Consider the following 62564-nt stretch of genomic DNA (forward strand, 5'->3'; position numbering starts at 1 on the left):
GGATAATAAATGTTGGTTAGAATGTGAGAAATTGGAACACTTGTACAAGGCTGGTGGGAATATAGAATAGTACAGCTGCTGGGGAAATAGTCTGGAGATATCTCAAAAGTTAAACACAGAATTAACCACATAATCAGCATTCATTTGTCCCACTCCTAGGTATATACCCCAAATAATCAAAAACAGGTATTCAAATAAATACATGTACATGAATATTCATAGCTGCATTGTTCACAATAACTGAATGGCAAAAACAATCCAAATGTTTCTCAACAGATTAAAATCAGTGAAACAGAGTGGATGAACCTCAAAAAGATTATGCTAAGTGAAAGAGACAGTCACAAAGGGTCACATATTGTATCACGGTTTATATGAAATATCGAGATTAGGCAATTCCACAGAGAGCAAAGTGATAAGTAGTTGTCTAGGGCTGGCAAAGGCAAGGGAAATTGGAGGATGATGGCTCAGGGGAAGGTGGTTTCTTTTGGGATAATGAAAATGTCATAAAATTGATTGTAGTCACAGTTGCACAACTCTGAATATTCCAAAAGCCATTTAATGAAACACTTTAAATGTGTGAACTAAAAAAATAAAAAATAATAAAAAATAAAAAATAAAAAATAAATGTGTGAACTGAGCCCAGATAGCCAAACCAATCCTGAAAAAGAAAAGCAAAGCTAAAGGCATCGCAATTCTGGACTTCAAGTTACATCACAGAACTGTTGTCATCAAGTCAAGTTATATTACCAGCTGTATGGCATTGGCACAAAAACAGAGATCAAAGGAACAGAATAGAGAACCCAGAAATGGACTCACAGCTTTATGGTCAACTCATCTTCAACAAAGCAGGAAAAATACCCACTGGGAAAAAAAGACAGCCTCTTCAATAAATGGTGCTGGGGAAACTGGAGAGCAGCACGCAGAAGAATGAAACGGGACCACTGTCTTAAGGTACACACAAAACTAAACTCAAAATGGATGATGGACCTACACACGAGATAGAAAACCATCAAAATCCTAGAGGACAGGCAGTGACCTCTGTGACCTCAGCCATAGTAACTTCTTACCAGAAATATCGCTGGAGGCTAGGGAAGCATAAGCAAAAATGAACTATAGGGACTTCCTCAAGATAAAAAGTTCTTTCTGCACAGCAAAGGAAACAATCAACAAAACTTATATCCAAAATCTATAATCTATAGAGTACTTCTCAGACTCAACACCCCCCAAAAACGAGTAATCCAGTTAAGAAATGTGCAGAAGACACGAATAAACATTGTTCTGAAGAATACATCCACATGGTTCCTAGACACATAAAAAGATGCCCCACATCACTCGGCATCAGGGAAATACAAATCAAAACCACAATGAGACAACCACGTCACACCTGTGAGAATGGCTAAAATTAACAACACGGGAAACAACAGATGTTGGCGAGGATGCACTGTGGGTGGGGATGCAGGCTGGGGCAGCCACTCTGGAAAACAGTATGGAGGGTCCTCAAAAAGTTAAAAATAAAGCTACCCTACAGCCTAGCAATCGCACTACGGGGTATTTACCCCAAAGGACACAAAAATACGGATTCGAAGGGGTACATGCACCCCCATGACTGCAGCAGCATTATCAACAATAACCAAACTATGGAAAGAGCCCAAGTGTCCATCAACTGATGAATGGATAAAAAAAGATGTATTATCTATAATATTCCACTGCATGTATATGCAATGGAAACTCAGCCACCAAAAAGAATGAAATCTAGCCATTTGCAGCAACAGGGACGGAGCTTGAGTGTATAATGCTAAGCAAAATAAGTCAGTCAGAGAAAGACAAATACCATATCATTTCACTCCTATGTGGAATTTAGGAAACAAAACAGATGAACACGTGGGAGGGGGGAAAGATGGAAGGAGAGAGGGGGAGGCAAACCATAAGACTTGTTGGTTTGTTTTTTTTTTTAAGATTTTATTTATTTATTTATTTATTTATTTGAGAGAGAGAGACAGTGGGGAGAGCAGAGGGAGAAGGACAAGCAGACTCTGCGCTGAGCACGGAGACTGGCGTGGGGCTCTATCCCACAATCCTGAGATCATGAGCCAAGCTGAAATCAAAAGCTGGACGTTCAACTGACTGAGCCACCCAGGCACCCCCGTAAGAGACTCTTAATGAGAGAGAACAAAGTGAGGCTGGATGGAGAAAGGTGGGGGGATGGGCTAGCTGGGTGATAGGTACCAAGGCGGGCACTTGTTGGCATGGGCTGTCTGGAAGTGATGCATCGCTATATTCTACTCCCTAAACAAATATTACCCTCTATGTTAACCAACTAGAATTTAAACAAAAATCTGGAAGAAAAAAAATGTGTGAACCATATGGTATATGAGTTATATCTCAATAAAACTATTAAAAAAATTAAGAGTGACACAAAAAAAAAAAAAAAAAAAAAGCAAACTACTCCCATGGAGGAATGCTACAACTATTCCTGGTACTGAAACCAAAGATGCTTCTCCTACAGATGTTTCTAAAGAGGACCTGTTTTGTTTTGTTTTGTTTTGAATTTTTAAAATTTATTTATGATAGTCACACAGAGAAAGAGAGAGAGAGAGAGGCAGAGACACAGGCAGAGGGAGAAGCAGGCTCCATGCACCGGGAGCCCGACGTGGGATTCGATCCCGGGTCTCCAGGATCGCGCCCTGGGCCAAAGGCAGGCGCCAAACCGCTGCGCCACCCAGGGATCCCTAAAGAGGACCTGTTATTTTTTTTAATATTTTATTTATTTATTTATTCATGAGAGCCACAGAGAGAGAGAGGCAGAGAGACACAGGCAGAGGGAGAAGCAGGCTCCCTGCAGGGAGCCCAATGCGGGACTCGATCCCGGGACCCCAGGGTCACGATCTGAACTGAACGCAGATGCTCAACCGCTGAGTCCCCCAGGGGCCCTAAAGAGGATCCTTCGAAATGTAGTAAATGACAGTCCCCACAATATCCTTCAATAAATGCAGCAAAAACTTCCATGAGGATATTCTCAGAACACTCTTTTGATTGAATCAAAATGCCACCAAGTTCCATAATATGGAAATTAGGCCTGGCCTCTTACCCGATGGTTCCAGAAGCCTTTAGGCAAGGGCTGAAGGAGATTGTGGAGGAATGAGAGCAGCAGTTTCATGACCACGGGACGTTTAACTTCTCCTTCTCTCTCTCCTCCTCATCCTCTTCGTCCTTTTCCTCCTCCTTCTGTTCCTTCCTTGTTCCTAAGTTTGCGCGACAGTCATAATTCATTGTGTGGCTTAGCCGTCCTGCACATTGTGCAGCTGTGATTCCACCATCTACCTGGGTTACAGCCTCAGTCGGTGTCACGTGAAATCCCTGTTACTGCTTTCGGCTGGGCAGGTGCAGGTAAACGCCGGGGTCCCCGCCCCCCCGTTTGTTACTAACACGTGCCCTGCTTCCTACCCAGAACCACAGAAGACGTCATTTGACTGAAGCAAGATAACACGTCCTTCCTCTCCCAGCCTTCCAAGGAATACTTGACTGTGGTTTGTTTTTTTTTAAGATTATATTTATTTATTCATGAGACACAGAGAGAGAGAGAGGCAGAGACACAGGCAGAGGGAGAAGCAGGCTCCACGCGGGGAGCCCGACGCGGGACTCGATCCCGGGACCCCGGGGTCACGACCCCAGCCGAAGGCGGCGCTAAACGCTGAGCCACCAGGGCTGCCCTGTTTTCTGGGTCCCTGTGGTTAAACCCAGACTGAGGAGGAAAGAGAAATGTTGGTTGTTTTGTTTTCTACCAGTTGCCTTGCAAATTAGTGCAAAGCGCTGCGGTGGGTTCGGAAGCTGGATTCGTGTCTGCTCCAGGACTCCCTGTGAGGGACCAAAGGCACAGCCAAGCTTCGGTCCCATCTAGTAGGAAGTGTGTGCGCGTGTGTGTGTGTGTGCGTGTGTGTGTGTGTGTGTGTGTGTTTAAGGAAAAAGAAAGAAGAAAAAAAAAACCCTCAGCAACAACAAAAAAGAACTTGGACCTTGGTCATGTTCCACGTCCCACTATTAACAGGTTAAAGTGAACCAGAACCTTCTCCATCTAACTGGCGCTCAGCGGTCACATTTATGACGCTGACGTCTCGTGGAATGAGTGTAAATGCCCCTTCCTGCTGATTATTTTTCGGGTACCCGAGACCCCTCCCGCCTCGGCTCACCCACGTCCCGGCTCCCGGGCCTCCCCTCCCCGGCTGTGCGCCCCAGAGCCTCGTAGGCTGCTTTCTGCTCGGCACTCAGGGCTCCGGGCCACCGCGTCGTCACTGCCAGAGGGCTCGTTCCCGGTCCTTCTAGCGGGGCAGACCCTCGGCACTCCCCACACGTGCTGGGTCGTCGGCCTCTCACGGCCAGCACGGCCTAAACCCCGTCCTGTCGGGCTGGCGTGCTTCAGGGCCTGGCGCTCGCCCGCTGGCTGCCTGGTGGGCCGCGTGCCCGGGACAGCCCAGCCAGTCCACGCCTGGGAGTCTCCCCCCAGGAGAAGCGAGAACATCCGTCTGCAGGAACGTGTGACACAAAGGTCCGGGGCAGCTTTGTTCATAGTCGCCAAAAGCTGGGGGCAGCCCCCGTGTCCAGAGACGTGACTAGGAGGCCAGAAGGTGGGGCGTCCACGCGGGGGGCTCGCGCCCAGCACTGAGCTGCTCACGGATCCTGCAGGACCCATGAACCGCCAAGTCTTCGTGCTGAGCTAAGGAAGCCAGTCACAAGACTTGCCCTTTTCTATTCCACTGACCATGTAACATTCCAGAAAACTGAGGGTGGCTCAGTCAGGTCAGCATCTGCCTTTGGCCCAGGTCATGACCCCGGGGTCCCGGGCTGGAGGCCCGTGTCAGGCTCCCCGTCAGCAGGGAAATCTGCCTCTCCCATCTTCCTTCCTCCCGGCCCCTGCCCGTGTGCTCTGGCTCTCTCTCTCTCTCTCTCTCTCTCTCTCTCAAATAAATACAATCTTAAAAAAAATTCCAGAAAATCTTCCTTAGTCCGTAGTGACAAAGCAGATGAGCGGTTGCCTGGGCGTGGGGCTTAGAGATAGTGGACTCCAAAGCAGCACAAAGAACCTTTTTGGGGTAATGAAAATGTTCCCATCTTTAATGTGCCAGTGCTGTCATGGATATAATGTGCAAATGCCCAAACTCGCCAAATGATATACTTTAAGTGGATGTACTTTCTTTGTTAAAAAAAAAAAAAAAAAAAAAAAAAAGATTTATTTATTTTAAAGAGAGAAAGAGAGAGAAAGGTTGGGGACGGGCAGCGGGAGAGGGCGAGAGCCTCGAGCAGAGTCTGCACAGAGCCTGACACGGGCCTCAATCTCACGAGCCTGAGATCATGACCCGAGCAGAAAGCAAATCAGACGCTCAACCCCCGGCACCACCCTGGCGCCCCTAAATGGGTGTACTTTTATTATACAAAAATTATATTCCGGTTCAGCTGACAGAAAACCAATTTTGTTCAGTGAATGCCTTTTCCCTCCCCTCGAGAAATTATTTCTACCCCATCTGGCGAGGTTTGGAGATTTTCGTCACCCTCACCACCATCTTCTGAGCACGCTCCAGGAGCTCGGGCCCCTCTAAGGCAGGGCCCAGAACTGGGATCACCACCGTGCATGTGGTTTGGGGTATTTCGAGACCCGGGGCTCCGTTCCCTCTGCCTTTCTGCTACGTATTCCTGTCGGGCGGTGCCGTTTTCCGACTTCCCGGTCTCACGTATACTGTGTCAGCGAATCTGAGCTTATGTTTCTGTGGACCTTTCTGGAAGGCTCACACTGATGATGGACAATGGGTTTGTCCCCTGGGTCGCTTCCCAACTGTAGGACCGGATCTCCCTTTTCCTATGTTTGCTTTTCACATTTAAGTAATCCCTATGCCCAACATGGGGCTTGAACTCAGAACCCCAAGATTGAGAGTCGCAGGCTCTACCTGCCGAGCCAGCTGGGCGCCCCTACCCTGTTTATGTCCCCACCTCTGGATACTGAACTTCTTACTTATCTTACTAAATTTCTCCCTTGGCTTCAGTCCACCTTCCCAGCCTGCCAAGACATTTTCTATCCCAAGATACTTCACATTTGTCATCAAACATTCTCGCGGCTTTATGTCATCCACAGATTTAATACGTGTGTCTGCTTTGTCTTCACTCGAGTGGAAGATTAGACTGTTTAGGAGACGAAGGCCAAGGACGGAGCCGCGCGGCTCGCCGACGGCGATTCCCTCTGCAGGTGCCAGAGTTGCTCATCCACCAGCATCCTTTGGGGGAGCGGCCCCTCAGCGCTGGCTGGCCTCGGGGTTCTAGTTGTAGCACGTCTCTCCAGTGATTCACAAGAATACGCCGAGACTCAGATTTCCGCTGGAGAAGCCCCTGGACCAGAAAGGAGAAGACGGGGATCTTCCAGCTGTGTGACGTCAGACAAGTTACTTAATTTCCCTGAGCCGGTTTCCTCGCCTGCAATCATACGTAAGACTGACTGCACTACCCGTCTTAGGGGAGATTTTCAACAGCAAATAAGATGAATATGTGAAAATGCTTTCTGAAAATACTTCTGGGGGCCCCTGGGGGGCTCAGTGGTTGGGCGTCTGCCTTTGGCTCAAGTTGTGACCCCAGGGTCCTGGGATCGAGTGCCGCACCGGGCACTCTGCAGGGAGCCTCCTCTCCCTCTGCCTCTGTCTCATAAACAAATATTTTTAAGAAGTAAAAATACATGGGGATCCCTGAGTGGCGCAGTGGTTTAGCGCCTGCCTTTGGCCCAGGGCACGATCCTGGAGTCCCGGGATCGAGTCCTGCGTCGGACTCCTGGCATGGAGCCTGCGTCTCTGCCCCTCTCGCCCTCTATCATGAATAAATCAATCAATCTTGGAAAAAAAATAAAAAGTAAAAATACAAATAGTTCTGGGATGGAGACTCCGAGTCACGTCAGCCCCCCGGACAGCAGGAGGACTCCTCTGGAGCCAAGCACGATGGCTCTCTTCCCCTCATAGCCTCCGCAGGGAAATGGCCCAGAGCTGCCACCTAGCACTGTGCCACCTGCCTTCTTAGGTGGAAGTCACACTCTGCCCCGCCTCCGCCACTACACGGGCTTCCCAACCGCCCTAACACGACTTAGAGACCACCACCGCCTTGGTAGGGTGCGGGGTTGTCTGTAACTGGATCCTTGTCCTTTTAAATCTCAGCTGAGCTCGGGGAGCATGGGCAGAGGACTCCAGTTTCTTTGCAACCCAGCCACTGCCCCTCCGCCCACACGGCCCTGCCTGCTGTCCACCCTTCCCACGTATCCCGCAGCCGAAGTCTTTTTTAAGATCTGTTTCTTTGAGAGACAGGGAGATAGTGGGAGAGGAGACAGGGAGAGGGAGAAGCGAGTTCCTTGCTGAACAGGAGCCCAACCCGGGGCTCGATCCCAGGACCTGAGCCGAAGGCAGACACTGTACCGACGGAGCCCCCAGGCGTCCCCTATCCACAGCTAGGATTCTGTTCTTGAGGAGCTCCCAGGCCATTTGAGTTTTGTTTGATTTTTCCAGATTCCACCTAACCCTTCCTGAAGGTCCCCCTATATGGAGGAACGTGCGGGCGGTAAAACTCAAACTGTTTGTGACCTGGGTGAGATTTAATGATGAGCCAAGTGGAGAGAAATGGGGCCTAGCGGGGACAGCAATGAATTCTCGTGCTTTCCCTCAGTGCCCCAAACCCCAGAGCTACCAGATGACAGGTTGTCATCTAAAGTGATGGCTCTCATCTGTGGGGTCACCTTGCCACCTCCTTGGTCAGCTGACTCTGGAGCGCAGGGATTGGGGTAATAACTTCTCAAGTTGACGGATGTGAATCTTCCAAGTCTATATCCAATGCACCGAGTAAATAGCTTGTTTTTGGAAACTCTGTGAGCTCACTTGCGGTGTTTTGAGAGGGGCAGAGGGGTTACCCGAATACAGCCCCGACTCTGGCTGCAAATCCCTTACCCTTATCTGGCATCCAGAGGTGGCCTCTGAAGCCTTGGGCTCCAGCGGAGTGGGAGGATGAGCCCTCAGAGCCAACATCTGCCATTGTTCGTTTTAAAAGATTTATTCATTCATGAGAGACACAGAGAGAGAGGCAGAGAGGCAGAGACACAGGCAGAGGGAGAAGCAGGCTCCATGCAGGGAGCCTGATGTGGGACTCGATCCCGGGACCCTGGAGTCACGCCCTGAGCCAAAGGCAGCCACTCAACCGCTGAGCCCCCCCCGGGGGGCGTCCCTGCCATCCTGCTTCTTGCTGAGCTCTCAGAAACCTGATTTTGAGTTTGATCAATCCAAACCCAGTAAAGTACTTAAAGTTCAGGTGCTTTGATCTGTGCTTGGTAAAAGCCCTACCTGCCAGAAGGTTTGCATCTCCCCATCATCTGCCTTCTCAGCAGGACCCTGCAGTGCTGGACCTTTCTCCCTGTGTTTGGGACCTATTTTCTGATGCTCAGAGTGAAGGATGGAGGTGGGGGTGAAATGGGCTGGGAGAGGGAAGAGGGGAACTTGTTTAAAAGAAGCAGAACAAGAACAGAGTTCAAATATATTTATCCCTTATTTTAAAACTTTTTCCCAAAGGGCTTTGAGAAGGAAAAGTGCAAATGGCTTCACTTTAACCAAGGCAGTTAAAATTAAAAAATAAGCTTTCCTTTGTTGGTCAAATGCTAGCAGTGGTTTTAACTTCTTCCATTGTAAAGTCTCTTTCCTGGCCCCACATGGGGGAAAGGGTGTGTGTGGGGGCACGAAATGGCTAAAAATATAAACAAAAGGAAGGAGAGCTCAGAAGCTAGATGATCAGATAGCTGAAAACTGACTTGGGTAGTATCTTCTTTCCCCTTTCCTAAGTACTAACAACTCTGGATTATGTTCAATACCAAGAAAACAAATAGCATTTAGGTCATAAAAAGGAACCAAATTCCATTAAATTGTATATAGCTTGGTATCAGTATTAACATCCTAAAAAAAAAAAAAGACAAATTTAGTATTTAAAACCAAAAAACCTGCCAAAATCCAAAGGGTTAAGTATAACTTAGTTAAGTAAAAACCAAGACAGGCAGTTTACCACCTCTACTGAAATGAATATATATTCTCCAACTTCTGTATGTAGTGTCCTAAAGTTCAAGGACAAGTGGAAATTAAATTAAAATGCACTTTTCCTAGAAGCAGCAAAATAAATGGTGGATCAGGGGTTCCAGATGGCTCAAATCCAACGAAATTTTTTTTTTCACCCGGTCCCCCCGACGACGAAAATTTTTCAAAGAAAAAAAGTCTCCCAACTAGATTTCAGTAATACTATATACTTTTCTTACTGAATTGGATGCATCTTGAGATAAAAATTACATAGGAAACAAAAGGCTGCATGACCAGATCTTAAAGAGGGTCGATTGAAACAAACACTCTCAGTGGTGCCTGGCTGCCTCAGTCAGCTAAGCATGTGACTCTAGATCTTGGGGGCTGAGTTTGAGCCCCACACTGGGTGTATAGATTACCTAAAAACAAACATTAAACACTCAATGTCCAACATACCAAAAATGTGGCCATCTCTACCAGCTGAACTGCTGGGAGAAGTGTTCCTAAAAGACGTCAAGGGATGGCAGGGTCCTTCACGTAGGTGGCTAGCCAGACCCACTGCTTTGCTGAATCACTGTTTCCTTAAGTGTCAGCTTAAAGTAGGGCATCAGGAATGGATTTATCAGAGAAGGGAAAAGATAACGAAAATCGAGGCTCTAGCTTTTGCTGAATGTCAGCAAACTCTTGTAAATGTGCACACACACAGGCATGAAGGAACTCCTTGACATGGAATTGAAAACCAAAGCATTGGGGCGCCTGGGTGGCGAAGTTGGTCAAGCATCTGTCTTTGGGACCTGGGATCAAGCCCCGAGTCTGGCTCCCTGCTCAGGGGGGAATCCTGTTTCTCTCTCTCCTCCCCACTTGCACTCTTGCTATCTCTGTCTCAAATAAATAAAATCTTGGGCAGCCCCGGCGGCGCAGCGGTTTGGCGCTGCCTGCAGCCTGGGGTGTGATCCTAGAGACCCGGGATCCAGTCCCGCATCGGGCTCCCTGCATGGAGCCTGCTTCTCCTTCTGTCTGTGTCTCTGCCTCCCTCTCTCTATGAATAAATAACATCTTTAAAAAATAAATAAAGTCTTAAAAAACAGAAAGCATTTCTACCTCCTATAACAAATTAGTTTCTGTAGGTTTGTGTTTTTGCCACATGGTTGGTTTGTATTTGTATAAAGGAGCTTCTTTACCAGGAAGATAAATTTGAACAGTGAGGGAAAACAAATACGCAAAGAGGAAAAGGCAGTAGAAAGCTGCTTCCCATTTCCGGAGGCATAAGGCACATCTTCAAGAAAACCTCACAACCAGCCGTTAGGTTTTGGCTAACTCCTCTTTGGTATACAAACACCAGGGCCCTCACGGACCCTACCGTTAGCTGCCTAGAGCTACTCAGCACCCTGAAGTGCTCGGTCTCACACCTTCCCCAGGCTCCCCTTTCTCACTTCCAGCCCTACCAAAACGGCTTTGCTCTCCCAGAAGGGGAGATGGGGCTCAGTGGCAGTATCTCCTCAGATACCCCTTAGTACGGTAATGTCAATGGTCACATAGTGGACATGCTCGAGAAATGTTTCAAGACACAAAGTTAAAAATCTCAAAAGAAACTGGCAAAATAACAGAAGAGTAAAACACAAAAGTCAGGTTGTAGGTATGTGCTGGAAGATGGGGTTACCTTTCCAGGTAACTCATATTAAGTGCATATTCAGTTCCTTTGGGCCACTTCCACTTTCCACGGCTTCCTCCCTTTATAGAAAGGTTAACCCAGAAATTCTTTAAAATATCAATGGTTGTTCCAGAGATCCCTCCTCACCTACCAACCCAATGAGACTTTGCAGGGGGTTGGGGGTGCGCAGAGGTAATACCACAACAGAGAGAGAAAATGGCCCACCAGGATATGTCTCATGTAAGAGGCTGACCTTCAACTTAATACTAGTATATCACTGTTCACAATATATATAATACATAGTAGAGATAAATAACCATGTTATAAAAATATACAATAAAATCTTGTAAGAAACTTAGAGATGACCGATGATTAATAACTCTCTTAAGAAAACAGACTACAGGGATCCCTGGGTGGTGCAGCAGTTTGGCGCCTGCCTTTGGCCCAGGGCGCGATCCTGGAGACCCAGGATCGAATCCCACGTCGGGCTCCCGGTGCATGGAGCCTGCTTCTCCCTCTGCCTATGTCTCTGCCTCTCTCTCTCTCTCTCTCTGTGACTATCATAAATAAATAAAAATTAAAAAATTAAAAATTAAAAAAATAAAAAAAAAAAGAAAACAGACTACAATTAACATTATTGGCTAATTCTATCAATTTTTTTTAATTCTCTTTGATTTTTTCTCCTGGTCTTCTGTTATCCTTTCTGCAGGTCGCTTCTTCAACCCCTTCATTTTCCTGGTTTGTAGTTTGCTTAGGTCTTGCTTCTGCATATGAATCCTTCCATAAGTTGTACCAAAAGTATCATGGGAGACATTTTTCTTCTTCTTTGGCTGTGAAATAAGAATATATAGATGTATATAAATATATATAATAGTATCTACTATCATAGCCTTGTAAAAATCTAGTGTACAACTATGTTACTAGCAATTCCCACTAGTGAGCACCTATTCAAGAATATAGTCTATTCTAGAGACCTTTCTTCTCAAATACATACAGATGACTTGAGGATCTTGTTAAAATGCATGTTATAATTCAACAAGTCTAGAGTAGGACCTGAGATTCAGCATTTCTAAGAATTCTCAGGTAAACTGTCAGACCACACTTCGGACAACAACACTATAGACTATGTTAACCATTGTCATGCACTGAGAGAATTTCCTGTGTTTAGCTTAAGGAATTGTGACTATCATTTCGATCTTTACGGGCATTCCAGAGATGCCATTTCTACTTGTTTTTAAGAACCATTCAGAAGTCAAAATACATTTTATCCCAGTATGGTTTACACAGCCTGTGCTCTAAATTCCCAATCTCCACAATGCCTCAAACAATTCTCTTTCTTGCTGAAAACTGACAGTCTTGCTACCAGAAAGCTTTCAACCACAGCTAACGCGTGGTTTCTACAACTCTCTTATTATCCTTTATGGTTGGCTTACTTGCTGCTTCCTCCTTTTCTTTGCTCTGAGAGTCTAATTTTATCTCCATTATTGATCTCTTTCTGTCTGTCCTTTACTGTACTATGCTGCAAACTCTTTTTGGAAAGAAGAATGGAATTTACAAATAAATATGGCAACAATATGCAAGTTATAAACCTTGAGGGCTTTTGGCATTTTCATAGATAATTTATAAAGATCATCTGAAGCCAGACGTGTCCTCCTCAGAACCAGATCCAACGAGGGCCCCATCTCTTCCAATTCAATCCTTGGTGTTCTACAACCGGATTTCTTCAGCAGCAACCTGTATGAAGTACAAAAAAAAGGTCAAAATATATATATATTGTTGAGAAACAGAAAGTGAGATGAGCATGATAGGGGGTGAGGAAGAAGCAGGCTCCCTGCTCAGCAGGGAGCCCAAAGATGAGGACACAAGGCTTGATTCCAGGACCTGGATGTAGATCATGACCTGAGCCAAAGGCAGATGCTTAATCAACTGAGCCAACCAGACACCCCAGAAATGGAATCCTTTGATTTGATTTCTTCATCTTATTTATAGATTTACATAATTATAAAAACAATTTCAAACCGGGCCTTTGAAATATTACATTTACATAATTAACAAATTCTCATTTCTCTAAGACTCCCATTCAGAATCTACTTTTGTCCATAGTACAGACACCTACTGATCTCTATAGATTGGAATGAACTTTAAAATCTTAATATAACAAAACCACAACTTTCTAGATTCCATACGTCCAAATAGCTCTGAATGTGGAAATAGATGAGGGACACAGTCAGGAGGAGGGGAAACTAACAAATTCTTTTTGTGAGTGATACCACAAGAACAACTCAAAGACCTGAAGATTTGAGCTGACTCAATTTGTTATAGTGGCCAGATCTCAAGATGGAAAAAAAAGAATTTAATGAATAACAATGCTTATAAAAGATCAAACTTTTCACACTAAAGGTGGAATGTGAGAGAGGCAACAAATGACATGAGAGAGAGTAAAAGCACAGTAAGAAATACCAAGGAACAACAAACTCCAGGAAGCAGAAGTGAGTGTTCAGATGCTCATTAACAGCCCTTTGGGCCCCAAAGCATGACATGCAGACAGTCCACCCATTGGGAGGTGCACCTACTCGCTTTAAGAAGTCTTAATGATAAATATGCCGTATCAGACAGTTAGTTATACCAAACCGAACAAGGCAAAAACAAAACAAATATCAACCTAGGATATATAAAAAGCAGAAGTGTTAACAACAACAAACAGTAAAAGATAACATGAATATTCATATGGGACTTGAGGGGAAAAGGCCAAAACAAGAGCCCTTAGGCCACTCTGCATAATGGGGGAATTTGCCTATCTCAGGGCCACTGTGGGGGAAAATATTTTTAGAAGCTCAAGTTGGTGATATCAGGGCATCTTTCCTAAAAGCTGATTCAAAGCATATGGTGGCAGTAACCCTTTGACTCTGTTGTAATTCATGTACTTCTGCATCCACATTTTCAATACCTCCAAATAAATGGTATTTATAAAACTGAACTCCTAACAAGATTAGTATCTTGATTAGCATCTTGTGTTCAGTAGACTTAAGAAATCAGGGAAACTGTATATATAAAAATGGCAAACTAAAAATGTTTCTACCACTTAAGATGCTAATTTTCAGCTAAACGGAAAAGTTGTAGATCTAGAACAACCCATGGCATGCATGTCTGATGGATTCACATTACCCAGGCACCTTTTATCCATACAAGTATCCTCCTACCAATAATTTCTTCAATGGGCACGTTTACAAGAAAACTTTCTTCAGTTTTTAGTTTTCTATGTAAGGTTTCTGGTAATAGACCTATAATTTTTAATTTTTCTTCTTTATTAAACTTTTAACAGTGAAATCTAGCATCTAAAATTATTATTTTAGAATCCAAAATTATTATTAGTCTTTTAAGAAAACAATCTGTTTACTCCTTCTCAGAGGGAATGTATTTTTTAGACTTTTTATTTAGGGGCAGCCCTGCTGGCTCAGCGGTTTAGTGCCACCTTCAGCCCGGGGCCTGATCCTGGAGTCCAGGGATCAAGTCCCACGTTGGGCTCCCTGCATGGAGCCTGCTTCTCCCTCTGCCTGTGTCTCTGCCTCTTTCTCTGTGTGTCTCTCATGAATAAATAAATAAAATATTTTTTAAAAGTTTTTATTTATTTGACAGAAAGAGCAAACAAAGCAGGAGGAGCAGCAGAGGGAGAGGGAGAAGCAGACTCCCCACCAAGCAGGGAGCCCAACATGGGGCTCGATCCCAGGACTGTGGGATCATGACCTGAGCAGAAGGCAGACACTTAACCGACTGAGCCACCCAGGAGCCCCAGAGCAAATGTATTAATAGAGACTTACAAATGATTTTTGTGATCCCTCTAAGCAAAAAGAAGAGACTGACACTGACTCATTAAAAAACTAAATTAAAAAAAAAAAAAAAAAAAAAAAAACTAAATTAAAACCCTTTCTTTCACTTCCATCCCATCATACACACTGCACTTTATTTTTAAAGATAGACATTTCATTTCCAGGCCATCATGTCTCTAGCCAAATACCTACACCCAAAACTGTTACATCAAATGCCTATTACTCTCTATCTCAGATCCTAACCTTAAGCTTCATTTCCTTTGGTCTCCCTATAAGCTCTAAATCAAAACTGACATTCAATTCTGCAAGACTGTATGGTACAAGACGCAGGGACACAAAGACAACCCAACTCCTTCCTTCTCACATGGGCTCAGGCTATTAGAGATGTTGATGGGTAATTTCTGTATCTTTTAAAACATTATCTGCCTATTTCTTGAGAAAGACTGCCAGTACCAATCTTGTTCAAGTTGTAATTTCCCTATTTTTCTCCCTTCCATAACTCTCTCTTCTGCTGATGTTTTCATTACTTAAACTCCTTGCCTATGATGCTATTTGCTTTTTAAGGTATGCTAATACTTCCTTGTTTTGCATGTTTCTCCCCACAGAACCTAATGAATGCCATGGTAAAGGCAAATGTGGCAGTTACTAAAAATTTCCTGTATTATATTCATGGCTTTGACTTTACAGTGAATAAAATTCTCCAAGGAATATAAATGGTCACTTGCAAATGAAGAATTAATTAGCATATGATAGATACATGGGAAGAGGTCAGTACAATGATTCATTCCCTCCCAAAAGGTCAGATCAAAGGTTATACGAACATAATTTCATGTTTATACTTTTTCATCCAAAAAATTCAAAGCCATTTTCTAAGATTAAGCGTATTAATCTTCATAATGTGTATCAATGTTAACTGTTACCTTTTACTAATTACTTAAGGGCTGATTCCAAGTAAAAGAAAGAGGGCAGGACACCAAAGAAAGCATACCCTGCAAGAGTGCTTAAGGAGCCACACTAGGTCACACCACTTCTCTGGCATACTCCCACCTCTATCCGCAACCCTCTCCCTTTTATAAAGGAATTACTATTGATCTTAGAGGGACTGCAGAATTACCTAAATGGTATCACCACCTTTTGCAAAAGAAAAATGGAGGCCTAGGTTATGAAGTGACCTGCTTAGATAATGTGGCTAAGCCTGGCCCAGAGCCAGCTCACTGCTCAGAGGTGATGCTCATTCCTCAGACCACTGCTTCCTTCCTCTCCCAAGGGTGGCACAGCCTCTGCAGACTAACCTAATCTGCATCGAATGATTTTTCCCCCCTTACTAACAGCTTGCTCTCAATCACACAGTCCATTTTCTATTATAAATCAATAGCTAGTAGGTTTACAGGGCCTACATAAAACACCTGGGATTAAATTTACAGTAGGGTCTCTCATCTTGAAAGTTCAAACTTAATTTTTTTCACTATGGGGCATGCTATGCTAACCTAATGGCAATTCCAACAATACTTCTTAAAGTAAGTGGATGGGTGGATATATGGAATTACACTGCTAATTTATCCATGTTCTGAAGTCTGATTTGCTAATTTTCTGTCCATTTTGTTTTATTTTCTCTGCATTTCTTTCTTCACAAATTAATATTTCTCACTAAATAGAAGTTTTGATACAAGTGAATACTCTTCTTTGAAACTGTTTACAATGAAAGAGTTTTAGATTACTGATGAATAATAATTCATCTCTCATTCTCAAAGATTTTGATTTTTATATTTTTAAGCTCCTTTGTAGCCCCAAGGTCTGCTGACACTTTTTTTTTTTTAAGATTTTATTTATTTATTCATGAGAGACACAGAGAGAGAGGCAGAGACACAGGCAGAGGGAGAAGCAGGTTCCATGCAGGGAGCCTGACATGGGACTCGATCCCAGGATCCCACCCTGGGCCAAAGGCAGGCGCTAAACCGTTGAGCCAGGAATCCCCCTGACACAAGTTTTCAAAAAAAATTTTATGTTATTGATTTTTCATCTTTCTTAATCTATAAATTGGAGTCATCTAACTTTATTATTTTTTTTAAAGATTTTATCTATTTATTCATGAGAGACACAGAAAGAGAGGCAGAGACATAGGCAGAGGGAGGAGATGCAGGCTCCATGTGGGGAGCCTGACGTGAGACTCAATCCTGGGAATCTGGGATCATGCTCTGAGCCAAAGCCAGACACCCAACCACTGAGCCACCCAGGTGTCCCATCCTCTAACTTTATAATATAATATATTCTTCATAGCACCAAAGCTAACTTTGGAAACTTAAACAGACTTAAGGCTTTCAATCTCAACAAGCTCAAAAGATTACAAAATCTATCTTGCTTTAAAAAAATAAAAATGATTATAAAATCTCTAATTACATATGGCAATCATGTAGATATTTTATTGCATTTTGCCTACTATTATTATTTATCTAAACAAAAGCAAAATAGAAAAAAAAGAAATGATACTAATCTAATCATGGTGAAAAGAGTATCTCTGACTCAATACAGTTAAGACAAAAATGGGAATTATTGATAAGCAGTGAATATTTAAAAATAATTTATTTTAAATTAAAAATACACACACACACACACACACACACACACACACACACACCATGCTTACCTCAAAAGGCACAATTGTAGCATGTCATTAAGCTTTTCAATGAAAATAAAATCAGTGTTAGGATTTATATTTATATTGTGGTAGAGGCAGGGCTAGGTCTAGGCTGGAGAAAGAGGGTAAAATGAATCTAGCCACTGAATCTTCTCATTCCTTTCAGATTCCAGTTTTTAGGTTCAGAGTTTTGAGATTCGCTTTGGCTAGCCTAAGACTTGTGGCTAGGTGCTCTAAATTCAGTCAGGTAAAGGAGGGGCATCTGGGTGGCTCAATTGGTTAAGTATCCGACTCCTGGTTTCAGCTCAGGTCATGATCTCATGGGTCATGGGATCGAGCCTTGTGTTGGGCTCCATGGGGTGTGTGCTTGGGACTTTCTCTCCTCCTCCCTCTGCCCTTCCCCCTCAGCCCCCCCTCAAATAAATAAAAGATTGAAAGAAAGAAAAGAAAAGGAGATATTGCATGAAGTAGGGTCAAAGAAAATCAGGTTCTAAGATCAGAGGAGTGTAGCATCAGATGCTCTGGGGTCCTGGAAAAGCAGGGTTTCAGAGGCAGAAGTGGGCAGGGGAATGACAGATTTGAGGATCAGCATAGATCTGCTGTGCCACTGCTAGTTTGCAAGCTCTCCAAACAAACTTTTGACCCAACACCAATTTTAAGTTTAAGCTCTACAAAAGTCACACTAAAGTACTAACCCTGTATTCAAAAATATGCTAAGAAATACTTACTTATAGCTTCGGAAGTAAATTTTCCCATTCAGTGCAGTGAAGTGCAGAACATACTCTAAACCAGCCAGACGGATATTTGATACTGTGGGGCCTCTGAAGAAATCTGAAAACAAATTTAAGAGTGTTAAAACAACAACAACAACAACAAAACTTTAACATGCTTGTAAATCCAGTTACAGAAAGCCACACTGTAAAATGCTCCACATTGTATCAATATTCACCTAAGAAGATAAAAAGGTGGCATAAAAACTGATCCCTGAAGAATATCAGTCCCATCCCTCTACCATTTAAGCTCATGACTTTACTGGTTAGTTCGTTGAACCATGGAATTTTTGACTTCTGAAGTTCTCACCCTAAGCCAATGCTTAGCATAGGAGTACACTGTATTTATATTAACTTTTTAAAAAATATAAGTCAAAGCATAAAATTTTTATCTATGAGTCAGGTAGGTTAAGATGGCAAATTAAAAAAAAAAAGATTTTATTTATTTATTCATGAGACACACACAGAGAGAGGCAGAGACACACAGGCAGAGGGAGAAGAACCAGGCTCCACATGCAGGGAGCCTGATGTGGGGCTCGATCCGGGGTCTCCAGGATCACACCTTTGAGCCAAAGGCAGATGCTCAACCACTGGGCCACCCAGGCGTCCCAAGATGGCAAATTTCTATGAGGCACCTGGGTGGCTTAGTCAGTTAAGCATCTGACTCCTGATTTTAGCTCAGGTCATGATCTCAGGGTTATAAGATCCACCCAGGCCTCCATTGCTTAAGATTAAGATTCTCTCTCTTCCTTTCCCTCTGCCTCTTGCCCCCCCCCCCTCTATATTCTCTCTCTCTCTCTCTCTCTCTCTCTCGTAAAAAAAAAAAAAAAAAAAAGATGGCAAGTTTCTATTTTTTTTTTTTTTGTTTTTTTGCAAGTTTCTATTAAAACAGCTGTTCAGGGGCATCTGGGTGGCTTAGTTACTTAAGCATCTGACCCTTGGGTTTCAGCTCAGGTCATGATCTCAGGATTGTGAGAGTGAGCCCCAAGTAGGTCTCCACACTCAACAGAGTCTGCTTGTCTCTCTCTCCCTTTGCTCTTCCTCCTGCATGTGTAATCTCTCTCAAATAAATAAAATCTTAAAACACACACACACAAAACCCAGCTATTCAAACTTTGACTATTAAATCAAATTTGCCTTTGTTTTCTAGTAGAGGCCAGCATGGGAGAAAATTCTAACAAGAAATCTCAATTATATGATCAAAGATAATAAACTAAATTGTTAAAACCAGAAAAGAACCACAGAGATCCATGAGTAGGCTGTATTCCCACAGTGTGGTCATCCTACCACTGATAGCACAGGAGATGATCTTAAGTGATACACAAACAGATATAATTTACTATGTATTAATCATTTTATCAGATACCATTTTCCATTCATGGTAGAGACATAAAGTTTCCCTGTAAAAAAAGGAGTCAGGGTAAAGAAACCTCTCCAGTGAACAACACTATGAACACTACATGGGCTTGGCTAGTGTTATGAAGGTAGCATAGAAATGAAAGAAGTCTGAAAAACAGCAATCAAGTTTGGTCCTCTCAGTATACAGCTATGTAGACTGAACCCCAAGGAGGCTAAATGGAAGTACACAAATAACATTTAGCTAAGAAACAGTTACACATAAAAATTTACTCAACTTGGGGATCCCTGGGTGGCTCAGCGGTTTGGCGCCTGCCTTCGGCCCAGGGCGTGATCCTGGAGACCCAGGATCAAGTCCCACATCAGGATCCTTGCATGGAGCCTGCTTCTCCCTCTGCCTGTGTCTCTGCCTCTCTCTGTCTCTCATGAATGAATAAATTAAAAAAAAAAAATCTTTAAAAAAAAAAAAGATTGTATGTAAAAAAAAAAATATTTACTCAACTTAATTACTTAGGAAGAATTACAAGGCAAGTGATGTGGTAAAGAGATTGTCCCAATTTGTAGCCACCCAACCATTTTTTGTCTCTCTTCTGATTAGCTCAGAAGGGAATCATCTTGTGCATGGACATGCACATCCTTTGTTGTTTGCATTTTCTTTTTTGTGGTTAATTGAAAGAAAATCACTAACGTGCATAAAATAGACACAAGTGTATATATGCACATATATACACCACCCTTCCCTACTCTCCCAAACTAAAATCTCAGGGAAATTTTTATAAACAAAGTATGTACTTTTTCAAGGTATTCTCTCTCTCTCTCTCTCTATTTTAAAGATTTTCTTTATTTGACAGAGAGAGAGAGAGAGAGAGAGAGAGAGAGAGAACACGCACAAGAGTACAAGCAGGAGGAGTGGCAGGCAGAGGGAGGAGAAGCAGACTCTGTCCAGCAGGGAGCCCAAGGTGGGACTCAATCCCAGGACCCTGGGATCATACCCTGAGCTGAAGGCAGTTACTTAACACTGAACCCACTGAGCCTCACAGGCGCCCCTCAAGGTATTTTGACCTAAATTTGCAACATAATTAATGAACAAGTTTCCAATGATTTTGTCAAAATCTGACTCTCCTTCATGGGCCAAGTTAATAAAGCCTGCTCACTGTGTTGGTAGCACTAATAAAGTCAGTCTTTCTGGGGAACAAGATATGTACATTTCCGTTTACCTTGAAACAGCTTTTGTAATGCAAATGCTACAGGCATATGTGTTTTTTTCCATAAGCGTTTAAAAATGCAAAGGAAGGGGTGCCTGGGTGCCATAGTTGGTTGAATGTCAAACTCTTGGTATCAGCTCTGTGCAGTCTGATTAAGACACTCTCCTTCTTTCCCTGCACCCCACCTCTGAAAGAAGTAAACAAACAAATGAAAAGAACACAAAGGGAAAAAAAGAATGAAAAGAAGGCAAAAAGGTTTAAGAACATCGACTCTTCTTTCACACCATACACAAAAACTAACTCAAAATGGGTCATAATTAAATGTAAAATCTAAAACTCTTAAGACTTCAAGAAGAAAATCTTGGAAAAAAAATCTTTGTGATCTTGGGATAAGCAATGGATTCTTAAACGTAATATAGGAAGAACATACCATTACAGAAAAAAAATAGAAAAAAGACTTCACAAAAATTAAAAACATCTGCTCTTTGAAGACATCATTAAAAGAAAAAGGCAAGCCACAGACTGGGCGGAAACATTCAAAAATTACATGTCAGACAAAGAGACAAAGGATCTCTCTCTCACACACTCATATCCCTACTTTATTACACACACACCCCTCTTAGTGCCCAAGAAGATAAGTAACCTCCAAAAATAAATAAATAAGGCAAAGATTTGAATAGACACTTCACCAAAGATATACGAATGGCCAATAGGCACATGAAAATATATTTAACATAATTAGTCATCAGAAAATTCAAATTACAACTTCAATAATAGCACTACTTTACTTTGTAGATTTGACTCTAGAAACACACTACTATCAGCATAATGTAGTACTGGCAAGCACATGGAACAGCTGGAGCTCTCATATACTATTCCTGAGAATGTAAAATGGTACAACCATATTAGAGAATAGTTTCTTTAACTGTTAAACAAACACTATTCAAATGACCCAAGTATTCCATTCCTAGCTAGGGATTTACCCAAAAGAAATCAAAGCATTATGCCCTCACAAAAGTTTGTACACAAATGGTCACAGCAGCTCAATTGATTAAAAAAAAATTTAAGATTTAATTTATTTATTCATGAGAGACACATAAAGAGAGAGGCAGAGACACAGGCGGAGGGAGAAGCAGGCTCTGTGTGGGAGCCTGATGTGAGACTTGATCCTAAGACCCCGGGACCATGACCTGAGCAGAACAGAAGGCAGATGCTCAAGCACTGAGCCACCCAGGTGTTCCCTGACTAAAATTTTAATCTAATCAAAAGCTGCAATCAATCTAAATGTCCACTGACAGATGAAGAAATAAACAAATTGAGGAACAGCTCTAAGTAGAATACTGCTCAGCAATAAAAAGAAATGAACTAATGATACAGCAAATCTCAAAACTGAGTGAAAGAAACCAGACCAAAACAACTACATACTGTATGATCCTATTTACCTAAAGCTCTACAAAATGCAAATAATCCATAATGACAGAAAGCAGATTAATGTTTGCTTAGAATACAGAAACAGGATAGATTGCAAAAGGCACAGGCTAATTTTTGGGTGTAATTGGTTCTGTATCTTGACTTCCATGGTGTTTTCACAGGTGTATACATGTCAAAATCCATCAAATTTTAAAACTTCAAATACGCAGACTTCCTTGTATGTAAATTATGCCTCAAAAGTTGTTTATAATTTAAAATGAAAAAATGTAAAGTAATCCTTAAAAATAAACAATGAACCTGTGTACTGATCATGATTATACAGAAAAGAACTATTTCAAGTGACTTCAAAACACAGTGATTTTGGGACACCTACGTGGCTCAGTCGGTTTAGCGTCCGACTCTTGATTTCTACTCAAGTCATGGTCTCAGGGTCCTGGGACTGGAACTCCTCGTAGAGATGCACCCTCAGCGTGGAGTCAGCTTGAGATTCTCCCCCTCCCTCTTCCCATCCTTATGCTTTCTAAATGAATAAATAAATCTACCTTTAAAAAAACAAAAACCACAGTGATTTGACCATATATTCCTTTTTCTTCTTTTTTTTTTTAAGGGAGAGAGAGCAAGAGCAGAGCAGGGGGAGGGACACAGAGAAAATCCAAAGCATGCTCCACACTCAGTATAGAGCCTGACACAGAGCAGCCCTGGTGGCGCAGCGGTTTGGTGCCACCTGTAGCCTGGGGTGTGATCCTAGAGACCCGGGATCGAGTCCTGCATCAGGCTCCCTGCATGGAGCCTGCTTCTCCCTCTCCCTCTGCCTGTGTCTCTGCCCCTCTCTCTCTGAGTCTATGAATAAATAAATTAAAAAAAAAAAAAAAAAAAAAAAGGAACCTGACACAGGGCTCAATCTCATGACCCCAAGACCATGACCTAAGCAGATACTGAAATCAAGAGTTGAGTGTTTAACTGAGTGAGCCATCCAAGTATCTCTGACCATATATTCTTAACAGGATATATTTTCTGGGGACACCTAGGTGGTTCAGTGGTTGAGTGTTTGCCTTCCACTCAGGTTGTGACCCTGGGGTCCTGGATGGAGTCCCTCATCGGGCTCCCCACAGGGAGCCTGCTTCTCCCTCTGCCTACCTCTCTGTGTCTTTCATGAATGAATGAATGAATGAATGAATGAATGAATGAATAAATAAATAAATCTTTAAAAATGAATAAAATCCTTAAAAAAGAATATATTTTCTACAAAAAATCCAAAAACAAAACCACAAAACTTTCAACTGCACTCAATATTCATATTATTCTTAATAATATGAATTTTATTGAGACTATGTATGGTTAGTACAATATAAAATAAATACATTACTACATTGGATCACTGAGAACCTGGATTTTTGTCATGGATGAAAGAAGGTACATACGTGAAGTCAATGAAGTTAAGATCTTATTGTCCTAAATTTGAGTTAGAAATTTCAATATGAACTGAGGAATATGTTTTATCTTAACAAACAAAACAGATTTGATAGTTCTGTTCATTAAAAAAGTGTACAAACAAGACCAGTCATGAAACAATCCCTAGCACACAGACTGTGATTTCTAAAATAATTTCTCAATTTAAAAAAGTTCAGGGCTCCTTGGAGAAACAGGTGATTCCAGAAATGGAGCAATGAAAGTATAGGAGGAATCTGAAAAAATCAAAGGGACAATGAATTAAAAGGTATCGAAACTCAGAATATTGCTGAAAAGACTGATCCTAAAATGGGCAGGAATGACGGTTGAGATTAAAAAAAGAGATATTAATAAGTACAGATAAAGATAACCTGGTTAAATAGAAGATAAATTGGTAATGGTTGGAAGGAAAGCCCCAGCTTGGACCTTTTCTCAATGGATCAATTGCAAGTAAAAATAAGATCTCAGGTGTGGCTGTGTGTCCATGAGTAAATAAACTGAGAAAGGGCACAGAAGTTTCATTAGGACATTGATAGGAAAGACCAAGAGATCTGAAGTTAGAGAATAAATACATCAGATCCTGATTCTCTACTTTAGACAAATAAGTTAACTGATCCCAATTTCTTCATCTACAAGGGAATATTACCATAATAAACTGATTTTTGCTCCCTCTACCCTCCAATCCCTGCCAAATTCATAGCTAAAGTCCTAACTCCTAATGAAACTGCCTCTAAGGAAGAAAGTAAGGTTAAATGAGGCATGTCAGAAGGTTGGGTTCTGGTCCCATTGGATAGTGTCCTAAGAAGAGAACCTATAAAGCTGACACTCTCCCTCCTTTCTCTCCCTTCCGTCCTCCCACGTAGACATGAAGGAAAAGCCAGGCGAGTACACAGCAAGAAGCCAGTAAGAGTCCTCATCAGAAATTCTGATCTTGGACTTCTGCCACCAGAACTCTGAGAAAAAAAAAAGCCATCCAGTATATGGTATTTTTTATAGCAGCCCAAGTAGACTAATATGATTACCTTTGTAAAGTCGCAGATTACCTGACCTAATCTATGGCAGTCATTTTCATCAATATATTTTTTTCGAGTAAGAATTAGGAAATGAGAAAGGTTAAAAAAATTAATATCACCACTGATATAGAGAAAGGCAATTAGAAAAAAAACAACCCAGTTAGGTAGTTAAATTTTAAGGTAGACTTTAAAGGAACATTTAATAAAACTAACCTATTACTTGATATACTGTCATCTTTGTATATAATAGTATTATCAAAAAGTAACCAGGGACGCCTGGGTGGCTCAGTGGTTGAACATCTGCCTTTGGCTCAGGTCGTGATCCTGGAGTCCTGGGATCAAGTCGCTCATCAGGCTCCTTGCAGGGAGCCTGCTTCTCCCTCTGCCTATGTCTCTGCCTCTTTCTTTGACTCTCATGAATAAATAAATAAAATCTTAAAAAAAAAAAGTAACCATAAAAATTAGGACGCAATCTAAAAACAGATATTTTACTGATTTCCTATAAAGAAAAGCAAGACCACTAAGATTCACTACAAATCTATAGAGTATATTTAAGAAAGCATAACAAAAACAAAATTCAGAATGAACATGGGTACCAGGCATAAAAACACTGAAGTTATTAATAAGTTAACTTTTCTTTCTGACCAATTGCAAAAAAAAAAAAACAAAAACAAAAAAACCCCAAAACTTCCTCAAAGGAAGCCCTTGATAATAAAATTCTCTTTACCTACTGTTCTACTTTATTTCATATGAATACAAAACATACACCAAGGACTCTGCAGCTGGTCTTACTTCCTATTTATGTTAAAAACTAACTTCCCTTGGGACTTGACAATCTCACTTCATTCCTCTACCTTTCTTCTTTCCCCAGATTCCTTTTCAGTTTTCACTCCCTTCCCTTCACCATTGCATTATATGAGTTATTCCTGCCATCTAGTGGAAACACGAAATAAGTTTTTATAGAAACCACTTAAAAGCAAATGAAAGCCTTCTCTCTCTTAATAAGTATGTATTGACAGTTAACAATTCTACAGAAGAAGTAGGGGGAAGAAAGGCAGAAAATCTGCACCAATGGAGTACAAGAAAAAGGAAATCTTGACTAAAAATCACCCTTGATATTTTGGGATGTGTAATATTCAAAGAAGGAAATATTGGTCACTGCCTTTCATGCATTTTTTTTAATTCATGAAAAATTCAAGTAAATCTATAGCAAAGGCTGCAATGAGTCAATTGTTCAGCATAGGCAAGACAGTGGAGGCAGAGAAGCTCACTCAGGCTTCGGTTTTCATTTTGGCTCACCTACTTAACAGCTCTTAACCTCTCTAAGCTTCCAATTTCCCACCTGTAAAATGGAGTATCACTAAACTCAAGAGCTTTAGTAAGGTTTTAACAGGTTACAACACTACTCAGGTTTTTTTTTTCTTCTTAAAAAATAATTTTTTAATTACTTTTTAAAGTAATCTGTACACCCAATGCAGGGCTTGAACTCATGACCCCAAGATCAAGAGTCTGATACTCTACCAACTGAGCCAGCCAAGTGCCCCCCAAATAGCCATTATTAACGAGAGAAATCAGAAGTTTTGAAAATTGCAATCCCAACAATAAGACCATAAATAATCACAAGGAAAATGAAAGCAATGTGTCTGCCCACAAATGTTTTTCAGTTGGCTCAGGTTTTTTTTTTTTTTTTCTTTTTAAGATTTATTTATTTTAGAGAGAAAGAGAATGTAAGTGGGGGAAAAGGGCAGAGGGAGAGAGAGAATCCTCAAGCTGACTTCCCACTGAGCACAGAGCCCAACACAGGACTCTGGGATCACAACCGGAGATCACCACCTCAATCAGCTGCTTAACTGCCTGAGACACCCAAGGACCCCAGTTGGCTTAGATTCATAAAGAGCATGTCTCTAATTTAATTTATTTATAATAGGTAGTTTTTCCTGCCCATAGGTCCTGTTCCTGTTCTTTAATAAAAACAATGTGCACCAAAAAATAATAATTTATTTGTAACATATACTCCATCAACTTTCCAAAAGTAGTCTAGGGCAAAGTATATATAAAAAGCCAAAAGAAGGGATCCCTGGGTGGCGCAGTGGTTTGGTGACTGTCTTTGGCCCAGGGCGCGATCCTGGAGACCCGGGATCGAATCCCATGTCAGGCTCCCTACATGGAGCCTGCTTCTCCCTCTGCCTGTGTCTCTGCCTCTCTCTCTCTCTCTCTCTGTGACTATCATGAATAAATAAATAAAATCTTTAAAAAAAAAAATGCCTATAAAAAAAAAAGCCAAAAGAAGTGCAACTAAAACACTGCAGCAAAGCTTGTAAGAATGGTGCAAGAAAAACTCAAATGGAATAAATTATTTAAACCTGAAAAAAATGTTAGCATATCAGAAGAGTTTATATCCCTAGGGACAAACTAAATTACCCTCCAGAGTTAGAAAAGAGCTGGCAAATGTGATCACAAAATTTTAAGTAGGATTAATATTAGCAACCTTTAAGAAATTAGAGAACAATAATGGCAGCTTTTCAATAAAGGGGAGAAAAAGTGATCTAAAATAGATAAACTTGGGGATCCCTGGGTGGCGCAGCGGTTTGGCGCCTGCCTTTGGCCCAGGGCGCGATCCTGGAGACCCGGGATCGAATCCCACATCGGGCTCCCGGTGCATGGAGCCTGCTTCTCCCTCGGCCTATGTCTCCGCCTCTCTCTCTCTCTCACTGTGTGACTATCATAAATAAATAAAATTAAAAAAAAAAAAAAAAAAGATAAACTTGGGATCCCTGGGTGGCGCAGCGGTTTGGCACCTGCTTTTGGCCCGGGGCGCGATCCTGGAGACCCGGGATCGAATCCCACGTCAGGCTCCCTATATGGAGCCTGCTTCTCCCTCTGCCTATGTCTCTGCTCTCTCTCTCTCTCTCTCTCTCTCTCTGTGTGTGACTATCATGAATAAATAAATAAAATTAAAAAAAAAAAAGATAAACTTAATGTCAATCCCAGACAATGACAATAACTATATGCTGGATTTTAAGGTGACTTCTGAACACTTAGGAAAAGATACAGTCAATACATAAATCATTAGGAACAACGGTAACTAAGTAACCTGTAAGACAACCTTACAAGATTATGAGAATAAAGCTTATGAAAATCAAGCTACATATAAAGTACCTAGTACACGCCTAGCACTTAGGGATGACAATGATAATGAGATAAAAGAAGCTGGGAAGTCAGGACTTTTGGGTGACTCAGTGGTTGAGCATCTGTCTTCGGCTCGGGGCGAAATCCTGGGGTCCTGGGATTGAGTCCCACCTCGAGCTCCTTGCAGGGAGCTTACTTCTCCCTCTCCCTACGTCTCTGCTTCTCCCTTCGTTCCTCTCATAATAAATAAAAAATAAAATCTTAAAAAAAAAGAAAAAGAGCTGGGAAGTCACTGAAGGTTTCCAGGGAAGAAACTTGATCTGAAACTTGCAAGAATCAAAGAAATTAGGTAAATAAGAATGAAATCAGAAAAAAAAAAAAAAAAATAGGAATGTACCTAATATATTTTGAATAAGCCACTTTTTTTTTTTTTAATAAGCCACTTTTTAAATGGAAAAAGGAGGGAGGAAATTAGGAGAGATTAGAAAAGGCAAAACAAAACTAAGTTATAAAGAGTTATAGTGTAAAAAGCCCAGACTAAGAAAAATAAGACTAAGAAAAATTAAAAAATTAATAGAGGCTTTTGAGTTCAAAGCAGATGATATATAATTATCTTAAAATTTAACTTTTCAATTTTCTAAATTTACTTTAATGATGAATAATGATGGGAAATGGGTATAAGCATTTCATAAAGCATAAAACACTTTATAAATAGGTTGATACTGAAGTTACTATAACATCAAAAAATAATAATGGTCTATGCAGTAAAGAATCCCTTAACTTCTCCCCTGCTCCTAGTGGGGAATAAAGTAAATAATGAAAACGGGGAAAAAAGAAAGAGATCATAATAAAGAAAAAGCTGTGTATCTACAGTCAAGTGGCAAAGTGCTACCAATGACAGCCCTAGATTGCCTACCTCAGGTACCCTGGGGCTAAGAAGTACTAAAATGCTTACCAATAAGAAGATTTTTCAGCCTTCTATAGTCTTCTGTTACATCAAAATCATCACCAGCAAATATTAACATGGGTTTTGTTCCCTCGGGACATTTACTATTCTAGGAAATGAAAAAAAAATTATATAATTATCAACTCTAAATTGTTTATAAGCTGATTTGAAAGTAGTCAATACTTCCTCTATGGCGGTGGACGCCACTGAGTAACCTTTGTTCAAGTCTCCTCTCCCATTGCTGTCATGTCTAAGTCAGCATCTCCCAAAGAGTCTGAGCAGCTTCAGAATCTCTGTAAGAGGTTTGAGCTTTAAAAGAACTGATGAGGGCAGCCCTGATGGCTCAGCAGTTTAACGCCGCCTTCAGCCCAGGGCGTGATCCTGGAGACCCGGGATCAAATCCCATGTCGGGCTCCCTGCATGGAGCCTGCTTCTCCCTCTGCCTGTGTCTCTGCCTCTCTCTGTGTCTCTCATGAATGAATAAATAAAAATCTTTAAAAATAAATAAACTGATGAAAGTCTGAGGAGCCATTTTGAGCAATGGGGAATGCTTACAGACTGTGTGTAACGAGGGATCCAAACATCACGCGCTCCAGAGGCTTTGGTCACCTATGCCTTTGTGGAGGAGGTGGATGCAGCCATGAATGCAAGACCACACCAAGTGGATGGAGGAGTTGCGGGACCAAAGAGGGACATCTCAAGAGAAGATTCTCAAAGCCCACTTAACTGCGAAAAAGCTTTTTGATGGTAGCATTAAAGAAGACACTCAAGAACATCATCTAAGAGATTATTTTGAACAGTATGGGAAAATTGAAGTGACTGAGATCATGACATGACTGAGGCCGTAGCAAAAAAAGAGGTCTTGCTTTTGTAACATTTGATGACCATGACTCTGTAGACAATTACATTCAAAAACACCAGACTGTGAATGGCCACAACTGTGAAGTAAGAAAAGCCCTATCTGAGCAAGAGATGGCTAGTGCTTCCTCCAAAGAGGTCGAAGTGGTTCTGGAAACTTTGGTGGTGGTCGTGGAGGTGGTTTTGGTGGGAATGACAAGTTTGGTCGTGGAGGGAACTTCACTGGGTGAGGTGGCTTTAGTGGCAGTCGAGGTAGTGGTGGATATGGTGGCAGGAGGATGGCTCTAACAGATTTGATAATGATGGGAACAACAATGATGGGAGATGGTGGAAGCTATAATGATTCTGGCAATTGTTAGACCCATGAAAGGAGGAAATTCTAGAGGCAGAAGCTCAGGCCCCTATGGTGGTGGAGGCCAATACTTTGCCAAACCACAAAACCAGGGTGGCTACAGTGGTTCCAGCAGCAGCAGCAGCTATGGCAGTGACAGAAGGTTTTAATTACTGCCAGGAAACAAACCTTAACAGGAGGCAAAGAACCGACAGGGAAGCTACAGGTTACAACAGATCTATGAACTCGGCCAAGCATAGTGGTGGCAGGGTGTAGCTGCTACAAAAAAAGAGATATTCAGACACTACTCATGCGTATGGGCAAAAAAAACTCGAGGACAGTATTTGTGAATAATTGTGTAACAGGTTAGTTTCTGTTCTGTGGAAAATGTAAAGCATTCCAACAAAGATATTTTTTTTTTAAGATTTTATTTATTTATTCAGAGAGAGAGAGAGAGAGAGAGAGAGAGAGAGAGAGAGACGCGCACAGGCAGAGGGAGAAGCAGGCTCCATGCAGGGAGCCTGATGTGGGACTCGACCCAGGGTCCCCAGGATCAGACCCCGGGCTGCAAGCGGTGCTAAACCGCTGTGCCACCGGGGCTGCCCAGCAACAAAGGGTTTTAATGTAGATTTTTTTTTTTTTTTTGCACTCATGCTGTTGATTGCTAAATGTGGTAAGTCTGATCATGACGCTGAGTAAATGTGTCTTTTTAAAAAATGTGCCGTGTAAAGTTAGTCTGCTCTGAAACTATCTTGGTAAACTACCCAACCAGTGCAAAGTTAGAATTCCTTCAGGGTGACGCCAGGTTCCATCCTAAATTTATTTGCAACCTGTTTGGGCACAGAAGCCACCGTCTCCACAAACCTCAGTGTAGGTGAACTGACAGTTAATGCGTTGTGACCTGGAGTTCACCGTTCAAAAGGTGGCCCAAGCAAAGTCCTGGAGTTTATTTGGTTATTATGATTTTGACACATCCTATGCAATATATCTAAATCGAATTATGGTATCAGGTAAAATTATAGATAGGATTAAAGCTTGTGTATCGTCCATTATCATGTGTAATCAATAAGTGACTTAAAAAAAAAAAAGCGACTTAATACTCTTCCCAAAAAATTAAAATTATTTTGTAAGTAGTCAATACTTATAGTGACTCGTTCTCATATTTTGACTATCCTAAAACTATATTTATGAACAGAGAATAAAAGCTAAAGACTTAAGACTGTATTTTCAACTTTTAAGCTAAAATATAATTTTTTGTTTCATTCCCTCACATTGCAAATGAATTAGTGGTCCAAGAATGACACAGGCTACTTTTTAACATTATTCTATACTAAGAATAAAATAAAAAGCTAAAACTGCTGCAAAACATACATAGCCCTTTAAGAGCCAGCATCCCAGAGTTAATTATTTATTTAAATTATTTACTACCACTGTTGCCTTTCCTACTGCATCATATAAACAGTATTTTTAAATGAAAGCTAATGTAAACAACCAACTAAACATTCACATGAAGTAACAGAATTTCATACAACCTATAGTATGGGCAATCCTTACTCAACATGGTTGAAGCTCTTACTATAAAAGATTTTCACCAGTTTGGGATTTTGTATACAAAGAATGTGATATGAATAATAAAAACCTTTAAAAGCCACCAAAATAAAAGAAAAAAATCTAATAGAAAAAATTATTTAACTGAATGATGAGTTTATGAAGGCGAATGGGTGTTAGTCTGAACTTTCCATTGATTCTAAGCACCTCTACTCTGGTTCCAATTAAGGACTGTACAAATCTAGAAACAGACAAGAAACAAACATCCTCTGCCCTAGGACCAGATGTCACCTGTTGCTTCCCTGTTCACCATGACTTTTCTTGACATTCTCTGCTTTAAACTCTGAACCTTAACTCTCTACACTTAGGACGTGTGCCTAAGATCTGTCTGTGTGATCTGGGGCCTGAGTGGACCCACCAGACCCAGTGATTCTTCCACTTACTGTCTGTGCCACCCTTTCCCAGCTGCTCCTGCTCCCAGGTCTATGGGGCCTGTTAAGTGTACAGACGGTAGGAGAGAGTGACACAACATCCTGACCACAATGTGTAGTGATAAGCATCATTCTATGACCCAGAATACACATCAAAAAAATATAACTAACAAGTTATATGAAACAGTATTTAACATTTCGGTCACTAATATTTTTCACAGTGTGAAAACCCAGAACTAGAAGAAACTACAACAGATGAGCTTTATCTGAATAGTCTGGAAGGCACTAAAAATTCAAAACACTATATTAGTACTATGACTATAATAAACTAAAAACATCGTAATTATGTGACATTCTTGAACTAACAGTCTGAATTAAGTTTTTTAAAAAGATTATTTGAGAGACAGAAAGGGAGAGTACAAGCAAACATACACAGTGAAGGGCAGAGGGAGAGAGAGAAACTTAAGCAGACTCTGCGCTGAGCATGGAGCCCAATGTGGGGCTCAATCTGAAAACCCTGAGATCATGTCTAAGCTGAAATCAAGGGTCAGATGCTTAACCTACTATGCCAACCTACTGCCCCTGAATTAAGCTTTTTTTTTAACAGAAAAAAGGAAATAATTCTAATAAATCATATACATACTTACGAAATAAAATGTCCCCAGGCACCTGCAATATATATCTTATCCTATCTAAAATAAAACCAACTAGCCTTAAATTTTAATCATCTCATTCATTAAGGCTAATTTTACATAAAATAACCATCCCTAGAAGTTTGGCCACATCTTAGAACATAGATTCCTAGAATGACTCAATTTCCTGGTAGAATTGAATCACCTGTTGCTTGAGAGTAAATAGGAGGATGAGGTTTGGCCTGGCAATAAAAACAGGCAAGTGAAAAAAGAAATACTGGTGGAGAGGTCTTGAAAATAAGGAGGTAAATGTGAAAAAGAGATAATGTAACATGCAATTCCAAAACAAACTAAAAATGGAAGGCTATAATGGAATAATGAGGTGAAAGTGAAGGTCTAGCTAGTAGTCCGGCGGGGCGGGGGGGAGCGGGGGTGTACTTGGGCGGCTCAGTCAGTTGAGCATCTGCCTTTGGCTTGCTCAGGTTATGACTCCAGGATTCCAGGATAGAGTCCTGTGTCCTACTCCCTGCTCAGTGGGGAGCTTGCTTCTCCCTCTCCCTCTTCCCCCTGCTCATGCTCTCTCTTTCTCTCTCAAATAAATAAGTAAAGGGGCACCTGGGTGGTGCAGTCGGTTAAGCATCTGCCTTCGGCTCAGGCCATGATCCCAGGGTTCTGGGATGGAGCCCCATATCAGGCTCCCTGCTCATAGGGGAGTGCTTCTCCTCTCCTACCTGCTCATGCTGTCTCTCACCATCTGTATTGCTATCTCTGTCTCTCTCTCTCAAATAAATAAATAAAATCAGGGATCCCTGGGTGGCTCAGTAGGTTTGGTGCCTGCCTTCAGCCCAGGGCCTGATCCTGGAGACCCGGGATCAAGTCCCACATCAGGCTTCCTGCATGGAGCCTGCTTCTCCCTCTGCTTGTGTCTCTGCCTCTCTCTCTCTGTCTCTCATGAATAAATGAATAAAATCTTTAAATAAATAAATAAATAAATAAATAAATAAATAAATAAATAAAATGTAAGAATTAAAAAAAATAAACTTAAAATAATAGTCTGTGTAGAAACTGCCAATGTAAGCATAGTGACTTTTACAGTTATGGATATGCTTCACAAGTGAACACTTAGTATTCAATTTAAATGGCTCTTGTTAAGAATAAGATCTGACAATAATAGTTCTGTGGTCTGATATAGAAGCTACACGGTATTGGAAGTATTTCTTTGCTTAGGAAGTGAAATGCAAAGAGTGGAGGAGTTGGCATGCATAATCAGCCAGTGCTCACACCCCACTAACTGGTGACCAAGTTAGCAACAGTGAAGGTGAAATGGGGATATAGTGCTCATCTCCAAGGAGTCATGAATTGCCCTAAAGATAAGCTGTAATAAAATGATAGCTCCCACCATAATAAAGCATCAGTTTACACACTTTACCAAACACCTTCCAAAGTATCATCTTCACTGATTAGCATTTTCACATATATCATCTCATTTGATATTGTTATATCTATTTAATTTTTTTAAAGATTTATTTATGTATTTGAGAGAGGGGGAGAGTATGAGGAGGGGCAGAGGAAGAGGATCTCAAGCATATTCCCCACTGAGCATGGAGCCTGAAGGGGCTTGATCTCACGATCCTGAGATCATGACCTGAGCAGAAATCAAGAGTTGGACAATTGATTAAGCCACCCAGGTGCGCCTGATATTGTTATATACCTATTTAATACTTGATTGCGATTGAAGGTCAAGGAAGTAACTGATTTGTCATGTCACAAAAAATCATCTAAATGGCAAACACAAGCTTTCAACCCAAACATTCTGTCTCTAAATCTAATCTCAGGCCACTGTTCTACCTTGTACCTGAAGAAGCTGCTGTCGCTAAGTAAGGAACTGGTAAGAGCCTTTCTCAAACCCACTGAAAACTTGGAAGGCAGTCCTCTTTTTAAGGGAGCCTAGGCAAAGGAGTAAAATTATATATTTTATTATTTTACAATTAATTATATATTAATTATATATTTTATATATTTTATAATTCCCAACTATACCATGACCCTCAAAGACCCACAAATAAGAACAATTATGTAATTTTCCATTACAAAATTCAGTATGTATTCTTTCAACACTCTGGTTATACCATTTACTACATGTATGACTCCAGGTCACCAAGAGAATTCCTCTGTGGCTTAATCCCCAAATCTACCTAATAGGGAAAGTAATTTCAGGCTTACACAGGGTACCTCCTAAATCTAAATGAAGTAACTATTTGATGGAACAGAAGCCAGAAGCAGAATTCTGAGAGAGCAGAAACCCCGACTGGACCCAGAAGCAAAATCAGGACAGTTTTCTTGCCTTTCTAAGACTATTTACTACCTTCTATTTTATAATAACATTCAAACAAAGGAGTCACAAAGATGCAAAACTTAAGTACTGAACTAGCATTCTGGTGGCCAGCAGCCTTACTGTAGGATCAGCTAAAGTATCCTAGGTTTCAAACGGGGCTCACTTTTAAAACTCTGGTATTTCTGAAATTCCATAAAATAGGTTCTGTGACAATTCAGAGAGAGAGGATAGCATGTAAACTGTGGGCCCAGACAAGAGTTAATAATCACTCTGAAGTCTGTCAGGAGATCCCCATATGTATTATATTCTATATATATAGATAGATAAATATAGATATATTTTAAATATAGAGATCCCCATATGTATTATATTCTATATATAGATATAGATATATTTTAAAAATATATATTTTTTAAAATTTATTTATTCATGAGAGACACACAGAGAGAGGCAGAGACACAGGCAGAGGAAGAAACAGGTTCCCTGTGGGAAGCCCGATGTGGGAGTCAATCCCAGAACCCTGGGATCATGCCCCAAGCTGAAGGCAGATGCTCAACCACTAAGCCACCCAGGAGTCCCAACAGACCTTATTTTAAAAGATAAAATGAAACTCGCTTTTTTTTTTTTTAATCTCCGAGCACAGAATAAAAATAGTATTCTTATTTAAGTTACACAACTGTAACAGTACTCTTCACCACAAGATGTCACTACTGCCCAAGAGCAATATTACAAAATGCTTTTTACTTTTATGCTATCTTACCTTAACATCTTTTAGAGAGACAAACTTCTCGATACCTAATTCAATCATATCCAGCACATGGTAATCATACATACGACCTCGAAGGAAAATACATTTTCTTGTTAGCATTTATTTTTCCCAAACATCCAACTTTAATGGTATGTTCAAACTGGCATGTTCAAAATGTTAGAATCTGCCTCTTTTTTTCTTCTTAGGCCCCACCAAATATGTTCCCTCTTTCTTAAACTTTCAATTCTATCTAGAATAAATAAATTGTTGCAGTCTTGGCCTTGAAAGAATCTTAAAAATCATTTAACCAAACTCCCTTATTTTATGAGTAAATAAAGGCCCACAGAGGGAAAGGGACTTGCTTACACCAGTGACTATGCCAGACCAAGTGTCAATACTTACCAGGGAAGGGTTAATTTATATGGCTAGGTGTACTACTTTGTTTTTTTCTCTAACACTGATTTAAGAGGTACATATGTTTTATATTAGGAAAATTTCTGCAAATTTAGGTGAAGTAGTATTTACATGCCTATTCTTTACCTGCAGTCTGGTAGATAAAAAATTTTATTCAAAGTCACAAGAAGGAAAAAAAAAAAGAGAGAGAAAAAAGGAAACATTTTCACAAAGAAATGTTAAAAAACTAGCTTAGCACTCACTTGTTACTCCTGAACCCGCAATACCATCAATTATTCTGAGTCACAAGCTGTAAATAACAGTATTTATAAAGTAAATGATATTTACCTATTACTAGATTATTTGGCCGCTTCTTATTATGGGAGCCAAACATAAATAAAGAACAATCTGACTTCTTTGAAAAGAATTCCTGTAAAACCAAAAAAACTCCAGTTAATGCATTAATATAAGAACTTTAAAAACAGTAATGAGGGCAGCCTCGGTAGCTCAGCGGTTTAGTGCTGCCTGCAGCCCAGGGCGTGATCCTGGAAACCCGGGATCGAGTCACACGTCAAGCTCTCTGCATGGAGCCTGCTTCTCTCCCTCTGCCTGTGTCTCTGCCTCTCTCTCTGTGTCTATGAATAAATAAATAAAAAATCTTTAAAAAGAATAAAAATAAAAACAGTAATGAATACTTAATGAACTAGATAGGAATAAACAATAGAAAAGGACTTTATTTCTAGCTTTTTACTTCAATTTTTCTGATTTGAGGTACCTAAGAAAAATATATAAATTGAAGACTAAAAATATACTGGAAAGTTTAGGTTAATAAATTAAATGAGACTATTTTCAACTATGCAGCTTTGGATTAACACACTATTTCATTTGTTGAATGAACGCCTTTATTCATTAGACATTACTGCTATCATCAATGGTACATCTTACCATGCATTAAAATACACATGAATAGGGACACTTCAGGGTTCAAAAAGCCTAAAACTTTTTTTTTCTTAAAGATTTTAAAAATGTATTTATTTGAGAAAGTGAGAGCAAGGTGGGGGGGAACATGAGCAGGGAAGAAGAGCAGAGGGAGAGGAAGAAGCAGACTCCCCACTAAGCACAGACCGGTGTGGGGCTCAATCCCAGGACCCCGAGATCATGACCTGAACTGAAGGCAGACCTTAACCGACTGAACCACACAGGGGTCCCTAAACCTCTAACTCTAGATGAAACGATCATAATCCTCAAGTTTTCTTTACAGGTTACAAGACTCCCTGGGGTGTGGACTCCTAGTTTGGTTTTCATTCATTCCAGTGTTTAAGCAGAAGCAAACAGGGCAAAAAACTACCAAACCTGCCTATCCACCTGATATAGAGGATGTAGAGTCAGAAAGTCCAAGAATTCTGGCTCTGCCATTTACTGTCAGATCTGGTCAACCTTTCTAAGAATTAGTTTTATCATGTGTAAATCGCAGACAATAAGACCTTCCTACAAAAATCTGCAAAGGCCACATGAAAGTCATATGGGCAAGTACCTTATCCTGTGTCTAGTACAAAGCAGGCATTCCAAAAAAGGATTCTTAGGGGTGCCTGGGTGGCTCAGTCAGTTGATGTCCAACTCCTGACTTCAGCTTGGGTCTTGATCTCAGGGTCGGGAGTTCAAGCCCTACACTGGGCTCTAGTCTGCCCAGTGTGGAACCCACTTAAAAAAAAAAAAAAATTTAAGTGTCCAAATAAATGAAAATGCTTTCTTAAAAATTTTTTTTTTACATTCTTACTATCACTAACACCCCAAAGCCATCCATGAGCTACCTCTCACATAACTATAGTACTCATCTGTTGTTGTTCTCCATAAGAAGTCCAGTTTTTGTTCAAACTAGAGAAAACATTGTCAAATTATCTGCAAAAGGCCAGTAAATACTTTTAAGCCTTTTACAAGCTTTTTTTAAATAAAGAAACCCTAAAAAAAGAGAAAGAAACCCTTTAAAAATATAAAAATTATAAAAATTAAAAAAATATATATATATAAATTATTCGTAGTTTATATATCTCACAGAAACAGGGATTTGGCCCACAAATTTGCCAACTCTGTTCTAAAGCAGTTCCAAGATCGTAGTATAAGAAATGTGCTACTGGAAAAAAAAAGTGCTACTGGAGGGATACATGGTCAGGAGGAGGAATTCAACCACATTTCCAACATGACCACTGTTTCCACAGCCATTCTGAGTTCTAGTAATCTGAGATTTTCTATGTCCAGTGAAATATCTGCTATCTCTGGAAGTGGGAGATGAAAGAGAGGAAAACTCACAATTTCAAGTGTAAGAAAAGCTGTCGTATCAAAACTAGATTTTTTTTTTTAAGATTTTATTTATTTATTCATGAGAGACAGAGAGAGAGGGGGGGGGGCAGGCAAAGACACAGGCAGAGGGAGAAGCAGGCTCCATGCAGAGAGCCTGACGTGGGACTCGATCCCAGGACCCCGGGATCACGACATGGGCTGAAGGCGGCACTAAACCACTGAGCCACCCAGGCTGCCCTCAAAACTGTATTGAAAAAGAAATACAGGTGGACGCCTGGGTGGCTCAATGGTTGAGTGTCTGCCTTCAGCTCAGGGCATGATCCCAGGGTCCAGGGATCAAGTCCTGCATCGGGCTCCCTGCATGGAGCCTGCTTCTCCCTCTGCCTGTGTCTCTGCCTCTCTCTCTCTGCCTCTCATGAATAAATAAATAAAATCTTAAAAAAACAAAAAAAAACAAAAAAAAACAGAAAAAAGTACGGGGATGCCTGGGTGGCTCAGTGGTTGAGCGTCTGCCTTTGGCTCAGGGTGAGATCCCAGGTCTGGGGATCAAGTCCCGAAGCTCCCTGCTTCTCTCTCTGCCTATGTCTCTGCCTCTCTGTGTGTGTGTGTGTGTGTCTCTCATGAATAAATAAATATCTTTTAAAAAGAAAACAAGAAAGAAAAGGAAGTACAGAATGCTACAAATTCTACATCACATCACTGCTACAAAGTGATCACTCAACTAAAAGCATCATGGTGCCTAGACAAAACAAGCCCTTGATAAGCAGTATATGAGAGACAGAATTTTGGGTTAGAGCCCTTACTTTCAATTTCATAATCTCTTCAACAAATGACTGAAAACTCAAAACTACAATGAAAGTAATTTTGTAAAAAACTGAATATTGGAACACCTGGGTGGCTCAGTGGTTGAGCATCTGCCTTCGGCTCAGGGCATAATCCTGTAGTCCCAGGATCGAGTCCCACATCAGGCTCCCTACATGGAGCCTGCTTCTCCCTCCGCCTATGTCTCTGCCTCTCTGTCATGAATGAATAAATAAAAATCTTTTAAACAACCCCTCAATATTGGGGTACCTGGGTTGCTCTGTCAGTTGAGCATCTGCCTTTGGCTCAAGTCATGGGCCTGGGGTCCTGGGGTCAGGCCCTAAATTAGGCTCCCTGCTTGGTGGGGAGTCTGCTTATCCCTCTGCCCCTTTCCCTGCTTGTGCTCTCTCAAATAAATAAAATGAAAAAAAATTTTTTTTCAAAAACTAAATATTGATTTTTCTTAAAAAAAGTTATAATTTTTAATTAGTAGTTAGTTGCTACATTGGAATTAAGATGTCCAATTTTGCCTTCTAATTAATTACTAAGATTCTATTCAAAAGTTCTTTCTTCTAAATTCACTAACCAGGGGTGCCTGGGTGGCTCAGTCGTTTGAGCATCTGAATCTTGATTTCAGCTCAGGTTATGATCTCAGGATCCTGGGCTGGAGCCCTGTGGTGGGCTCTGTATGCTCAGCAGGGAGTCTCCTTGAGGATTCTTTCCCTCCACTCCTCCCCGACATGTGCGTACCTGCGCACGCATTCTCTAAAGTAAGTATTTAAATAAAGAAATAAAAGAAATTCACTAACTAAAAGGAAAAACAAATAAGTAATGGTGTTCCCCTTAGGAGAACATAATTCCATTCTGATTTTTTTTCAGTATCTTTTACTTTCCTTTTTTTTTAAAGTAAGCTCTAGGCTCAATGTGGGGTTTGAACTCATAACCCAGAGATCAAGAGTCACATGCTCGGGACGCCTGGGTGGCTTAGTGGTTGAGCATCTGCCCTTGGCTCAGGGCATGATCCCTGGTCCAGGATGGGAGTCCCTCATCAGGCTCCCTGCAGAGGGCCTGCTTCTGTCTCTGTCTCTGCCTCTCTCTCTGTATCTCTCATGAATAAATAAATTAAATTTAAAAAAAAAGAAGAGAGTCACATGCTCTACTGACTGTGCCAGCCAGGCATCTCCCATTCTGACTTTTTTAAGCTCAATTTATTTTAACCCACTTATTCCCTTAAGATTTACTTTAAAAGGAAGCAATAAAATCACATGCACAAAGTCCATCATTCACTATTCACTATTTACTATACACTATTCTTTATCTTCTAATTTCATTCACTAGCTTTTTTCATTTAGTTTGGTTGCCAATACACTCAAAAAGGAATTCAATTAGTAAACAACTGACAACTGTTAGCAACAGTTCAAGCAGCATTCCTTGTTCTAAAAATACCCAAAGAAAGAAGTCAGGTTTTGAAAAATAAAACCTGCTTTATAAAAAGACCTGTAACAAGCTTCCTTTAGATAATCTACTAATTATACACATAAAATATAATTCAATTTTTAAAAATTGTGAATGTATTTGCAAGCAGTGAATAGTAATACTAGTCATAGTGAAATGTAAGATCTATAGTCATATTTTTGAAAGTATAAGTCTTATTTCAAAATAATAAATATCTTATTTCTCCTCCACTTTGTAGTAAAATTACCTCATATAGGATGATTTCTAATTCAAAACATCACAAATTAGGAATACCAAAGGAGTAGTAATTAGTTTGAGTAATCATTTATTTATATGCTCTCTTAAATCAGAAAGATTCTTGAGGTGCCTGGATGGCACAGTTAAGTGACTGACTCCTGGTTTCAGCTTAGGTTGTGACCTCAGGGTCATGGGATCAAGCCCTGCATTGGGGTCTGCCTTCATCTTGGAGTGTGCTTGAGATTGTATTTCCCTTTCCCTCTGGTCCTACCCTCCCTCCATGTGCCCTAAAATAAAAAACAAACAAAAAGATTGTTGTACTCACCAATGATGTCTGATCCTCAAATGGTCTTGTAATGTTTTTCCTAAGAATATTTTTAAAAGGTTACCTTAATTTCAATAATCTTAAGCTATTCACCCATAACAATTAAGTAATATATTAAGATAATTTTATGTTCAGATGATCAAAAATGAAACTGGAGGGATATTCATTCATTCAAACATGTATTTAGTACCTATCACGTACCAGGCACTGTTATAAGAGCTAAGGATCCTAGAAAACAAACAAGATTCTTGCTTTCATGGAGCATTCTAGTGGAAAAATTAAATTTCAAAAAGTAGTAACTGTAGTGACAAAATTAAATAGGGTAGTCTGTTATGAAGAGTAGAAAATGAATATTTGAGCTGAGATTTGATAGATGAAGAATATGCTGTTGAAAAGTTTTGAGGCTAAGCACATTCTAAGAAGAATGAACAGAATAAGCAAATATCCTGAGATGGAAACAAGCCTAGACTATTCAAGAAATGGAAAGAAGGAGAGTATCACTGAAGCTTGGTGTCCAAAGGGAAAATGGTGGGGCATGAGATCAAAGATGTAGACATGGCCCAGATGATATAGGGCCTTGTTGGTCAAGGTAATGAACGTAGATATTGAGTAACAGGAAGCACTAAAGAGTTTCAGGAAGGAGTGATAAAAAGATCAGACTCGGGCAGCCCCGATGGTGCAGCGGTTTGGCGCCGCTTGCAGCCTGGGGTGTGATCCTGGAGATCCTCCTCCCTGCATGGAGCCTGCTTCTCCCTCTGTCTGTGTCTCTGCCTCTCTCTCTGTGTCTATGAATAAATAAATAAAATCTTTAAATAAAATAAATTCACCTTTAAAAATAAAAAAAAAAAAAGATCAGACTCAAATTTTCTATTTAAAGGACTGTTCTGTCCACAGTGTGAGAATGCACTGTAGTATGGCAAGACTGGAAAGAGTTAATAAGAAGCTATCACAGAAATCCAGGAGAGAGAGAAATAAATGGTGCTTTGGACCAAGAACCCTAGTAGAACTGAAGAAGCAGTGAATAAAACGTGCTATTTTTCAAGTAAACAGGAAAGAAATACAAATATATTTTTTTCTTTGCTTAAATATGCATAAAGAAATTCTGGTAAAATACATGATAAACTGAGACGTAGTTGTTCTGAGAAGAGTATATTTTCACTTATAATTTTTGATTTCCAATCATGTAAACAAAGCTTCTATAAAATAGTTCAGGGATGCTGAGTGGCTCAGCGGCTGAGTGTCTGCCTTCGGCTCAGGGCATGATCCTGGAGTCCTGGGATCGAGTCCCACATGGGGCTTCCTGCAGGGAAGCAGTAAGTGTGCTTGAGATTGTATGTGTGTCTCTGCCTGTGTCTCTGCCTCTCTCTCTCTGTGTGTCTCTCATGAATAAATAAATAAAATCTTTTATTTAAAAAAGTTCATAATTTTTAGGAAGCAAAATCTATATATAACATGATCTCAATTTTGTTTAAAGAATAAAATGGGACTCCTGGGTGACTCAGTTAGTTGAGCAGCCGACTCTTGATTTCAGCTCAGGTCATTATCTCAGGGTCCAGGGTCAAGCCCCACCCCGGGCTCTATGCTCAGAGGGAAATCTGCTTTAAGGATTCTCTTTCCCCCTCTCCCTCCATCTCTCTCCTTGTTCACATGCACGCACACATGTAAACATAAATAAATCTTTAAAAAAGAATTAACGTAAAGACGTGAAATATCTGTACAGATGTGAAAAGGGATGAAGGGGAGTGGGAGATACCAGCTTCCAGTTATGGAATCCATAAGTCATGGAAATAGAAACGCCTGAGTGGCTCAGTGGTTAAGCGTCTGCCTTCGGCTCAGGGCAGGATCCCAAGAGTCCTGGGATTGAGTCCTGCATCGGGCTCCCGGTAGGGAGCCCGCATCTCCCTCTCCCTATGTCTCTGCCTCTCCCTGTGTGTCTCTCATAAATAAAATCTTAAAAAAAAAAAAAAAAAGTCATGGGGGGATCCCTGGGTGGCTCAGCGGTTTAGCACCTGCCTTTGGCCCAGGGTGTGATCATGGAGTCCCGGGATCAAGTCCCGTATTGGGCTCCCTGCATGGAGCCTGCTTCCCCTTCTGCCTGTGTCTCTGCCTCTCTCTGTCTCTCATGAATAAATAAAATATTAAAAAAAAAGTCATAGAAATAAAAGACACAGCATAAACATTATAACAGTGACAGAAGATAGCTACACTTGTAGTGAGTATAGAGCATAATGTACACATTTGTCAAATCACTAGGTTTTACACTTGAAAATAATGTAACATTGTGTGTCAACTATACTCAAATGAAAAAAAGAAAAAATGTACAGGAAAAAATATGTCAGAATGTACATAGTGCTATGGGTGATTATTACATTAATCTAATTAAGAGAAATATTTATTACTCTCATAGAAGAAAAGTATTATTTTTAATGATGCAAGGCAAAGAAAAATTATTGCAGCATTTATGATTAATAGCAAACTATAATTCACAAATTAGCAAATATAACCTGTTGGAAACATGGAAAATGCAGATTAAACAAAGTATGATTTTTACTTCTTAGCTTAAAAATATAAACCAGGGGATCCCTGGGTGGCGCAGAGGTTTGGCGCCTGCCTTTGGCCCAGGGCGTGATCCTGGAGACCCGGGATCGAATCCCACATCGGGCTCCCGGTGCATGGAGCCTGCTTCTCCCTCTGCCTGTGTCTCTGCGCCTCTCTCTCTCTCTCTGTGACTATCATAAATAAATAAAAATTTAAAAAAATAATAAAAAATAAATAAATAAATAAATAAATAAATAAATAAATAAATAAATAAACCAGAAGTAGGTAATGGCCCATGGAACTTGTATATAGCACTCTGCCAAAAGGACAATCTTTTCAAAAAGTAATATAATTAATATGCTCTACTGGGCATGAAGTTGTACCCGGTAATTTTATGTCTAAGAATCTCATATAGGAACTAATTCAAAAGGATAACTCATTCCTGTAAAAATGGTCATTTAAGCATTATAAGAACAGCAAAAAAGAAAAACCCAAATTCCCCCAAATTAAGGTAAGTTACAAGTAAATTTTAGTGTAACCACTTAATAGACATTATACTAGCAATGAAAATAATACCTAAAGGATCAATTATCAATAGGAAAATAGTTACAATATAAATAAAAAAGGCTTAATATAAAATTTAACATATGGCAACAACACAGGTAATTTGGGGGCATTTTGTTAAATGAAAGAAGATAGACTCCAGAGGCTATATGATTCCATTTATGTAACATTCTGAAAAAGGAAAAACTATAAGGATGAAAAACAGTTCACTGGTTAAGGGGGAGGAGGAGGACAACAAGAGCACACTGCACTAAAAAATTTTCAGGATGGGGATCCCTGGGTGGCACAGCGGTTTAGCGCCTGCCTTTGGCCCAGGGCATGATCCTGGAGACCCGGGATCGAATCCCACGTCGGGCTCCCGGTGCATGGAGCCTGCTTCTCCCTCTGCCTATGTCTCTGCCTCTCTCTCTCTCTCTCTCTCTCTCTGTGTGTGTGTGTGTGTGTGTGACTATCATAAATAAATAAAAATTAAAAAAAAATTTTTCAGGATGATGGAACTGTTTCTGTATCATGAACTGTAGTGGCCGACACAGTTCAATGCATTTTTCAAAACCGATAAAAGTGTATACCACAGAGTAAATTTTACATACGTAAATTAAAACAACAACCAGGAGGGACACCTCAGAGTCCCTGGATTGAGTCCCACATTAAGCTCCCTGCATGAAGCCTGCTTCTCCCTCTGCCTATGTCTCTGCCTCTCTCTGTGTGTCTCTCATGAATAAATAAATAAAATCTTAAAAAACAACAACCAGGATGTGGAGAAAAACCCAAAACAGAATTCAAACTATAATAAATGACCCTAACTGTATTTTAAAGGAACAACACAGACACATTAAAGAGGCAGAAAAAACCTAACTTATGTTACATTGGAAAACAGTATTTGTACTGGATACTCTAAACTTAAAAAGAACTATTTACACATTTTATCCTCTAGTTATTTTGTTAATTTGTTTCTTATAGGGCTAGAAATTCTGAAACTATGTATGTACTAAAATGATACAAATAAATATATATGGACTATCAATAAAGAAAGCCAAGTTTCCTACTGTCAGAAGAAGAAAAGTTACAAGAAAAGAAGAAAGGCTGGAATGAAGTCTGTGGCATTGGAATGGAACTGAAGTATTAGTATGAACTCATGATTCTTCAGGAAGTATCAGTATGAACTCAGAGTTTTTCAAATATAGGTAAATATAAATTTAGATGTGTGCATGCATAGGCATCTAGGGACAATGACACTCCCACAGCAACAGAGTATACTTAGTGCCCAGATCTTTATTTCTAAATTATCAATTTCCAATATACAGAAACAGGTCTCCATAGAGAAGGGGTTGATTTCAGGGTTGCCACAAAGAAAAAGTAAAGATGAGCTTGGAGCATCTTGTGGCACCAGAAAGGAAGTACTCAAATACAAGGAGCATATTGAAAGAGGACAGGAGCCGAACTGAAAGAGATCCCAAGGGCCAAATGTAGAAGTTGAGCAACAAAATAATAACGTTGGACTGTAACTCCAAAGAATAAATAACTGTAAATCCACACTAATATAAATGAGTAATTCAACAAGGAGAAAGGAGAGATTTTCTTCATAAAATTCCAACCAATAAATATATAACAAGGAAGATAGAAAACCACTATCAGAACACCAGGAGCAATCACCTCTGTAGACAAGATCCATCGATGGATGCTAAAATTTATAAGAAAAAGTGTGGAGAGAAAGGATTATTTGCATAGTCTTTGCATGGTCTCAAAATATTTCCTCTAAACATTTATTAATTATAAGAGGAAAAATAGTTAATGTATAGTGGAGAAACCAAGCAGACACCACTTTAACCAAGGTTAATGCTACCAGCATAAGATATCCTGTGCTCCCTGTTATAATTTACTGAGAAAAGCACATCACTTTTCTGGTATTCTTGCCAAAAATGCATAAGGCTCCATCTATTCATGAGAAATTTAAGACAAATCAAATTGAGGGATATTTTACAAAATAATTAACAAGTATTCATCAAAATTGTCAAAGTCATCAAAAAAGGAAAGACTAAGGAACTATCACAAATGGGAGAGCAAGGAGACATGACAATTAAATGCAATGTAGGATCCTGGAAGAGAAAAAGGATATTACTGGAAAAACTGGTGCAAACCAAATCAAGTACATTATTATACCAATGTTAATTTCTTTTGATAACTATGGTTACACAAGATGCAACATTAAGTGCCTGAAGGTCATGAGAACTCTACTAATTTCTGTTAACTTTTCTGGAAGGCCATAATCGTTTCAAAATAATATATATGTACTAAGATTCTAACTATGTAATCATATTTAATACAAGTAAAAACACAAACTGGAACAAAATAAAATTTAAAAATACTAATAGATATATAAAGAACTATCATATTTTTTAAACAAAATAGTTTTCTGAATCTCCCATAAGGTAACTGTTACTTTTATAATAGAACAATGTAAGTTAAAATAAGTCAGTACTTACTTTTTATACAGAACACCATAAGGTTTTTTCAGTGCATACTGTAAAACATAATTTATAGCTTTCAAAACAAATTACATTCAGAAAAGCAGAAGTAAAAGTAAAATTGCATTGTATCAGGCATTATACAGGATCACAGGGTCCCAGGGTCCTATTCTAATGTCTTCTGCTTGGCTCCCTTTTAATCACTTATATAACCCTGCAACATAAGCTTAATATCCTCTTAGACTGGACTTTCTCAAAGTTTCTGCGTCCTTTCAAAAATCTATACAACTCAAATAATTCCTTTCATTTCTTTAAATTCCCATTCCGTTCTTTCCAGGCAAACTCTTTTGACAGTAGAAAGAAAAGCAAAAGAAAATATAAAAAATAAATCCTATCAGGAAAGGCTGAAAGAGTTGAAGTAACGTTGTCTGAAGACCAGAGAAAGAGTCCCAGAAATGACAATCAGAACGCTAGTTGGAGTTTAAAACACAGCCCTTTAAAAAATTCCTGTCACTGAACCCTCATTTTTTTCTTACTTCTTTCCACTCATTCATTAATAATCACTTATTACCTTTAGGGTCAGTTCTGCTCTACCATAAGGAATAAAAAAAGATTTAAGGCATCCCCTTGCATTAGGGAAAGGGGTAAATAAGGGAAATAATGAAAAGAAAAATGATCATTCATCAACAATCAGAATTGATGAACAAGGGAAATTCAGCAGTAAAAGCTCTTTTTAAGTACTAAATCTTCTTAAGTTTTATTTGTTTTAGTGATCTCTACAGCCAACGTGGGACTCAAACTCACAACACCAGGATCAAGAGTCAATGCTCTTCCAAGTCAGCCAGGTGTCCCTTCAGTACTACAAGTTTTGATAATTCTTGACCAAGTGGTTCCCTGCTTTGGTGTCATGCACGTTACCACAGTGACAACTCAAGAATCATCAATATGAATGTTAACTACTGCAATAACCTGTAATATTGTTCTGTTCCCAAGGCTTACTTAAATACAGGGCCAGAATCCTACCAACACAATGACACTGACACAAAGGATGAGCATGTATTAGACATTCAGATATCCAAACTATAGTGTTTAACAAGCTTTTTGAGTTTAGTCAAGTATAAAAATCTATTCAATTACTTAATTTCACTCAAAGAACCTGTTGTATTCAAGGCCTAAATATTCAACCACCAACTAGGTGTCTCCATAGACTTGTGCCTTTCAATCACTGATTAAACATTTGTTGAGCATCTACCATGTTCCACAAACTGGGCTAAAAATCAGGTTATGGAGGTAGAAAAAAAACATAAAACTTTTATCTTCATCACTTATAATTATAGGACCTGAACTGAACATTATCACTTCTCTCTCTAAACCTGCTCCACCTGGTATATTCTCGAATTGGCACTGCCACTCAAGAATTCAATCCAGACACCATGGCCACACTCTTCTACCCTCAACATCCAGTCTCTCCGATCATCTCTCATTTTCACTGGCACTACCACACTCCAGATACTCATGATCTCAATAACAGCAATGGCTGAATCAGTTTCCTACGTTTGCTCTCAGTTTTCTCTGGTCAAACTGATTAAAAGGGCTGATCATGGGAAGCCCGGGTGGCTTAGCGGTTTAGTGCCTGCCTTCAGCCCAGGGCATGATCCTGGAGTTCCGGGATCAAGTCCCACGTTGGGCTCCCTGCATGGAGCCTGCTTCTCCCTCTGCCTGTGTCTCTGCCTCTCTCTCTCTCTCTCATGAATAAATAAATAAAATCTTTAAAAAATAAAAAATAGACTTAAAAAAAAAGAAGGGCTGATCATATCTGTCATCTCCAATCTTTCAATGGTTCCTTAGAGCTTTCAGACCAAAGCTCAAACTCCATGTACTATCTGGTTCCTGTCTGTTCCTCTAGCTCCACTGAGCCAACTTTCCTTTAGCCATCCCCAGTTATTTGCAGTTCCCCAAATGCATCATGATCGTTCACATTCCCTTTCGCACATGTTTTTTCCTCAGCCCTGGAAGACTTCCTCCTCCTCTCCCTCTCCTCCTACTTGCTCTAACTCCTTCTCCAAAAGGAAGTTTAAGTATCTCCTCTGGTAAGCGCAACCTGTGTGTGGCTGCCCCTATGGGATTTTAACTCTGCCTCCCATCCCACCCTGTACATGCTTTCACCGCAGCACTAAATTCACAATGCTATAGTTTATAATTCTTACTTGCCTGTCTCCCTTATCAAGCTCATTGAAGGGATAGGTGTGTCTTATATTAACTATTAATCCTCAGCACCTAGCACAGTACTTGGTATTGCTGAAGGAATAGACAGTGATACGCAGTTATTTCAGGTCACAAACTAGGTATGTCCCTTAAATGTTCCTTTAAATTGCCAAATTCTAGTAATCTAAATCAGGTGAAATTTACTAAGGGAACTACAGTATTTGCTTTAAGGAAAATCAGTGGTTAGTGTCCTGCCAAGGCAAATAACCTCCAACTTGAGATTTTCTCTAAGACTAGCAGTTCTTAGGACAGGGCAAACTTATCTATGTATTTCTCCAGCAGCCTAAACTACTATGCTGAAAACTTCCTAAAATAATTTCAAAACCATCTGAAAAATAAGTGGGCAGGGGTGCCTGGCTGGCTCAGTCAGTAGACTGTGCAACTTTTGATCTCAGGGTTGTTAAGTTCAAGCCCCTTGGTGGGTGCAGAGATTACTTAAAAATAAAATCTTTAAAAATTAAAAAATAAGGGACACCTGGGGGGCTCAGTGGTTGAGCGCCTGCCTTCGGCCCAGGGCGTGAGCCTGGAGCCTGCTTCTCCCTCCGCCTGTGTCTCTGCCTCTCTCTCTGTGTGTCTCTCATGAATAAATAAAATCTTTTTTAAAAATTAAAAAAATAAGTGTATATATATACATACCACATCTCTAAGTACTTGTGTCACCATTGAATTCGCATTTCCCCCTTTAATCAACATTGCATTTTTAATATTTTCACTGAGTTTCGGTTCTCTCTTCTCAAGGAATCTCTTTGCTCTTTTCGTTTTGGGCTTTCTGTTCAGAAAAATCACAATTCATAACTTAAAACATTATCCTCATGGTACAAAACCACAACTTGGCTAAGGTGCAAATTCTTAAAAACCAACAAATATTACATAACATTTATCAGTTAGGATTCTACCATTAAACAAAATCTCACTTTTCAGGGAGATATTAGTAGAGGGTTTTTAGTTGTTACTATTAACTGTTAATTTTATTAGCTTTTGGTTTTTTAAAAAAGGCTTTCCTTTTTTTATATCCCCAGCAATTCTTATTACTGCTTTTTTCTAAACTTAAAAAAAAAAAAAAATGTGGGCAGCCCGGGTGGCTCAGCTGTTTAGTGCCTGCCTTGGGCCCAGGGGGTGATCCACGTCCGGCTCCCTGCATGGAGCCTGCTTCTCCCTCTGCCTGTGTCTCTGCCTCTCTCTCGCTCTCTATGAAAAAATAAATAAATCTTAAAAAAAAAAAGGAAAAGGGAAAAAAATGTCTTTAAAGATTTAATGAATCCTGTGGCTATTTTTACTGCATTATTTTTTCTGCAGTCTTGCACACCAAAGAGCGATCTGTGAGCAGTCACTAAACACAGAGAGGCTACTAACTGCCTATCTTCCGTCCCGTTTTAAGACCACAATCCTTACCAGGAAGTATACAATACCCCACTCCAACATCACAGGCAAAACAGTCAAATATTATTGCCACCAAAGGGGGGGATAATGATGACTCATCATTTTATAGAGCCACTCTTAATGCTTATCTTCACCAAGATCCCAGGACACAGGTAAACTTATCTTCATTTCACAGATGAGGCAACTGAGGCCAGGGAGGTAATTTGGCCAAGGTCACACTATTCACAAGTAGGCCAATCTTCAAAATGAGCTAGATATGAAAACTCATCTAGACAAATCACTCTGCAAAATATGAAGGGACCACAAATTCATTATCCTGATTTTTATGATGGGACAGCAGGAATAGAATGTTTTTATACATTTCTGTTTTCAGAAAAAGGGCTTCACTTCTGCTTCCACCGTGTATCTTGCTTTTCCAACAGTTCTCTCCCATCTACTGAAAGAATTCCTCCTCTCTTAGGGAACTATGACCCTCCAACCTCCTTCTCAGTCCTGTAGACACTTTGGGCAGAAAAAGAAAAACAGAACATACACATACTTAATTTACCACCCAGAGGGGGATTCCTGGGTGGCTCAGTGGGTTAGCGCCCGCCTTGGGCCCAGGACGTGACCCAGGAGTCCCGGGATCGAGTCCCACGTCAGGCTCCCTGCATGGAGCCTGCTTCTCCCTCTGCCTGTGTCTCTGCCTCTCTCTCTCTGTCGCTCATGAGTAAATAAATAAAACCTTAAAAAAAAAAAATTCTCCTCCAGATAAAGCGTCAAACAATATAAAGCTTCCAATCATGTACTGTTTGATGAAGACACAGGTGTGTTAAATCACGAAATGTGGGATCCCTGGGTGGCGCAGCGGTTTGGCGCCTGCCTTTGGCCCAGGGCGCGATCCTGGAGACCCGGGATCGAATCCCACATCGGGCTCCCGGTGCATGGAGCCTGCTTCTCCCTCTGCCTGTGTCTCTGCCTCTCTCTCTCTATCTGTGACTATCATAAATAAAAAAAAAAAAAATTAAAAAAAAAATCACGAAATGTTTGGTATGTCTATACCAAAAAGAAAAAAGGGCTCTATGCTCTATATTCCGTGTGAGCTGTCACTTGTCCCTGGCCAGCAGCCAATGCAAATCACATGTATTTATGATCAGCTGCTTGTCCCCCATCAGACATAGAGAAGATGCGCAAAAATCTCTGAGTTAATGACCAAAAGAAGAATCTGTCGTTTTGATGGGGTCTCGACCCAGGCGTCTCCCAAGACGCAGCAGCGGGACGATGTAGGAGATCGATAAATATTTTCTGAACGCGCGGAAAACAAACATCGACCCGAGAACGAAAAAGCTCGCGCCCTTTCCTGCGTGCGGCGCAGCGAAGGCTCTACCCCCGCCAGGAATGCTCGCGGCTCCACGAAGCGCGATCAGGGCTCCACGTCCGCGAGGGCTGGGGGCGGGGGACCTCGGGCCCAAAGTCACCTGACACCCGCGCCCGGACCCGCAGCGTCCCCTCCGCCGTCGGCTCCCGAGGCCTCGGCCGCTCGCGTCCTCACAGCGCTCGGGAAGCCAGGGCGTCTCCAGCCGGCCGGGAGGGAAGCGGCCACCATCCGGGCGCGCTCTCGGGCTCCCGGCGAGGGCACCCATCGGCCCGCCGCAGGCCCGCCCAACTGCCAAAGAGCGGGAGGAGCGAGGGGCAGCCCGGCGGAGCGGAGGCTTCCGCCCTCCTTCCCCCCGCGGGAGTCCCGCTTCCCAACGACCCCCGAGAGGGCCCCCAGCGCACTCACACGACTCGATCCAGAGCGTCCATGGCTACGGCCACGCGGACCCGGCGGGAGGGGAGGGGTGCGCGTGCGCCGCGCGGCCACGCCCGATAGGCCAGCGCCCCGGAACGGGCGGGACCGGAACTTGCGCGGCACGCCACTTCCGGGGGCCGCCCCGTTCCCTTGGTTACAGATTTCGGTCTGGGCTCCTCGCCGGAAGTGGGCGCTCGCGGGGACACCGCGCGGAGCCGCTTCCAGCACGCGCCGGCGTGTAGACGTCTACGCGGAATGAGGTGTTCTCCTGCGGGGAGTCCCTCGGAATGCCGAGGCCGAGCTGGGCTCGTAGAGGATGTGCAGAGAGTAACGCCGCCGAGCCCCTCCCCCCCGCCCCGTTTTTGAATTGCCGCAGGTCACTGGGATTCAGTATATTCGCACGCGGGGAGCCGGACGCGGGACTCGATCCCGGGACCCCAGGATCACGCGCTGGGCTGAAGGCGGCGCTAAACCGCTGTGCCGCCGGGGCTGCCCGGGTGTCGGTACCTCCATCGGTACATTTCATATTTTAGGACTGCATAATGTTCCATTCCACGAACGTTTCTTTATTCCTTCAAGAGATTTATGGATGTTTGGGGTTTTTTCCACTTTTTTTTTTATTATTATGAATTTGAACTTTTTTTGACTATTATGAATAGACTATTTTCCACTTTTTTTGACCATTATGAATTTGGTTTCCACTTTTTTGGACTATTATGAATCTGGTTTGAACATTCACGTACAAGTCTTTGTGTAGAGATTTCAGTTCTCGGGATCCCTGGGTGGCGCAGCGGTTTGGCGCCTGCCTTTGGCCCAGGGCCCGATCCTGGAGACCGGGGATCGAATCCCATGTCGGGCTCCTGGTGCATGGAGCCTGCTTCTCCTTCTGCCTATGTCTCTGCCTCTCTCTCTCTCTCTGTGTGTGACTATCATAAATTAAAAAAAAAAAAAAAATTAAAAAAAAAAATCTCAGTTCTCTAGGAGTAGAATTGCTGGATCACAGGGTAACCCTGGGTCTGACACTTTGAGGAACTGCCAAAACTGTTCTCTGCCTGCAATGTCTTACATTCCCGCCTAGCAAAGGAACAGGGTTTGGTATTGGTATTTCTATTTCTATTTTTTATTTTATTTATTCATGAGAGACACAGGTCAAGGAAGAAGCAGGCTCCATGCAGGGAGCCGGATGTGGGACTCAATTCCAGGACCCCAGGGTAACGCCCTGGGCCGAAGGCTGCGCTAAACCGCTGGGCCATCCAGGGAACCCCTATTCTATTTTTTATTACCCCCACCTTCTGGTGTAAAAATAACACATTTATATTAGAGTGCTACAAGTTTGAAGTCTGAAATTAGTTTTGCAGATCTAAAACTAATATGTCGGAATCCCTGGGTGGCTCAGCTGTTTGGCGCCTGCCTTTGGCCCAGGGCGCGATCCTGGAGACCTGGGATCGAGTCCCACGTCGGGCTCCCGGTGCATGGAGCCTGCTTCTCCCTCTGCCTGTGTCTCTGCCTCTTTCTCTCTCTCTGTGACTATCTAAAAATTAAAATTAAAATTAAAAAAAAAAGAAAACTAATATGTCACAGTCATGTGCTTTTTGTATGAAGAAATAAGGATCGTGTACTTAATATCATAAGCTACAGCTTTCTATCATATTATCTTTTTTCTCATGGAAGCAAAACATTCCCAATGTCCCATCTTGAAACTTTTAGCATTTGTAGTGATGAAATGTTTTGTAAATATACACCAATGACCTAGACTAATCCTTCCTTGTGGGAAATGTTCTTTTAAGTTTACATGGAAGTAAAACACTTGAAATGCTATATGTACCATATTTCCTGAATTTTCTGTACGTGATCTCAATGACATTAGATCAGAATACTATAATCATATTTTCATGACTAGAGTTCATCGTGCATTAAATTGGGCAAGAAAAATTTGATTTTGACTGATAGTGTTCTCACCTGTGTAACAGAGATTTACAGGTTCTAATCCCTTAGGTTAGGAATCCTACCCATTCTTAGCATTACCAATTATGTGCAGAGTGACTGCACAATTGTAGTTTTTATTTTTTAAAGATTTTTTTATTCATGAGAGACACACACACGGGGGGGGGGGGGGGGCAGAGGGAGAAGCAGGCTCCCTGTGGGAGCCCGATGTGGGACTTGATCCCGGGACCCGACTTGATCCTGGGACCCCAGGATCACACCCTGACCTGAAGGGAGACGCTCAGCCACTGAGCCACCCAGCGTCCCTGACTCTGACACTCCTGAATCCCTCTTATAAAAGCCTTGTAATTACATGTGGCCCACCTGGATAATCCACATCATCGCTTATCTCAAGATCCTTTACTTACTCATAAAGCAAAATTCCTTTGGCCAAGTAAGGTAACACATTCACAGATCCCTGAGTAAGGACATCTTTTGAGGGGAGCACTATTCTATCAACCACAAGTTCCAGTTTTCCTACTCTTTAGCAAATACTGCTATGGTCCATCTTTTTTTATTAAGCCATACCTGGGTGTGAAGTGGTATCTCAATGTGGTTTTCATTTGCATTTCCCTGAGGGCAAATGATGTTGAAATCTTTTCATGGGCTGATTGGACATTTATAGGTTTATCTCCTTTAGAAAAATGTCTATTTAGATTATTTGCTCATTTTAAAAACTGTGTTGTCTTTGTTGTGGAGTGTACATAAATTCTTTATATATTCTAGACATGAGACCTTTATCTGATACACAATTTGCAGATATTTTCTCCCATTGAGTATCTTCATTTTCTAAAGTGTCCTTTGAAGCAAAAGTTTTCAATTTTGCTGAAGTCCAATTTATCCATTATTTTCTTTCTTTTTTTTTTTAATTTTTTATTTATTTATGATAGTCACAGAGAGAGAGAGAGAGGCAGAGACATAGGCAGAGGGAGAAGCAGGCTCCATGCACCAGGAGCCCGATGTGGGATTCGATCCCAGGTCTCCAGGATCGTGCCCTGGGCCAAAGGCAGGCGCCAAACCGCTGCGCCACCCAGGGATCCCTATCCATTATTTTCTTTCGTTCCTTTGTACTCTTTGTCATATCTAAGAAGCCATTTCCTAAACCAAGATGATAAAGATTTACACCTTTATTTTCTTTCTTTCTCTTTCTTTTTTCTTTTTTTGCTTTAGGCATGGTCTTTATTCACTAGGAATTGTATGAATATTACAATTTTCTTTTGCTGAAAAAATATAAAAATAATTTTATATAGGAATATATTAGTTACTGCAAATCTTTCTAAATCTCTGTAAATGTTAGAGTTCTAGAAGTCTGAAGTCTGAAATTAGTTATGCAGATTTAAAATTAAGATGTCGGGACAAAAAAAAAAAAAAAGATGTTGGGACGCCTGGGTGGCTCAGTGGTTGAGCATCTGCCTTTGACCTGGGGTGTGATCCCAGAGTCCTGGGATTGAGTCCCACATTAGACCCCCTGCCTGGAGCCTGTTTCTCCCTCTGCCTGTCTCTGCCTGTCTCTCTCTCTCTCTCTCTCTCATGAATAAATAAAATCTTTAAAAAATAAAGAAGACACAGTAACATGCTTTTTGTATGAAGAAATAGGATCATTTACTTAATACCGTAAGCTACATCTTTCTCTGTCAAATAAATAAATAAAATCTTTTAAAAATAAAAATAAATAAATAAAAATAAAATGAGTGGCCTACATGTATGTAGGTTTATTTCTGGGCCCTGTATTCAGTCTATTCAGTATTGTCTATTCTTTTGCCAATTCTCACTGTCTCAATTACTGTAACTTTATACCAAGTCTTTAAGTTGGGTACTGTCTATCCTCCTTTGTTTTTCAATATTGTGTTGGCTATTCTGGGTCTTTTGCCTCTCCATATAAACTTTATTTTGGGGATCCCTGGGTGGCACAGCAGTTTAGCACCTGCCTTTGGCCCAGGGCGCGATCCTGGAGATCCGGGATCGAATCCCACGTCGGGCTCCCAGTGCATGCAGCCTGCTTCTCCCTCTGCCTGTGTGTCTCTGCCTCTCTCTCTCTATCATAAATAAATAAAAATTAAAAAAAATAAACTTTATTTTGTTTAAGGAGTGATTTATTACTATTTTTTTTACCGAAGTTTATTCTTAAATGTGCAACAGGATCTAACAGTTCATTCTAGCTACAGGTGGCAACAGATACATGACAGGGAATCCAGATGTTTAACAAGAATGGAATTACGAATCACCATTGTCTCAAGCATAAGGAACAGCTTACTTTTTGTCAGATTACTTTTTTTTTTTTTTTGTCAGATATCTTAATTCCCCTGTGACCCCAGGGCCCATCCCCACAGCCTTCACTTTTAGCTCATTGGAGTTTCTCCTGCTCCTCTGTTTCTTGAATGCCTTATCTTTCTCATCCATCTGCTTGGCCTGCTTCTTGGGCCACTTGAGGGGCATTTTCTTGCCACCTTCACATCCAGGCATGGCACCTGCACCCCTTTCACAGACCCTGCCACCAGAAGCTTCTCCATATAAACTTTAGGATCACTTTGCCAATACCCACAAAATAACTTGTTAGGATTTTGATTGGGATTGCACTGAATCTAAAGAGCAAGCTGGGAAGAACTAACATCCAGACGATATTGTGTCTTCCTATCCATGAATATGGAATATCTTTCCATTTAGTTCTTTTTTGATTTATCAGAATGTTATTTTCCCCATATGGGTCTTGTATGTATTTTGATTAATACCTAGTTTTTTTCATTTGGGGGGTGTTAATATAAATAATATTGTGTTTTAAATTTCAAATTTCATGTGTTCATTGCTGGTATATAGGAATGCAATTGCCTTTTGTGTATTAACTTCCATCCTGCATCTCTGCTACCATTGCTAATTAGTTTCACGAGTTTTTGTTTTTAAGCTTTTTTGATAGTTGCTCTCACATTTTCTACATAGATGATCATATCATCTGGAACAATTTTATTTCTTCCTTCCCAATCTGTATGCTTTAAGTTCCCTCTCCTTGATTGCATTACCCTAGGTAATCTAGGACTTCCAGTGCAATGTTAAAAAGCAGTGGTGAGAGGGGACATTCTTACCTTGTTCCTGATCTTTTTTTTTTTTTTTTTTTTTTTTTTTTCCTTGTTCCTGATCTTAACAGGAAAGCTTCAAGTTTCTCACCATTAATATGATAGCAGTCTTGTAGACAGTCTTTATCAAGTTGAGGAAGTTCCCCTGTTTCATTTCTGATATTAATAATCTGTCTCTTTTTTTTAGCCAGACTTGAGTCTTATCAATTTTATTGATCTTTTCAAAGAATCAGCCTTTGTTTTAGTTGACTTTCTCAACTGATTTCCTGTTTTCAATTTCATTTACTTCTAATTTTTATTATTTCTTTCTTCTGCCTACTTTGGATTTAATTAGCTCTTTTTTTCCTAATTCCCTAACATGGAAGTTTAGATGATTGATTTTAGCTCTTTCTTCTTTTCTAATATACACATTCCATGCTATACATTTCCTTCTAAGCACTGCTTTCACTGTGTCTCACAACTTTTAAGAAGTTTTGTTTTCATTTAGTTCAAAACATTTCTAAATTTCTGAGAGTTCTTGCCCTGTGTTACTTGAAGTATGTTGCTTAATTTCTGAGTATTGCGGTATTTTCCAGCTCTCTGTTATTGATTTCTAGTTGTTTCATTGTGGTTTAAGAGCAGACATTGTATGATTTCTACTCTTAAACTTGATGTTTTTTGCTCCCAAATGTGGTCTATATTGATGAATGTTACATGTGAGCTTGAGAAGAATGTATATTCTATTGTTATATGAAGTAGTCTATAGATGTCCCTTATGTCCAGTTGACTGAGTTTTTGAGTTCAACCATGTACTTTAAAAAAAAAAAAAAAAACACAACATTTTATTTATTTATTCATGAGAGACACAGCGAGAGAGAGAGGCAGAGACACAGGCAGAGGGAGAAGCAGGCTTCATGCAGGGAGCCCATTGTGGGACTCAATCCCGGGTCTCCAGGATCATGCCCTGGGCCGAAGGCAGGCGCTAAACCACTGAGCCACCCAGGCTGCCCGAGTTCAACCATGTCCTTCCATCATTTTCTGCCTACTGGATCTGTCCATTTCTGATAGAGTTGCAAAAGTCTTCAACTATTAGTGGATTCATCTATATCTCCTTGCAGTTCTATCAGTTTTGCCTCATGTATTTTCATGCTCTATTGTTGGACACATACATGTTAATGATCATTATGTCTTCTTGGAGAATTGACCACCTTATCAATACGTAATGCCCCTCTTTATCCCTGATAACTTTCCTTGGTCTGAAGTTAGCTCTGTCTGAATTAATATAGCTACTCCTACCTTGTTTGGATTAGTGTTACAATGATTAGGACCTGAGCCAAAGGCAGATGCTCAATCAGAATCACCCAAGTGTCCCTCATATAGACAACATTTAGTTGGGTCTTGTCTCTTGATGCACTCTGACAATCTGTCTTAATTGGTGCATTAAGAGCACTGACAGTCAAAATTATTGTTGACATAGCTGGATTCATATCTATCATATATGTTACTGTTTTCAGTTTGTTGCTCTTTGTTGTTATTTTTGTCTTACATTACTTTTGTCTTTTGTGGGGTTTTTTTAAAGATTTTATTTATTTAGGGCAGCCTAGGTGGCTCAGTGGTTTGGCACTGCCTTCGGCCCTGGGGGTGATCCTGGAGACCCGGGATCGAGTCCCATGTTGGGCTCCCTGCATGGAGCCTGCTTCTCCCTCTGCCTGTGTCTCTGCCTCTGTCTCTCTCTGTGTGTCTCTCACGAATAAATAAATAAAATCTTTATTAAAAAAAAAAGATTTTATTTATTTATTTACGAGAGACACAGAGAGAGAGGCAGAGACATAGGCAGAGAGAGAAGCGCGCTCCTTGTGGGAAGCCTGATGCAAGACTCAATCCCAGGACCTCATCACAACCTGAGGTAAGGATAGATGCTCAACCACTGACCCACCCAGGTGCCCCGGTCTTTGTGAGTTTTTAAAAAGATTTTTTTTTTTTTAAGATTTTATTTATTGGGCAGCCCAAGTGGCTCAGCGGTTTAGCACCGCTTTCAGCCCAAGGCATGATCCTGGAGACCCAGGATCGAGATTTTATTTATTTATTTATGAGAGACAGAGAGAGAGAGAGAGAAGCACAGACACTGACAGAGGGAGAAGTAGAGAAACTGGTGGGGGAGGAGTAGAGGAAAAGACAAGCAGACTTCTCACTGAGCATGGATCCCAATTTAGGGCTGAATCCTGCAACCCTGAGATCATGACCTGAGTGGAAATCAAGAATCAGACACTCAACCCACTGAGCCACTCAGGAACCCCAAGGTTTTATTTTTAAATAATCTCTGCAACCAACCTGGAGTTCCCACTCACAATCCCAAGATCAAGAGTTGCATGCTATACTGACTAGGCAGCCAGGTGCATCTGTATTTTGTGGGTTTAAATGGCATTTTATATGATTCCATTTTCTCTCCTTTCTTAGTATATTTGGTTAAACTTTTTTTAAGATTTTATTTATTTATTCATAGAGACACAGATAGAGAATGAGAGGCAGAGACACAGGCAGAGGGAGAAGCAGGCTCCATGCAGAGAGCCCGACGTGGGACTCGATCCAGGGTCTCCAGGATCACGCCCCGGGCTGCAGGCGGCTCTAAACCGCTGCGCCACCGGGGCTGCCCTTTTTAAGATTTTAAGTAATCTCTGCACCTAACATGGGGCTCAAACTCAAAATCCAAGATCAAGAGTCATATGCTCTACCTACTGAGCCAGCCTGGAGCCCCTAAACTTCTTTATAAACTTCTTAGAAGTGCCTGGGTGGCTCATTGGTTAAGCATCCAATTCTTGATTTTGGCTCATGCCATGATCTCGGGGTCGTGAGATCAAGCCCCATGTTGGGCTGTGCTTGGCATGGAGCCTGCTTAAGATTCTCTCTCCCTCTGCTCCCCCCAATCTTACTCAATCTTTCTCATAAATAAATAAAAACACTTTTTAGTGGTTGTCCTAGAGTTTGCAATAAATATTTACAATTAATCTATGTCCACTTTTTTTTTTTTTTTAAGATTTTATTTATTCATGAGAGACACAGAGAAGCAGAGACATAGGCAAGGGAGAAGCAGGCTCCCAGTAGGGAGCCTGATGCGGGTCTCAATCCCAAGACCCCAGAACCATGACCTGAGCCAAAGACAGACACTTAACCACTGACCCATCTAGGTGCCCCTCCACGTCCACTTTCAGATAACAATTTACTACTTCATGGAGTGTACAAGTACCTTACAATACAAAAATACTCTTAATTCCTCCTTCCTGTCCCTTTTATCATTTGTGTCATCCATTTTACTTATACATAAGCACACATATCTTAGTCCATCTGAGGAGTTAAAAGAGAATTTCCTATACTGGGTGGCTTATAGACAACAGAAATTTATTTTCCACAGTTCTGGAAGCTAGCAAGTCTAAGGTCAAAGCAACAGCAGGTGTGGTGTCTTATGAGGGCCTATTTCCTGATTCATAGACAGCCATCTTTTCACTGTTGTCACATGGAACAAGGAACAAAGGAGCTCTCAAGAGTCTCTTTTTACAAGGGCACTAATACTATTCAAGAGGGATTCATCATGACTTAATCACTTCCGAAAGGCCCCACCTTGTAATACCATCACCCTCAGAGTTAGGATTTTAACACATGAATTTTGGGAGAACACATTCTTTCTATAGCAATCCATATATACAAAAGCATAGTTAATCAAATATATTGTTATTAGTATTTCAACAAATTTATCTGGTGATCAAGTAAGAATAACATTTTTTTTTTCTTCTAAGATTTTATTTATTCATGAGAGACACACAGAAAGAGAGAGGCAGAAGCAGTCTCCCTGCAGGGAGCCTGATGTGGGACTTGATCCTGGCCAAAGGGAGGCGCTCAACCACTGAGCCACCCAGACATCCCCAAAATAAGTTTTGATTTTACCTTCACTTATTCCTTCTCTGATGATCATACTTTCTGTATGCAAATCCAAGCTTCTGACTCCTATCATTCTACTTCCCTCTAAATAACTTCTAACATTTCTTGCAAGGAAGGTCTACTGGCAATAAATTCCCTCAATTTTTGTCTTTATGTACTTTTTGAAAGTCTCTCTCACATTTAAAGAATAATTTTGCAGAGTACTAAGTTCTAGCTTGGTGGGTTTTTTCTTTCAACATTTAAAATATTTCATTCCAAATGTCTTCTTGCTTGCATAGTTATTGAGAAGTCACATGTAATTCTTCTTTGCTCCACTATAGGTAAGGTATTTTTCCCTCTCTGGTTTCTTTCAGATTTTAAATTTATTGTTGATTTTCTAGAAATGAAAATATCCCTAGACTTAGGGATTTTTTGGCATTTATCCTACTTGGTGTTCTCTGAGCATCCTGAATCTGTGGTTTGATGCTTGATATTAATTTGGGGAAATTCTTAGTCATTATCGCTTAAAAGTTCAGCTTTTTATTTACTGTTAAGATGGAGTGGTGACTTCCAGCTTCTCAGTGCCAGACCAGAAACCAGAAATGTGTCTGATAACATTTTATTGAATGCCAGATACTGTGTATTTTACTTTGTTGAGTGTTGGCTATATTAAAAACATTTTCAGTGTTGGGGTGCCTGGGTGGCTCAGTCGTTGGGTGTTCAACTCTCAGTTTTGGTTCAGGTCATGATCTCAGGGTTGTGGGATCAAGCCCCACATTGGGCTCCACACTTAGCTTGGAGTCTGCTTGTCCCTCTTCCTCCCCCTCTGCCCTACTCCTTCACTCATGAGCTCTCTAACAAATAAATACATAAAATCTTTTTAAAATATATTCTTCAGGGGCACCTGGGTGGCTCAGTTGGTTAAGTGTTAAGCTGAAGGTTAAGCCTTCAGCTCAGGTCATGATCTCAGAGTCCTGGGATCGAGCTCCGTATTGGGCTCCCTGCTCACTGGGGAGTCTGCTTCTCCCTCTCCCTCAGCCCCTGCTCATGCTTGCTCACCCTCTCTCAAAGAAATAAATAAAAACCATTAAAATAATTCTTCAGTGTTGTCTGAGATGCAGTTACTTGGAAAACAGTTTGATCCTTTCAGTTCTTGTTTTTAATTTTGTTAGGTGAGACAAAAGCCTCATTTAGGCTAATTATGCTCTGAGGCAAAAACCCTTCTGAGTACTGTGTCCATGCTCCATGAAATATGAGGTTTTCTACACCGGCTGAGAACTGCAAGCTCCAGGGATTGTTCAGATGGCTCTTTTCCCTGCCTCCAGGGGCTTTCTGGCATACATGTTATCAAGTAGTCTACTGAAGACTCCAGGAGGGTTCTCTGTAGCTTTCTTGAAGCTCTCTTGAAGCTTTCTCTCTGTATTCCCCTGATATTCTGCTATGCAAGCTCCAGCTCTCTTGGTCTTGGGTTTCCAGTTCTATCTCAACTCAGAAAGACTTCTGAATTTCATCTGGACTCCTCCTCCTTCTACTGTAACCTGGAAATTCTCTCCAAGCAGTATCTAAGTATCTAAGGAAATCGTGAGGCCACCTCACTTGTTTCCTGGGGTGGAACAATTTATGCACCAAAGTGGGAATGACAGTGTGGCAGACAAAATAAGGTCTCCCTAAAATGCCTAGAACTTATGAATGTTATATATAAAGGGTATTTTGCAGATGTGATTAAGTTCAGGATCTTTAGATAGGATGGTTACTCTGGATTTTCTG

General features: G+C 40.8%; 1 protein-coding gene across 3 annotated transcripts; it reads right to left on the reverse strand.

The window, feature by feature from the left end:
* Nucleotides 1-11361: 11361 nt before the first annotated feature.
* RPF2 (ribosome production factor 2 homolog) lies at nt 11362-51999 on the reverse strand. 3 transcript variants are annotated; one of them, XM_077902758.1, is made up of 10 exons: nt 51542-51831; nt 49341-49473; nt 46458-46495; nt 40873-40912; nt 36105-36186; nt 35376-35452; nt 28490-28589; nt 17910-18012; nt 12309-12453; nt 11362-11549 (listed from the first exon to the last, which is right to left on the reverse strand). In XM_077902758.1, exons 1-10 carry the CDS (start codon nt 51667-51669, stop codon nt 11370-11372), a joined length of 1026 nt encoding a protein of 341 aa, XP_077758884.1. In that variant the 5' UTR covers nt 51670-51831; the 3' UTR covers nt 11362-11369. The 3 variants fall into 3 exon arrangements, with proteins under 3 accessions (XP_077758884.1, XP_077758886.1, XP_077758885.1); XM_077902760.1 differs by lacking the exon at nt 51542-51831 and adding an exon at nt 51847-51999 and having other exon boundaries at nt 11366-11549; XM_077902759.1 differs by lacking the exon at nt 51542-51831 and adding an exon at nt 50444-50567 and having other exon boundaries at nt 11366-11549.
* Nucleotides 52000-62564: the final 10565 nt, after the last annotated feature.

The sequence above is a fragment of the Canis aureus genome, chromosome 7 (assembly GCF_053574225.1).
Source record: "Canis aureus isolate CA01 chromosome 7, VMU_Caureus_v.1.0, whole genome shotgun sequence".
NCBI lineage: Eukaryota > Metazoa > Chordata > Mammalia > Carnivora > Canidae > Canis > Canis aureus.

Excerpts from the sequence above, each read along its gene's own strand:
- RPF2 (XM_077902758.1), bottom strand. The coding sequence starts at position 51,669 with ATGGTGGCCGCTTCCCTCCCGGCCGGCTGGAGACGCCCTGGCTTCCCG. Across the intron at positions 35,453-36,104 it reads GCCAAATAATCTAGTAATAG|GTCGTATGTATGATTACCAT; the intron begins GTAAATATCATT and ends TTTTCCTTCGAG. Across the intron at positions 28,590-35,375 it reads TCTCTCTAAAAGATGTTAAG|AATAGTAAATGTCCCGAGGG; the intron begins GTAAGATAGCAT and ends TTCATTTCCTAG.